Below are 72,089 nucleotides of genomic sequence, written 5' to 3'. Positions count from 1 at the left end.
CAATCCTGTGTTTTAAAAAGTGGGCATTGTAATATTCCTTCAGGAAGAATAGAAATTTCTATACATTTTTCTGCATGTTTGTGAGCACTGTGGTCTTAAAAGATTATTCCACTTTTCAGTGATTTCTCAGAATATAAGTCAATCAGCATTGTTATTTATCATTTAGGTATTATTTAGGTATTTAACACTGGATTGCATGGTTGAATGTGTCTGTAGTCCACTAAAAAACATGCTTGTTATTGATAGGATCATGTTGTTAAATTGTATATTTTCAAAATTAATGGGTGTGTTTTTAAATGTTGGGACCAAAGTAGTATAGAAGAATTATGGACTTAATTTAATTGTAAAATTATTAGAGATATTTGTTGTAGAGCTTAATATATTAAAGTATTGGTGTATATAAAAATATTATTGTTATTGTTATGCTTATATTCTTGCATTACAGGGTAAATAAACCCTGAAGAAATCTTATTTTAATATAGCTACAGCTATAGTAGCTTTTAGGATATATCAACATTTCCTTATAAATTATAGCTTCCTGGTGCAATGTCTCAGCTGTATCTGAACTTTCAGCCAAGTTAAATCTTTTTTTGGTGTTGAATCTCAGTAAATTAAGTAATCTGGGTTTTTTTTTTCTTTCAAAGTAATTCACAATCTGTTCTTTGTGTGGGTTGGCACCTATTTATAATTCTTAAAATAAAGATAGCATAACGAGCCAAATACAGTAGTTTTGCTTGGTACTGTTGGTACTTTTGAGCATGAGTAGCAGTAGCTTGTTTTCATTAATGCAATTTTTATAGTGTGTCTCAGAATTTTAAATCTTATCATAGAACGGTTCAGTCAATAGCAAAGATACACAAAGTGGTCTAGTATGATGAGGAAATGAAGGAATTTTCATCTTGTAAATGGATGGTTTGTGAATAAAGCTAAACATAAAGTAAGTATATAATCGGTGCTTGATTTGTAAATCACAAATGTTAACCCCCCCTCCATTTTTTTAAATTTTCTTATTACTTCAAAATGAGTTGACTCAGTGTTTCTGAACCTTAGTTGCATATTAGAAAGCCCTGCAGAGCTCAAAAATTATTAATACTTAGGTCCCCTCCCATACAACTAATTCAGGGTCACTTGTTTATTTAAAAAAAAAAACATACCAGATGGTTCTAAGGGACATCCAGGCTTGAGAACCGCTAATTCTGTTTGCAAGTATCAGAATAGAATACTTCAATTCGTAGCTACATGCTGATTGATTATATTATTTATTTAGGCATAAAACATACTTGGCATTTCTTATTTGGAAAGTAATAATAGTCTACCTTTTTTATTAAAAAAAATAGTAGTTTAAATATAAACTTTTAATGTTTAATCTTTATGCCCCTTTTGCTTTAAAACTTACAAAGATAGTGTTTATTCTTTGAAAAAGCAGCTTAAAATTACAGATGAGAAATGTTGTAATTCATGATTACATACTGTCTTAATATGGTCACTCTATCTTTTACTGTAATGCTAGATTATAGTGGCCTAGTTCTTTAAAAGTTTGATGATTCAGATATGTAGGGAGTTATTTTGTTTTGTTGTCATTTTCCTCCTCTTCTAAATTTTTAGTTTATGTTTTATTTTTTCTTGACAAGTATTTAAATAGTTTGGCTCAAATACTTTGTTTATAATTAAAATGGATATTATAGCATGTATGTAGTAGAAGAAATAGCATGGCTTATCTGGAAAGAATGTCAGCATGACTTGGTATAGACTTAAAAGAATACATGTTGTGAATATTTTATAATGTGGAATGATCATTGAAATATTAAGGACTCTAGTAACTGTATTTCCTGAATAAATGTATGTTTATGAATTTTTTAACTTACAGTTTGTTGTTTCCTCTGCCAGCAGTCTGGTTTTACAGTTTTTATTGTCCAAAATTCATTACTGTTGTTTCTTTAAAGGTTATTATAGTAATAGTTAAATAATGGAGAAAAACAAGTCACTTGCTTTCTCATTGCTTTACAAGAACTTTAGAACTAATTTATATCTGGACATGGTTTTTAAAATACTGGCAAATGATATGCTTCTACTTTTTTAGTTCAAGATAATATTTCTCCAAAATGGATGTAAAATAATACTTTTTCAGCAGATGACTTCATTTATCAATTTAATTCTGATTCTAAAGCTTATTTAAAATAAATTTGTATGTGTTATGACCTTGTTCTTTGGAATTGAAAAAAAAATGATACAATTAGAAATAGTTGTGTTTCTGAACTCTGTTATCAAATAATTTTGCATAAGGTAAAAATACAATTCATGGTGATTGTCTAAATGAAACTTCAAGTTTCTATATTTTGCTTTGTCTTTCATAAAATGTAACTAAAGGAAAATTTCTGCTTTTTCAAGAGAAGCAGTGTGGTGTGCGATTGACAGCACATATTGTGGGCACCAGCTTCGATGATTTTAATCCCAGTTCTGACATTACTGTGAATGTTAGATAAGTTACTAAGTTCTTCAGTCCTTAGTTCCCTCATCTGTCATCTATAATAAGTGTGCCTATAAGTGTTATGCCATTATTGCCATTATCTGTAAAGCCCTTAGAGAGATGCATGTGTTTGCTTTTATCTTCTCCCCCATGTAAAATAGCTTTAGGACCTTATCAGCAAAAAGGAAATAATCATAGTCCAGTAATTAAAATTAGCAAGTTCGTATTTTGAAGTCCAGAAAATGGGATCTTTAAGTTATGCTTAAAATTTTTAGGAAGAATACCATAAAGAAATTACACATTTCTGTCCAAAGAAGCTCATGGAATTCTAATGTTAGTGCAGTTTTTGGGAAGTGGAAGATTTGGACCACACTCGGACTGAAAATCATTGGAAGATAGGTGCAGGTAAGGGATTTGTTAAATAGAAAAGCAGTTTGTAAGAAGATGATCTAGATGGAAATAGTTAACTGCTGGTGTCATGTATTATAAGGCTTAATTCATCATCATGATATATATATATATATATATATATATATATATATATATATAATTTGGCAGTGGGTGGGATTGGATTTAGGGCCTCATGTATGCTAAGCAGGTGCCCTACCACTGAGCTACACCCCCAGCCCCCTGAACTTCTAAAAAGCATGGATGGACAGGGTTAATGCCGGAGGTGTAGTTCAGTGGCATATTATTTGCCTAGCATTGCATAAGGCTAGGTGTATGTTCCATCCCCAGCACTGCAAAAAACAAAAAGACACAAAAATACATGATAATGTACCAGGCAACCATAGTTTAATAAAAGAAAAAAAAAAAAAAAACATTTGTTAGGCTTTACTTTCTTCAAAATTTCAGTAAATCAGACAATTCCCTAAATCTTTAAATTGTTTTGTCATGTTCAGTATTGTTGATTGCTGTGATTTTAATATAATGAAGTGACCCAGGTTTTTATACATTTATTTCTTCAGTGGCAAATGATCTTCACTTGATGAAATTTTTAAGCTTTATATACAAAGCAAGAGGTAAAACTCATACAGAACCAATTTTTCAGTTTTCTTCCTTGGATTTTTACATTTTAAGAAAGGGACAAACCTAGAGTAATGGTATATGCCTCTAGTCCCAGCTACTTGGAGACTGAGGCAGAAGGATTGCTTGATCCCAGTTTTGAGACTCTCCTGAACAAGGTAGCAGGATACATGCATCTCAATAAACAAATAAGAACAATAAAAAACAGCTGTGCCACATCAGTAACAAAGTATGTGTAAGACCTAATTTTTATCCAGTACAGAAGTGAATTTTGGACACCCATTAAGGAAGATATTGTCCTTCAAAAATTTTTGTAAGGAAAGGAAGTAGAAAATTTTGAATTGAATTTGTTACAGTCTCTAAAGCTGTTCTAACCAATTAGATTTTTTAAAAAATGGCATTGGAAGCACATAAGTTCTAAATATGTGCTAGGGTTTTTGTTTGTTTGTTTTGTTTTAAGTAATTCATCAGAGAGAAAAAAATTCTATACCCAAGTGAAAAATTTTATTTTTTTAAATTTTTAAAAAAAAATTTTAAATTTTTTAAAGAATTTTTTAAATTCTTTTGTAGTTGTACATGATGAGTGTATTTTGACATAAAACATCTGTAACTTCCCATTCTTGTGGTTGTACATTATGTGAAGTTACACTGGTCATGTATTCATATATGAATATAGGAAAGTTACATCTGATTCATTATCCTGCCTTTCCCATCCTTACCCCACTTCCCTTCCCTTCATTCCCCTTTATCTAATTCAATGAACTTCTGTTCTCTCCCCCCCCACATTGTGTGTTATCATGTGCATATCAGAACATTCTGCCTTAGGTTTTTGGGGACTGGCTTATTTCATTTAGCATGATAGTCTCCATTTCTAGTCACTTACTGGCAGATGCCATAGTTTCATTATTCTTCATTGCTTAGTAATATTCTATTGTGTAAACACACCACATTTTCTTTATTCATTCATTTATTTCTGGTATCTCTTCTTTGACAGTCTTGAGCCCTGAATTTAGATGCTACCTAACCTGTAACTGTTTTCAGGTGTTAAAAATGAATGGTCTCCAAAGCATAAAAAGAGAGATTAGAATCCTAATCCCCAGTACCTCATATTATGACCTTATTTGGGGATAGGGTATTTCAAAGGTAATCAAGTTAAAATGAGTTCATTGAAGTAATTCTTTATGGCTGATTAGTACTCCATTGTGTACATATATTACATCCATTCGTCTGTTGAAAGGCACCTAGATTGGTTCCATAGCTTAGCTATTTTGAATTGAGTTGCTATAAAAATTGATGTGATTGTCAGTGTGGTATGCCGATTTTAAATCCTTTGTATATATACTAAGGAATGGGATGACTGGGTCAAATGGTGGTTCTATTCCTAGGTTTTTGTTTTTGTTTTTTGATGAGTCTTCATACTGCTTTTTCAAAGCAGTTGCAGCAATTTGCAGTCCCACCAGCAATATATTAATGTATCTCTTTCCTGACATTCTTGCCAACATTCATTGTTACTTGAATCATTTGACAGTAAATGGACAGATCTGGAGATTATCATGCTAAGTTAAATAAGCCAGTTCCCAAAAGGCAAATGTTTTCTCTGATATGTAGAAGCTAAACTACAATAAGGGGAAAAAGGGTATAGAAGTTCAGCAAATTAGGAATGAAGGGAAGGAAGGCAGGGATAGGAAGGAAAAACAGATGAATCTGATATTATATATATATATATATATATATATATATATATATATATATATATATATATATATATATATATATGAAAATATCAGTGAATCCTACCATCATGTACCTTCACAAGAATGGGGTCCTAACTAGAATGAGTTATATTCCATGCTTCTATAATTATATCAAAATAGATTCTATTGTCATGTATAACTAAAAAGAGCCAATAATTTTTTAAAAAATCAAGAGCAAAAGGAAAGATTGCTACATTTGTTTAAGGTGGGGAGGAGAATTATTTAGAGCGAACCCTAATCCAATATGGCTGGTGTCCTTACTAAATAAAGAGAATTTGGACACAGAGATAACATAGAGAGACCATGAAGAATCCTTAAAGATGCTTCTCTACATGTCAAGGGATGCTAAAGCTTGCCAACAAATCACCAGGAAAAAGGGGAGTGATGTGGAGCAAATGCCCATCGCATCTCTCAGAACCATTGCTGATTTCTAGATCTTGGAATTATAGCCTCTGGAACTGTGAGACAATAGCTTTCTTTTAGATACCTACTTTGTAGTACTTTGTTAATGCATCTCTAAAAAATGAATATGTGATAATCCACCTTTTGGTGGCACCACTATCAAAAATGGGTACTGGAATAAAATGTGGTTCCTTCCATGTACAATTAAAAGGTTCCCATGGAATTAGTCTTGACTAAGGAAGGATGAGATTCCTGATCTTTGAGAGTAAGGAGGATGCTACACACCTGTGTAGCTGTTAGCTTGTTCCTCCTGGGACTTGTCTGGGACTCCTGAGCTTGTCTAACCTAGGCTCAGCCTCACACAATGTAGCTTTTTCCTCACTTTATGTCAGCTATTAATAGCTCTCATCTCAACTCTAGGCTCTGGCAATGTCTTCTTAAACACTGAGGAGAGGAATTTCTGCAGCAGCTGTGGCCCCAGTTGGACTGTGATGAGACTGTTTTTGGCCAGAAGTATTAAACCCAGTAAAGTTTTGTGCAGGCTTCTTATGATCCATATACTTTATGCAAAGCATTAATTCAACCAGAACTAATTACATTGCTCGCTCCTTAAAACTTCCTTGTACTTAGGATAAAATCAAAATACCTTGCCATGACTTAAAGGTTCTGCGTAATCCATTTCCTACTTCCTCTACATTCTCATTTTATTGCCCCATTTGTTATCCTCCACACCAGTTCCCCTTACTGGAAAACTTTCCCTCTGGTTCTTCAACTCTCACCGCTCACTCAGTTGTCAGCAGAAGTCACCACTTCCATTAAACCTTCTGTTCACTTCCTCTAAATTTGGGTTCCTCATCATTTTGTTAATATGGTTAAGATATTTTTAACATTTTTAATTTCACTTTCTCCATTAGAATTTAAGTTCTGCAACAGCAAGAAGGATCATAGCTATATGTCCATCACTTGGATATATAGTGCCTGAAACATAGTATGAAGATTCATTATAGCTTGTTGAATTGGCCTACTTTCTATAAGCTTATGGATATATCAAGAACTTACATTGGAAACCAAAACATTCATGCATATGATACAGATTTGTCAACTGATTCTGATATTAAAATAAATGTCCTAGCAAGAACCTAAATACAAAAGATAATACCTTTGTCAATCTTATCACCTCATTCCATTAAAATGTCATGTACAATTTATGGAGGACAACAATGAAGGTTATTTTAGTCTTTTATAATAAAAAAACTCCAAATCTTATATATATATATATATATATATATATATATATATATATATATATACACACACACACACACACACACACACACACAATTTTGTGGTGCTGGCAGTCAAACTCACGGCCTCACATATGCTAGGCAAGTGCTGTACCCCAAACGTACATCACCAGCCCAATAGCTGAAAATTATGCACTCACTAATATCTGGTTTTAAAAATGTTTAATAATTATTTAAGGATGTCAGAAGAAACTAACTGAAGAGACAACAAAAAAGAAAGTTGTAAGAAGAAATTTACCAGCAATGGTTTCATTCACATCAGCTTTTCATTGCTGTAACAAAATACCTGAGGAAAAGGATGAAAGATTTATTTGGCTCATGATAGAGATTTCAGTCCATAATAGAGGTTTCAGTCCATGGTTCGCTTAATTTCTTTGTACAGAACAACATTGTGAAAGGATGTGACAGAGGAAAGCTGTTTACCACATGGCCACTGGGCAGCAAAGAAAGCTAGAGAAAAGAGCCAGGGACAGGATATTCCCAAAGGCACACCCCAAGGACTCACTCCATTCAAATGGATTCCACCTTGTACAGTTTCCACTACCTCCTAATAGTCCTTCAGCTATGAACCCATCAAGGGATTAATGCACTGATGAGGTCAGAGCCCTCATGAAAAATTTCCAAAAGTCCCATCTCTGAATATTGATGCACTAGGAATCAAGCCTTCAATACGTGAGCCTTTGGGGGAACATTCCAAAGCCAAACCATAACAATACATTTCAATAAAATGAGCTTTATATTTGAGTCTCAGTGGGTAGAAACTATAAAAATCATTATTGTGTTTATTTATTTAGTGTGCATCTACTCAACAACTATCATGTACTGGACAGTGTGCTTAGGATTCAGCAGTAAAGAAGACAGCTGAGAAGGGGCTTATGTTATAGTGGGAGAGACAGACGAATGAGAAAACGAGTAATGTAAATTTAGCTGATGAGCATCATAAATCCAGCAGGATGGGAGGGCTAAAGAGCAATAAGTAAAATAAGACTCAGTAGCAAATCTCAAGATTCACAACCTGTGATTCCATGCTGGGCTGTGACTGGGGTGTTTCAGGGAAGGGCTCAATAGGTCTGAGCAGCTAGCTCAGTTTTTATCAGAACTCTTAACAGCACCAATTGCACTCCTATAATGCTTGAAATCATTAAGTACTAACATTATTTTTTAAAGCACCTGCCATGTTCTGATGATGCTCCCTTTCTAACACTTCCATCAGCTCCCGACTCCAGTGAGAATAAAATCCTAAATTCCTCAAAATCTAAGTATGATCCTCTGAACCCTGCAAAACCCAGCTTCTGCTTCCTGCTCTACTGTTCTTTAGTCTCCAAGATGACAAGACTTTTATACTTTCTGATCCCTCTCCCTGAAATCTCCTTCAATTTCTGTTTGTATGCATTTATTTGCTTGTATACATATTTTTGCAGCTCCCCCACCTCAAGACTATAAACTTGAAGGGCAGGCTGGACCCTTATTCATTCTTTCATTCATTCATTCTCACCAGAACTGAAAGCCATGCCTGGCACATAGCAGACAATATTTATTGAGACAACAAACAACTTGAAAGAATGCAGTCATGCTATTTTTTACTGAGGATCCTCATTCTGTCTTCCAAGAATGGAAGCAGTTAGAGTGACCACTGAGGTAGAAGTGAAACCTATCAAGTATGGTATTACAGCAGTCAAGTAAAAATATGAGCACAAAATTTTGTGAGTAGAATAGCTGAAAGCAAAATTCACATTTTTAAATCAATTTGGTTGCAAAAACTGGAAAAATAGTTTTAAAGCCCCAAGGTGTGAATATTTATAATATTAATATTTTAATTTTGAATCTAAGGAAAAAGAAATCAGAATTTTCCCTACTACTTTGTGTAAATGAAAAACAGATTTATTACACCGCCTGCGGATAATCGTTCTCAGTTTACTTTTTACCACAAGGTGGCGCCAAAGTTCTATGGTTTCTATTTTAGAATTTTCTGGCAGTTCTTGCTAGCTAAAGATCCAGTCTAAGCTTAGAAATACACCTGATCTTTTCTTTTGAATTCAAAATTAAAATTGAAGTGCATTTTACAAAATTAAAATCTTGTTAAATGTGGAGAAGCAACTCTTACCAGTCCTCCATCCTAGTCTGTTGGCTCTGCCAGTCTTCCTCAGTTCCTTCTCCATTTCCCCTCATGAAGGTTTCCCCTAATAAATCTCTCACATGAGTAATCTTTTATTGGTGTCTGCTTCTCTGAGGACCTACACTTGCATAGTCATCTAGCAGAGAGTCATAAACATGAGTGTGGGCCTGTATCAAAATCAGGAAATTTTGTTTGGTAGTTGAGGATTGAACCCAAAGGCACTTAAACATTGAGCCACATCCCCAGCCCTATTTTGCATTTTATTTAGAGACAGCACCTCACTGAGTTGCTTAGCACCTCAATGTTGCTGAGGCTGGCTTTGAACCCATGAGCCTCCTGTCTCAGCCTCCCTAGCCACTGGTAATATAGGTGTGTGCACCACCATGCCCAGCAGAATCAGGAACTTTTAAATATTGGGAATCCAGGGTCTCATGTGAGACCTACTCTAATAGAATCAAGGGAGGTGGAACCACTTCTCCACATAGTTAACATGTAGACATTTCTGCATTAATCAAAGTTATTCAGTTCCTAGCAGAGTAGCTTCTGAGTAGGTATGTGGTAAATCCTTCTTGAAAAACTGAAATTAAAAAAACATTGAAAACTTCACAGCTTTATGTTATTTTATAATAAAAGGAATACACTGGAAGAATTTCTATAATTTTCCCCTATCACTTGAAGATCTTCCATTTAACCTTTCATATTAAAAAATTTAAACTTCTATAACCTAGATTCATATATTTTAAACTCAATATAAGATGAGTGTGTGTGAGAGAAATATTAGTAAATATTACCAGACCTGGTAATATAGCATTTTGGGCACCACTGTCTAGCACCACTGACCTGTTCTATGCTGTGTTTTTTGGTTTGGTTTTATTCCTTTCCAAAGTAATCTGAAAATTACAAATAATTGGTAGTTTGATGTGTTTTTACAAGAATTACCTCATGATTATTTATTTATTTACTTACTTACTGTGGTGCTGGGGAGTGAACACAGGGCCTTGTGTATACCAGGCAAGTACCTTACCATTGAGCCACATCGCCAGCTGCCCACCCTTGAATCTTTTTAGTTCTTAAAAGACATTTTCAAAAACCTTAGGGATGTTAAATTTTCCATTCTGTCACTTCTCTTATTTTGAAAAATCATAGTAAGCAGTAATTAGACAAAAAATAAAAACATAACTAATTGCTTGGGTATTACCCAAGAAGTATTTGGGAGTGTCATTTTGAGACTGTATTATGTCCAGTATAGAAAAAGAGAGAATGTGAAGTCTTCCCTCCACATCTTACCAAAAGATTTCCTCTCTTAAATCTCTTGTTATCTACTTCTTTTCTAGATTTTCCAAATATGCAGATAAGGAAGACCTTTCCAGGATGCTCTACCCCAAATGCTGGTTTTCAGTATGCACATTGTGGTATGCATGGATTTTGCACATAGATCCCTAAAATAACTGTTTTTTCCAAAGTGTTTAAAGTTTTCTTTGGAATTCCAGAGGAATGAAAATGTCCTTGATTCCATGACTGAACTTTGTGTTGGCATTTTCATTTTAACAAATTCTTAGCAAGACCATGTAGTAAATTGTTTTGGGTTTTACTCTGATGTTTCCTGCCTTTACTCTTTCTCAACAATATCTAGTTTCTTTAACACTCATTGAATTTTTTACCTAGTTTTATTCCTCCCCAGTAGTTGACACACTCAGATTATGGAGCCCACGTGTGGTTCTGCAATTCAGAAGCTGTTCCTTAGGGTTGCATTTTCCTCTTGTGTTAAAATTGAAAAGGAAAGATCAAGAAACGAAAATCAGATTTAGAAAGGGTTAGGCGAGAATAGGAAAATACTTCTTATATTTAACCAATTGTTTTGAAATCTGGGGTAAATATGGGTCTTTAGAAGAACTGAAAAGTATATCTAACTCAGGATATTCAACCAGGTCAAGAGAGTAAGAGGCTTTTTTGGTGATGTTTTGAAAAAGGGATGGCTTCAAGCCAGTCCTGCCATAAGCCTCACTACTAGCCCTTTCATCCCAAAAGGTTCATAAGCTATGCACAGGTGGTATGTGTAGCTGCCAGTCACCGTCAACCCTTGCCCAAGCTTAGAATAAAGAGAAGCCCAAATTCAGCCAAGTGTGTAGCTTAAAAGGATGTTTTAAATTTGTCAACAATTTTACATTGTTACTGAATTTTTTTTGTCCTTCAAAATAATCAGTTTTAAATTAGCTTTAAAAAAAATAAATGCTGTTTCCTATGAAAAATAAGAGATGTTGAGACACAGAAGGAGAAGACAAGTGAGAGAAAGCACCCTACTTAAGACTTGAGAGGATGACTGCTGGCTTCAGGGGCCTCATGTGAGAGCATCACTATTCCAGAGTCCTGGATACAAGTGCAGAGACTCACAGCATGGAGACAATCCAATGGCAATTGAGGAGGGAAATAGTTCTTATCTGGAATATTCAATTATTAGAGTCTATGTCTATAGGTGTTTGTTCAGTGGAGATTAGACCCAATAGTCTTTCTTTATTCTCTGAATGTATCTTAGTTTGAAATGTTTTTTTGTACGTGTGTTTGTGTATATATGTGTATATTTACTCTACATATTCAGCTTCTAATTTCAGATGGCAGTTTGGCACCTGTGTTTTTGTTTAAACTCAACAGTCATTTCTCAACAGGTTATCTAATTATATCAAGAACAATTATGTTAAATATATTTGGTATGACTTTTAGATAAAGGGTAAGGTAAATTCTGAGTGTCTAGGACTACCTCTGAGCCATTTGTTTTGGAAAGAGAGGTATTTTAAAACTCATGGGTGTGTGTGTGGGGGGGGAGGCTGGGGTTGTGGCTCAGTGGTAGAGTGCTTGCCTAGTGTGTATGAGGTACTTCAATCCTCAGCACCACATAAAGATAAATATGTAAAATAAAAGTATTGTATCTATCTACAACTAAAAAAAAGTCTTAAAACATAAATAAAAATAAAACTCATCATGGGTTTTTCTTGGTGCATTGTATAATATTATCTTCAAGTATCAGCTCACCATGGACATCAAAAGTTTAAAATTGCTTGAACTCAAATCGTCAGAAAAGATGGTTACCTTTGAAGTGTGTCACTTCAACGGTTACATTGGCAGAGCGCGGCCCGGGCAGCTGTGCTGGGCCGGCCCTCTGGCCTGAGCCGCCTGAGGAGCGGGGCTGCCTCTGCTCTTCCATGGAGCAGAGGGAAAGGCGAAACTTCAGAGTGCTGAGTCCCTGCGCTGCTGCAGCGGACTGCTGAAGAGGCTGAGCCCACGCGGACCTCCAAAGGAGACAGACCCGCCCCAGCACGCAGGCCAGCTACCTTATAGCTACTGAAAGGGACCTCTTATAAATAGACAGTTTTAAAGAAATAGCAGATCCTATTAAGAAATTCCTTTTAGGCAGGCCAGAGCATTGCTTCATTTCCAGGTGGGTGGTGACAAGCTGTCCTTCTTGTCCTCTCAGGATGGGGTTTAGTGAGCACTAAGGGCTCATACCTTGAAACTTGTTTCATTCGTCTACTTCACCTTACTCTGTCCAGTAGGCTTGGTCCCCCATTACACCACCACTCCTTGTCTCAGGTGTTAGCTGTTGGTTATTTGAAATCATTTGCCTGCAGCATGGTGAAGTTTAACTTTTCATAAAAAAAAAAAAGTTAACTTTGCCGCATGGAACATTTTGTTCACAAAGGTGCTGTGGCAAAGTTTGAGCAGAAAAAGAAGATATGGGTAGAAGAAATGGGCGTTCTTAAAAATCTCCAAAGCCTTTAGATAAACTCGGAGAATTGAGGCAGAGAGGTGCCTTCCCCAAACTTCTTCCAAGTCTCTCCATGTATAGAAAAGCATGATTTACTATTTAGACAAGTTGTGAAGATCTTGTTATGCAGACTTCTTGAATTTTAATGACCAAACTTGCCCTGTAAGAAAAAGTACCTGTTTTACATCAGTATCTAAAGTCAGAAAGAAATGTCACATTTTTATGAGAGTATGTTTCTCTCTAGAGAGCATCAGACATCTTCCTGTTCAACTCAATGGAGGCAGTGAAATGCTGTATCTTCAATTTGAGCCTAGGAAAGTTACGTTATTGGCTTGGGAAACAGAAAATAACTGGATCCAGTCCTTTAGAGTGCCTACACCAGCATCATGACAGCCCTTTCTGGGCTGTGGTGGTGAGCAAATGTGTTGTTGTATTTCCTTCCTTGATTCGTGACCTATAGGTACATTAAGATGCCTCCTATTTCCCCCTAGTACTCCTCATTTCATCCTCAGAAAGTATATAGTATTTACTATTTTTCTTCTCTAAAGGAGGTTTCAATATAAATAGGAATGTGATAAGTAGGAACAAAAAAGGAGAAGATTTTCACTGTCATAGATTGCACAAACAATGGTACAAACAACTAAAGATAAAGTCTGTCCATGAACAATGTCAGATCCCACTATAGATGATTCATGATTAGTCTAGCATGAATTTGGGAAGGTCCTGTGTTATGCTACTCTAGCTACCATGAGCCATATATCATAAATAATAGATAATTATTTTCACATTATTTTGGAGGCTACAGGTCTGAGATCAATGTGAGAATACTATTTATTTCTGGTGAGACCTTACTCTGGCTTATAGAGGACCACTTTCTTTCTGTGGCCTCTTGTGGTTTTATCTGCATGTCTAAGTACACAGGGGGTGAGTTCTGGTGTGTCTTTCTTTTCTTATAAAGACAACATTCCTAAAGCATTATCAATTTAGTTAATTGGAGTTACCTCCTTAGTAGCCCCATGACCAGATTGGAGAAATTTAGTACTTCAACATTTATTTTGGAGGGGAACAGCATTCAGTCAATACAAGTCCATCTGTCAAATGCTTCCTCTGTAAGATACTACAGTTTTGTAAAATAATCATTTCTCATGGCATCCATATATGTATGTTCTCTATTCTCACAAAACATGATGATAAAACTTATATATCAAAAGCTTAATACATATTCTCTGAGTCTACATTTGTTTAACAATGGTACTATAAGGCTCAAGGACAATGAATGTAATTTTAAAAGCCAAATTGGGCTGGGGGTGTGGCTCAAGTGGGAATGCGCTAGCCTGGCATGTGCAGGGCACTGGGTTCTATCTTCAGCACCACATAAAAATAAAATAAAGATATGGTGTCCACCGAAAATTGAAAAATAAGTATTAAAAAACTCTCTCTATCTCTCTCTCTCTCTCTTAAAAAAAGCCCATATTAAGTAATCATTCATTATTTAGAATCAAACATTTAAAATATCTTTCTGTCATTTTAATAATCAGAAATAATGTCTTAAAGCTTGGAATATATCAATAGATATCAAGAAGTTGCAAGACTTTTTGAAAAGACCACTATCTGTACACCGGTATTTAAATTTTTCTCCTTCATTACTAAAAACTTCTAATAATACTTGTTGAACTTCTAATAATACTTGTTGTTTATAAATCCACACTCATGGACATCCAAAACACACACACACACACACACACACACACACACACACACACACATACACACAGAATAAAATAGTGGTTATTCAATTATATAATATGGAAATATATCACCTTGTAATTTTAGGGTACCATTTCCAATTCATTTTTCCTTTTCTTCTCATTTATTTGCTAAATTTAAAATAAAATCCTAAAATGAATATATAGCTCAGTACAATGTCTTCCTAACCCTATTGACTAATAAAAATCTAAATCTTACTTTAACTACTAATAAAATATACTTTGTTTATTCAAATATTAAAAAATCAATTTTTTGAATAGTTCCCATATTGACATCTATTTTAAAAGCCATAGCTTAATGGTATTACCAAAGTGAATGGAACTAACAAGAAATCAAGTGCTTAAATTAAGCTGCTTAGTTTTCCTTCAGAGTCTAATGTGTGATTTAATCTTATTTCACTCTATTGAAACAAAAGATAAAAGGAGTATAACATTGCAAGTACTTTAATTTGATGCTGATTTTCAGTGACATTTTATCAATATATTTTTCTTTTCCTTTATTTTCTTATTAAGCCATTATTTCTAGTTGTGTTATTTGTTTCATGATTAATTATAATCACCATTTTTAGGGATGCGTCTATGCTAACAATAAAATAGAAGTAAAATAAAATAAAAAACATTAAATTCTACCAGTCTTATATTTGACATGATTTAGGTTGAGTCTAAAGAGTTTCTCCTTAATTTAACCAATATTCTTTACATAAAAAGTACATAGTAATAATAACATAATTAATAATGATAATTCTAGTTTTCTCTCTTCTCCCTACACAATTTGTACCATATATAGAAATATTTCATCTGGCAATGTGTAAATCCACAAAAAAATTAAGCTGAATGAAAATGGTATGTATCTTCAAATAAGTGTATGCCATATATTTGCATTTATATAAATTTATGTGTCTTTATGTATATAAAACTGTTATATATATAAAACAATGACATATTTATTTATGATATATGTAAATTCATTAATAATATACATATATGACAGAGTATTTTTTCTACTGTTTATTAAATTTAAAAATCTATGTCTAAAGAAAATAGGTATCGTCTATATAAGAAGATATTAATAAATTGGATTTAATAACATTATTAACATTTTTTTCATCAAAAGATGTCATTAGAAAAGTGAAATGCTCAAGCCACAAAATGAAAAATAAAGCTGTCATAGGTAAAGCCTAAAAAGGACTTGTACCTAGATTATAAAAAGACATTTGAAGAATAAGCAAAAAGCACTATGAATTCAACTAAGTTTTGAAGAGGCTCTGCACACTGAAATGCCAAAGTATCTGAAATAGTTGAGGTGTGCTCAGGATCATTACTCACAAAAAAGTGTAAATTAAAACATTTATTTAATAAATGAGAGGAATTCATTTAAAAATAATCATATGGTATACACTTACAAGAATGACTAAATACTGGAAATAACAATTTTAGGCAAAGATATTGAAAAATCAGAAATTTATATTGTTTGTGGCAGTACAATTTGATACAATCACTTTGACATTATTAAATAAAATTATTAATACATATACAAGGCCCAGCAGTCTTAGTGCTTATATATAACCCAGAATATATATATATATATATATATATATATATATATATATATATATATATATATATATATTAGTTAGTCGTGACAAAAACTCATACTTGCATATTTATAACTGCCTCAAGTTAAGAAAGATTTTAATGTTATTGAATAGATAAAAAACTAAATACAAAACTAGTTTATTATTGTAACAACCAGAAAAATAAAATTGTAAAAATAACCTTTTGATACACATGACTAAATGGATGAAACTCATACTGTGTTGATGAGAAAAAGAAGTCAAAAAAGCAGAACCTGTATAATTTCATACACAATATAATTTAAAGTATAAAAATGTTTTCTATGCAACTGGGTGAGAATAGTGGTTACACCTGGGGAGGAATATTGACTGGGAGGATCATTAGGCCCCATTGAAGAGCATTGGAAATATTCTATGTCTTGATCTAGGTGCTGTTTTCATGGGTTGTGTACTCTCTTCTGGCTATATATTGAGTTTGATACTAAGGATTTCTGTATCTCTGTCTCTTTCTCTATCTATCTATCTAGCTAGCTAGCTAGCTATATTTCTTTAAAATAGTAGAAACAAGTTCTAAAGTCTTTCATTAGTCAGAGGTATGGGTTAAACTAAATACTGAGATGAAAAAACACACATGTATACATGTATGCACACACATATACGTATCTCTCTATATATACAAAATATATTTTATCTTTTCCTTCTTTTTCATAATTATTTTTCATCCCTTTGGTACCCAACATTACTAAATATTTATTATCAAATGATTATTTCCTTGTCATCTTAACTTTTATGCTAATCAAGTAAAATTTTAGAACATTCACATCTGCTGAGCTTTCAGTATGTCACAGCTAGTATCATAAGCATAAACCATATAACTAATTGGAGATATATTGAAGGGATGACATTTATTAAAACATTCTCAACTTTCTTCTCTTCTATTTCTTCATGATTTTTTTTCAGTTTCTTTCCTTCATATTTCTCCCAAGAAACTCCATCATGTTTAATCATATCTTTCGTGCTTTGTGACACAGAAATGGGATAAAGAAGAGGTTGAGTGGAAAGACATTGGGGAAAAGGAATAAGGATGTTGGAGAAAGTTTACAAAGCATTTTGAAAAATGACCTTGAAGGAATGAGAAGATTCCTCAAAAAAACAGAAACAATCTTTGCTGTGGTCTTTGCATATCATTTATGTTGTTTGGGAAATGCAAGGCAGAACCTGATTATGTGGAAATTTACTTAATGGTTGCTGAACTCTCTTCCTTTGAACATAACACTGGTTTAATATTAAAGCCTACCAGATAACCATTTTACCCACAACAAATCTGCAAAGAAATTACTAAAAATTCTACTTTTCTGAAAAAGCTATAGAGTTTCTGAATGTCTTAATAATAATTTTAAGGTTATTTGGCCAACAAAAGTCATTTTAAATCAGGTCTATATATCTCTAAATACCATTTTCATTGAATGCTTTTGTTTAAATTATTTTATAAACTGCAAAGTGTATATAATACTTGCTATTTTCCTCAAGAAAACAATGATAATAACAAAATTAAACAGGATTTCTTTAACAAGTTAAAAATGTTCAAGGGTTTACATTATGATTATTTGAAATAGCAGATGAGAGGCTGCTGGTGGCAGCTAATTGTGTGTCCTCATAAATACAGAAGGAAATGACCCTTTCACAACACTCTTCCTGCCTGCCAAGACAGCTGAGGATTATTATGGCAATTTAGAGGCTGTGCCACTTAGTTAAGAAAAAGTAAAATAACTTTCTTTAAAAGGTGATACATGCATGTGCAGTATTTCCTTTAAGAATAGTTTCAGTTATGTGTAGGTAAACCAAAATAAAAGGATCTACAGAAACATAATTAGAAGACAACCAGCTGTTGCCATATTAATACTAAGAAATACAGTCGAGAAACCTGCCAGCTCAAAAATCACAAATCTGAATTCATGAGCATAGGTTTGTGCCTCAGTGGGGGTCAGCAGCTCAGTAGGCTTTGTTCCCTATGGAAGATGAGGTCTCTTGCACCTTTTGTGCTCCTAGATACAGTGAATAATGCAGGCCATGATGGTGGCAAAAAGAGACACCAGACCCCTTCTGGCACATTACAGCCTCTGCCTGAATCAGGGTTGCCAAAATCACAAGGTCAGAACATAGTCACATGGTGATTCGTGGTAGTAAAGGAGGCTGGAAAATGAAGTCTGGGACTGTCTAGTCAAGTACAGGAGACCGGCTAATGACAACGACGGGAGGAATCGGTCCTTAGTCAGTGCCACATTGACTGATTCAGGTCTTAATCATGGAATCATCTACACATACACAAACCAGAAAGTGCATGATAATGGGCAAATCATGCAATGTCAAAACAACAACAAAAAATCACCACTGTTGAGATATAAAGAATCTGTTCTTAGAGAATATTTTGACACTGAAAATAAAGGCTGAACAAGTGCAAGATTTTACTGACTGATGTTATAAGAATTGGGGGAGTATTATATTTCAAGAGATTGACGGATTATTGATTTACACTTTTATGTGCTGTGTGTGTGTGAGAGAGACACACACACACACACACAGAGAGAGAGAGAGAGAGAGAGAGAGAGAGAGAGAGAGAGAGAGAGAGAGATACACATAAGATGTACATATTTATGTACATGTTTATCCACACTATAGTATTTTCCTGGATGCCCTGTTCATCTTATGTATCTTCCTGATTTTTAATCATTAAAGTCTGTGAATCTGTTCTTAATGGGTAAACATCAAATTTTCCCACACTAATCTGAAAGTTCAAGGTCTCCCCATTATGTAGTTCTAGGGTGTTCCAACCACTTAATTCTACTTAAGAAGTTGCTAGTAACATACCATACGGCATGAATGGAATCCTAATGCTGGGTTCCTAAAACTGGAGAAACAAATTCTTATTAAATCAGTGGAAGAAATAATGTTAATTCAAGACCAAAAAGAAGAAGAATTTGTAGTCCACTGAATAAATTTTAGCTTGGAGTTATGCCAGACTACCAAACAAGGAACATAATGATTCCCTATAGAAAGTATGACAGAAATATTTGGTTATCTTTCAGTAAGCTCCATCATTGCATTCTCTAACAATCAAAATGCAGGTCTCATCTTTTTTCATCCCCAAGAAAACACACACACACACACACACACACACACACACACACACACACTACAAGGTGCAAATTATCTTGTGAGACTAGTTTTGCATGCCACAACCACTCTGAAGAACATAAATAAATTTATATTGTGATGTTTTCCACATATTTTTCACACGTGCACTAGTAAAACAGAATTCACTGCCCTTGCTATTTCCTCAAACAAGGTATTGGCTTCTGTGTTTCCCTCGACAGCCTGGCTCTGCATTTTCCCATTGTGAGAATGAGGAGAGAAACCAGATGAGCTTTAAACTTCTTATCCAATTTCTCCGCATACAAATCTAGGTATATAGGCATGCATATTAGAGAAGACAGAGTTGTGTTATAAATATTAAATTTGTTGTTTTTATCACTACTGTAATTTTCATATATTTATTGTGAAGATGTGGTTGACTTGCCAAAATATGGAGAGAGTTCTTTAAGATGAAATCTCCTAGAAAACATTTTCTTACATCTTATTACTGGAACACTGCTGTTCTTGTTTTAACCCCAAACATAGTGGTTCTTTTAAGCACTTATGTTTCCACTTGGATTTCCAGAATGAGAAGAGATAAAAATGTGATCCATCTTTGGAAAAATATTGCTCCATTTTTTTCTCCTAGATTAACTTTAGTCAAGACAAAATAGCAGACATTTAAAATAACATTTTCTTTGTTTTTCCTTTCCTACTTTTTCTCTTATTTCTCCCACTTACTTCTATATAATGGTATCTAAAACTTATTGGTATTTTTAGAATATGAAAAATAAATAAGATTACTGATAGAAATAGCTAATTCATGAAGTATATTACTAAATGCTTTGAGACATCCTTAATTATCTCAAGACTCAGGAATGGCCTATATTTTTTTCCACTTTATATAAAAAGAAATGGAATTCAGAGATATTACATAACTCACTAGCATTTGCACAGTTTCATAATGTAGAGCTGAATCTGGTATCCTGAATTATGTGCATACAGATTCAAGCTTGGAACAATCATACTTTGTTCTCTGTTAAAACTTTTATTATCAAAGTGCTGGTATATTAAACATATATTTATATTATTTTGTAGAATAGAGTGATGAAAATACAATATGAGTGTTGATAACTTAGATGATATATTTACTGTTGTATGGAAAAAGGCAAAAAGTACATCTTCTCATAAACTGCACAATTCTATAAATTCAATCAATATTTGAGCTGATAGTCTCCCTCTGTTATGTGAGATTCATAACATGTAAAACTTTCTTTTGTTCTCTTGCTAAAAAATCAAGATAAAGTTCTCATGGAAGACCTATTAATAGGTATTTTTTTCCAGTCTTTTACTCATAATTCTTTATTACGTTCTAGAACTTTTCTCAGAAAGCAATGAGGGGGGCAAATTCCATACCTCTATTTTGAAGAAAAAGTGTCAATCCACATCCACTTTCTAAATGTACATATTATCCACCAAAAAGAAAACAAACAAAATACTACAACAATATGGTTTCTATACATTCCCAGAAAGTGTTGTTAGTTCTAAATATTATATTTAGAAGACACAACATACCTAAGAAATGAACAAAATGTTTGTGGTTAAATGACAGAAACTACTTTGCTTCCAAAGCTCATATTTGAGGGCCAGCATTGGTAAAAAATGAAATTCTCACTGGAATATAGTGAAATAAGGGAAACAATGATAATGTTTACTGAGTTTTTAAGGAAGACATTGATAACTATGTGCCTAGTACCCATTTTCCCCTTCTTCCTTACAAACAAAATCTTAATTATTATTCCATTACAAAAGTGTCCTTGTTTTTTTTTTTTTGCAGCGATGCAGTTGCCCGGGAGCCGGGAGCCGGGCGCCCTGTGCTGCGGCCCGCCCGAGGGCTGTGCAGATCACTGGCCACACCGCTACCAAAGCTTCATGATCGAGGAAATCCTCACTGAACCGCCCGCGCCTCAGCCGCCGCCGCCGCGGGGGAGCTGCTCAAGTTCGGCGTGCAGGCGCTGCTGGCGGCGCGGCCCTTCCACAGCCACCTGGCAGTGCTGAAGGCAGAACAGGCGGTGTTCAAGTTCCCGCTGGCGCCGCTCGGCTGTTCCGGGTTGGGCTCAGCGCTGCTGGCCGCCGGGCCTGGGTTGCCTGGCGCCGCGGGTGCGCCGCACCAGCCGCTGGAGCTGCAGCTCCGCGGGAAGCTGGAGGCCGCAGGCCCTGGTGAGCCGAGCACGAAAGCCAAGAAGGGGCGCCGGAGCCGCACTGTGTTCACCGAGGTGCAGCTGATGGGCCTGGAGAAACGCTTTGAGAAGCAGAAATACCTCTCCACGTCCGACAGAATAGATCTCGCCGAGTCCTCGGGCCTGAGCCAGTTGCAGGTGAAGACGTGGTATCAGAATCGGAGGATGAAGTGGAAGAAAATAGTAGTGCAGGGCGGCGGCCTGGAGTCCCCTACCAAGCCCAAGGGGCGGCCAAAGAAGAACTCCATCCCCACAAGCGAGCAACTCTGAGCAGGAGCGCGCCAAGGAGGCGGAGAAGCCGGCAGAGGTGCCAGGCGAGCCCAGCGACAGGAGCCGCGAGGATTGAGCTCGGCAGAGTGTGGAGCCAGGGAGCCAGAGAAGCAGTGGCCGCCTGAGTCCACGGAAACCTGCGGACCGTCCCTTCTCATCCCCACCGTTTGCTTTCTAAGCATTTTATTATTACTTTAAATGCGGACAATCAGGGGTCAAACAAGGAAGGACAGAGACCCTGAAGCCAAACCCAGGCCCCGGCGCGCTCTGGTCCTTACTTGGGACGTGCATCGTCGAGGAAGCAACTCATCTTCCTTGGAGCTCCGAGGCGCCCGTGCGCTCCACATGCATTCACGCCCTGCTCCTTGCCCACACCCTCTCCCCGTCTCTGGTCCTGGACGCCGCCAGGCACACACTCGCTTCCTCGCGTCGGGGACCCAGCGGCCGGGCGCAGGGCATCGGAGCCCGAGACAGCGCCGGGATAACTCAGCGGCTCAGCCTGAGGCCGGGACCCCGATGTCGCTGGGGCTCCTACCCCCCATCTTGCTAAGACGGTGACTTTTTTTTTCCAATAACATATTTTATGACAAAAAAAGAAAAATAATTCATACTTAGTGTTTACATAATACCTAAAGTATTCTTAACTAATATATTGTGTCAACTGTAGTCCATGAGAAATATTGCTTTTATTCCTGGAGTAAGTTTGGACTTTATTTTGCTGATGAAAATATTCAGTTAAGAAACAATAAGGATAAGCAACCTTGGATTGAAGCTATTTGAAAAAATAAAAATTGTGAATGTACTAAACATGCACAGATTTTGTTATTATTCTTAAACAATACTTTTTTAAAACTACAAAAATTGAAAGTAATTATAGATGACCATTTTTCATTATTTGCCTTTTAAAAAAATTCTCAAATTTAAAACTATTTCATTGAAATAAACAGTTTTGAGACTGGTAGCTTATGTTTTCTGGTTTCCATTTTTCACCTCAGTCATCTTTGGCCAGTCCATGGGCTCTAATTTCCAAGAATAAAATACACATAAGAAGTACTCAGTTCACAGAATTACTTTAAAGACCATGTGAAGCAAGGAAGTATAATGTACAGAGCTTTATGAAACTTTGCATGATTATTGCCAATAGAATATATATCACAGCATATTCATTCATCATATTCCATTCTAAATTTAAGCCAGAATGAAATAAATGTCATTAACACCAGCAGATTCCATTTTACCCCACAGTTATACTACAATTATATTTCATAACTTACAATTTTGTAGTAGAAATTGTCAGCATAAATACAACCAGCTCAGTGGTCCCCTTTGCATTGTCAGAATAGTCGTGATTCTAATGAAGTAAAAAGGACACCTATGAACATAAATGCCATAATGTGTGTTCATGCACCTTTAATCAAAATATACTAGAAACAGTGTCATGACTCTTTGTAATAATACTCCTAGTTTGGAGTTCTGGGAGTCATAACAGGGTGTGTTTACATATCTCAGAAGATGGGATCTTGGGAACTTACATTGATGGTAGCACGTGATTGTAAAATCAGGTATATGGAGGAAATCTTAAACCAAAATAAGAAGAACAAGAAGAATAAGAAAATTGTACACAGTTTTCTCAAGTTGTTTCATTACACCTAAAAGGTACTTAGGAAGGCCTTGGCTGATCTGAGCATTTCATAAAAGATGATGATAATGAAATCTTTCCCCTCTTATTCTCCATATATTTTCAGGGGAAAGGGGAAAGGAAGATATCTAGACAAGCATGTTCAAAAGAGCTACAAAAATAAAATTGATGAATACATCAGAAAGTTTTCTGAAGTGCAATCTACTAAATGGAGATATTAAAACCTAATTAGCAATGTTTCGTTGTATTCAAAGGGTCAAGCCTCTGGGAACAACCATATTTGCTTCTCATGCTGAACTTGACAATTTTAAAGCAGGAATACATGCTCCCCCTCAGTGTTATCTATTTTTTCTTGAAAAATCTACAAGAAATCCCATATAAAGATATAAATTCCATTAAAGGTTTAGGGAAATAGAAGATTCACCTTCTACAAGAGCTCTTCTTAAACTTTAATATACCAAATTGCCAACTAAGAATCTCATTAAGTCCTTGCGGGCAAGAAATCATCAAAGATAATTCCACTTCCAGAGATCATTGTGAATGTTTTATTTAAAAACCCCAATTATAGAGCATCTTACTTAAAGATTATAAATAACATATACTACTAACAGAGACATGATTTCACACATCCCTTACCCTTCAAATTATCATTTTAGCAACCTATAAACTTAACTAACTATGGGGCTTTATTCTGATCATTCAAGAATTGCTTGACAAGAAATTTCCTTATAATGTTGATGTTATCCATAGGATGAAAACTGTTATCATTTTTTTTTGTATATAGTCAGACCTCTGTATTCATAGATTCCTTGTCCATTGATTAAACAAATCATGGATAAGAAATAGTCTAAAAATCAATCAATCAATAAATAAAATATAACACAAAATTTTAAAGAGTACATTATAACGACTATCCACACAGCATTTAAATTGTATTAAACACTTAAAAGCATCTAAAGATGACTTAAAGCATACAGGAAGATTTCTCTAGGTTAAGTGCAAATAGAGGAATTGAACCCTCTTGGATTTAATATATCCTCTGGAAGTCCTAGAATAAATTCTTTAGGAATACTAAGAAATAACTGTTTCATTTTTTTCAGTGGTCTAGATTATTTGGGAAGAAGAAATTAGATCAGTCAACTTCTTATTGCTGTGAGCAATATACCCAACAACAATAATTTAGAGAATGAATGAGGTTCAGTTCATGGTTAGCCAACTCCATAGCTTCGGGCTAGCAGAAAAAGATGGCAGAGAAAAGCTGCTCAATGGCATTTATCCAAAAGAACTAAAATCAGTCTAGTATAGTGAAACATACATATCAATGTTTATAGCAGCACAATTTACAATATCCAAGCCAAAGTACCAGCCCAGGTGCTGCTCCTCAACAGATGAATGGATTAATTAAAATGTGGTATATAAACACAATAGAGTTTTACTTAGCCATAAAGAAAAATGAAAGTATATAATTTGCTGGTAAATTGATTGAAGTAGAGAACATCATGCAAAATGAAAGAAGCAAGACTCAAAGTCAAGGGTTAGATATTTTTCTCTCATATGTGAAAGTAGAGAATAAAAAAATAAGAAGAGATCTCAGGGAAATACAATAAAACAGAAGAAGCAGATCAAGAGATCAAGAGTGAGTAGGGGAGGGCATGGGGAAGTACTGAGGAATGAAATCTACCAAGTTATGCTATGCCCATGCAAATATACCATAATGAGTCCAACATTCATATATAATTATGATGGGCTAATCAAAACAATAATAGAAGGTAGAGCAAGTGAATCTAGGGGAGGGAGAAGAGAAGAGAAATGGAAGGTAGTTAAATTATAATGAGCCGAGAAAGAAAGAAAGTTAGTTATCTAAAACATGGCAGAGTCCCAATGGCTTAGATTCAAATTCATTATTTCTAACCATTTCATGGTGCTACTTTATAATAAGGAGAGAGTATCCAATGGGGTGAAGAATCTTTCATAGCAAAGAAAATGTATATGTTTGATTCTGTGACATCTCAGCTTGGAAGACTGTGTAGTTACTTTATGTAAGTTACTTTGTCATAGCCCTGTCAGAGAGGATGTCTCAACAAGATGTCTCTTGAAGATGTAGTTAACTAATGTTTCATGTTTTTCTAAGGATTACTGGTTTTCAGCATTGAACTTTAAGAACTGCCAATATTTTTAGTATTTTTTTTCTCTTGTATTTGCTTGTCATAAATTTTTTGTCGGTATTTTTTAAGTTAGCTTGGGGTATTAAAAGGAAAAACACTACCAGTATAATTTTTGAAAAAAAAAACAATTAAAATTAATTTCAAGAAAAATGTATTATTTTTTCTCTGAATTTCTGTGATACATTCCTTAGATGCTTAGAAAAAATTTAGGAGCAAGTTATCAGCTTTGGAAAGGAGTATCTTAGATTCTTACAATCATCTTAGAATTAGCTATGTAAACTTACAGCTCCACAAAAAAATCACCCATTATTTATTCTTTGCATTTTCAAATTGACTCAAGATAACAGGGTTAAGTCATCTAAGGCATCTTAAAAGTTGTTCTCAAAAACATTTAGATGCAGCTAGGTTCAGTATTCCCAGTGACTTGGGAGGCTGAAGGAGGAGAATCCCAAGTTCAAAGCCAGCTTCAGCAATTCAGCAAAACCCTCAGCAACTTAGTATAACCTCTTCTTAAAATAAAAAAGGAAAAGTTCTGGGATGGGCTTAGTAGTTGAGTGTATTATGGTTTGATGTACTATGTCCCCCAAGACTTCATGTGTGATACAATGCAACAAAGTTTAGAGGAGAAATGATTGGGTTATGAGAGCATTAATTCAATAATCAAATTCATCTCTTGATGGGATTAACTGGGTGGTGACAGAAATTGGGTAAGGTGTGGCTGGAGGCGGGGTGGGTCATTGGGGGTGTGGCTTTGGGGTATATATTTTGTGTCTGGTGAGTGGAGTCTCTCTCTTCTAGTCATCATGTGAGTTGTTTTCCTCAGCCACATTCTTCCACCATGATGTTAAAATCTGAGGAATGGAGCCTGCTGTCTATGGATCAAGATCTCTGAAATTAGGAACCCTAAATAAACTTTTCCTCCCCTAAAATTGTTCTGGTTAGGTTTTTTAGTCATAGCAGTGAAAAAGCTGGTTAAAACAAGTGCTTTCATAGAATGTGCAAAGGAAAAGGGCTGGGGGCTGGGGATGTGGCTCAAGCGGTAGCGCGCTTGCCTGGCATGCATGCGGCCCGGGTTCGATCCTCAGCACCACATACCAACAAAGATGTTGTGTCCACCGAGAACTAAAAAATAAATATTAAAAAATTCTCTCTCTCTCTCTCTCCCCTCTCTCACTCTCTCTTTAAAAAAAAAAAAAAAAAAGGAAAAGGGCTGGCCAAGTATCTCAGTGGTACAGTGCTTGCCTAGAATGTGGGAATCCTTGAGTTCCATCCCCAATATGGGGGTGAGGAAGGGGCATTGACCCATTCCAATGCAAAATTTGTACTTTTAAAAATTTGCACAGGCTTTTACTAAGTTTGCTCCTTCTGCTGCTTACCTGTACAGCTGCCCATATGACAAGTTTAAGCCTGCATTAATCATCTCTCAGTGACACTGATAAATATTCATAGAATCCTGAGAGGAGAAGGAGGATAAAAAATAGAATCTATTTAAATTGCTACATTTAAAGCCAACTTTATTTTTTAAGCTCATATTCTTACCCTGTTTAGTATACATGGCTGAAAACAAATCATCAAAGAAAACTGTGTGCACTGCTAGAGGATTGAAATTAAAATGTTACTAATTATTTCATATCCAATAATATGAAATATAACCGATTCTATGTTTACACAATTGTAGTAAGTGAAAATGTTGCTAGTTAGGGCTTTATTACCAAACTTGCTGAAAGAAGAAACAGAGCAATGAGAGGGAAAACAATTGTTGAAATGGGCTTAAGATAATTAAAGATGCTTCTCTCAATATAAAGACCTGGGGGAGGGGAGTAGTAATTTAATGGGAAAGTGTGTGCTAAGCCTTTAGGTCAACTTTCCAGCAAGAGGTTAAAAAAAAAGACTTGAGCAAAGCCACACCCCTTTATAGAATATTAGAAAATTCTGCTGACTGGATTTTTTTCTTGCCAATTAGTGATAGTTCATCTGTAAAACAGGCATGTTAAATGTGACCAATTGAGATAATAAATAAAAGTTGAATTTATAATAAATAAAAGTTGAAAGAATAAATAAAAATGGAAAAGCAACTCTTTTCCTTAATTATGAACATGTCTGTGATGGGGAACATTCTTGAGACCCAAAAAAGCGGGGGTGGGTGGGTGTAGAAACAAATGAAACACAGAAATAGCTTCTAGAACTCCCTATTATATATATATATATATATATATATATATATATATATATATATATATATATAATCATTTGCTTCCCTATTTATACTGCATGGTGACTTGGAGCAGATCACCTGTCTTTTTGGCTCCTGAGAATTCATTCAGTAAATTTCAGTAAGTTCACTCACTCTCAGACATTTTCAGTGACCTGGTTTAATAAGGGCCTTTTTATTTGTTAGCTGTCAATAGGCAGTCCTACAGACCTTTATGATCTCAGTGGGCAGCTTCACAAGCATGGTCAAATTCAAGTTTAATGAAAACCTACGCCATTTACAAGGAACTGAGAAGAGAACTCTGGTTTATTTCCTGCTGTGGCTAACACTGGAAGCACAGTAACTTCCTAGTCAATCACGGAAGGAAGTAGAACTCTTCCAACTGGTGAAATATTTTTTCTCCATGCTAGAATAATAGATTTATTGAACATCAAGAACATGAGAATATAATGGAGTGCCTGGTCAATAAACACATTTCAATTTCAGCTGGGTTAATTTAGAGGGGGTAGGTTGATGGTAGGGGGTGTTTCTAGAGATATTCCCTGTGATCTGGTCAAGGACTTTAGGTGTATACATTATGAACATGGCAATAATTTCTCCGTCACAAGGCCTCAGTGCAAAAATAATGACCCGTTTTGAATAAAGTAGAGGAAAGTTTGGACTTCATAAATTGACTGGTTCTCTTTATTAGAGTTCCTACTCATTTTCCCCAAATTTACTGCCCTTTGAAATCCAAATCCTTTAGCTTATTCTAGTCACTTCTCCACACTTTTGCTTCCTTTATCAAAAGGCTATATAAATATCCAATCTAATCATTTCTTTGGGTTTTCTACTTTGTGACATGAAAGAATATTAACATCAAATAAAATACATATATTTTTTTTCCTGTTAACCTGCCTTTTCTAATTTAACTTGTCGTCACTACAAATTATAAGGAGGTAGAGGAAAAGTTTTTCTTTCTCTAAGGGATCTTATTGAAGTTTTTGAGTTTCATTTTAAAAAATGAGAGAAGAATTTTAATTGATCAGATTTGCAGCTTGAAATACCAATGCAAAAAATCTCTGGACATAAGGAGAGAATGAGTGGAAGAGACTAGCTAGTACTCATTCCCGTACTTCAGAGAATGGAGATGATATTTTGAACAAGAGCCCGACAAGAGTAGACAGTCATAAGCCAAAGTATTTGATGGCTATTTAGAAAAAATATGATGGCACTTGTAGATGGAATAGATGTGAGAAGAGGAGGCTATAGAATTAAGGTCACTCCAGTATTCCTGGCACATGCAAACTTTACTGAGACAGAACAGGGAAGGGACCAAGGGTAAGATGAAAAATCACATTCTGGACACATGGATTTTGAGGTACCTTTGACCTATCCAAGTGGAAATGTTGCATTAAAAGTTGAATTTGATAGAATTCAGAGAAAAGGTATAAACTAGAGGTTTACATTCAGAGGAGTGCATAATATTTGTCATTAAAGCCATGGACGTGGGTGATATTGCCTTGGGAAAGAAAAGAAAGTGATATTCTTCATCTATGTGCTGCTACTTCAATTACCTCCCAGATGGTCTGGTCCACTGTATTCTCTTCTTCTATTAACCTGTTTTCTGCTCCTTCCCCTTCAGTGGTTTCTCTGAATTATGAATTTGTGTGGAAAGAAAACTTGTAGATCATTATGCCTAATCTCCAAATTTTAGAGGTAAAGAAATTGCAGAGGTTTATACAAGGTCAAAAAATGCTGATCTTTTGAGGAAACAAAAGCTGAGGTCTAAAAAGAGGTCAATTACTCCAAAGGGATTCCATCTGGAAATACTGGAAGACAACTGTAAGAATCCCTGGTACTTAGAAGCCTACAGATACCGATGTGTGTTTTTCTGTCACAATATATAATACCATGCAAAAGACCTCCCAAGGTGGTGGTAAAAAAAGGGAGCAAAAGTTTAAATTGGACCTATTGTGGTTTAATATTAATAAACTCTCCAAAATGGGGCCAAAAGCTTGAACTGTCCATTTCCTTCTCTATGAGGAGAGATAAATAAAAATTACTTTGAAAAAATGCTACATAAAAACTAATGTATTCAAAGACACCAATTGCATAATAGGTTTCCAAATTATTAACTAATAATTTCATACAAAGATGCCATGGAAATAATAAATCTTTTTTATTTAAAAAAAATAAAAGCGCAAGGGCTCATTCAAACCCTATTGAAATACTGAAACATCAAAAATGCAATTATTCCTCTTATCGGGATTTAAAGACAATTATATGATATAACATCCTTCAATTCTAATTCTAAAGAGCATCAGGATCATCAATAAAAAAATCTACATCCAAATAATGCTTACTCTTATTATAATGTAATATATTACCTAGAAATAAAGCACAAAAAGGACTATTGTAAAATCTTCCTAAACAACTGAAGGCCTATGCTATCTGCTTTAATTCATTTAAATATGAATGAAGCCAAGATAAATAGAATAGTTATTAAATACTATAAAAATGAACCAAATATCCTTAAAATGTAAAATTAATCATTTCCTCTTTTATTCATAAACTTTTGTGATCTGCCTTAATTTGGATCTCTTTTCTGCTTACATTCAGAGTTTAAATGCAAAGAATTTCAGCTGGGCATATCTTGCTTTACCAAAGATTCTCAAATGAAAAGATAAATGAACTCCCTAAGTTGCAGGATATGAATTCTAGGGAAATAGTTATCTTGCAAGAATAAGACTTAGGGGTTCATTTAGAGAAAATTCTCACCAAAATGTGCAAATATATTTTTAGCTTTAGAGTTATTTTTTTCCAATTCAAATAATTAGTTGTGTAAAAATTGCATGAGCACATTTATGAAAATCTTATGTAGTAATATTTGAACTTCCTCTTTCACTTTTTATTGTGATGGAGCACTTCCATTGAAAGCCTAGATGTAGGCACACTTGAATAGGGAAGTTTCTTGGTAAAATCACTCCTGAACACATTTGTCAGACACTTCACCCAGGCTTATTCCTTACATATCTGCTAAATATGATGTGAAACATAATTTTTAAAATCAGTTTTAAAATATCAATCCCCTGGATCCATCTTGGTCCTAATGAATTTGAATGTCTGCTCTTTGACTTTGTATCTGTACCCTAAAAATTCTTCCTCCCTCCAATGAATCTGTAGTATTCACACTGCAACCAAATCAGCACTAGGTCCTGCCCCAAATGTGAATTCTCCTTTCATAAAAATTTTCTGTGTATACTTCATTATCATTAGTATTATTTTGCAATCATGAAGACTTTATGTCTGATATATATGCCATGGGGGATCACTTCTGGATACAATTTGAATGTTAAGATGGGGAAATTTTTAAAATACAAAAGGAAAATACAGTACCCAGTAAAACAAAAAGTAGAAGGTTTATGGTAGAGAATTGGAGGAGATGAGAAAACCCATTATTCATTCAGAGAGCAGGTCTGTGGAACTAGGGTAAGTACTGTAAAGTCATTAGGAACTGAGGATGATGTTCCTCATATTTCTCTTTCTTCATGTGTTGTATTGTTGTCAACCCACTGATGGGCTTCTGATTCTCTCTGCACGTGACCATTATCCAACCTCTAGGATTATATCACCTCAAGCTGGGAAAGTACATGTGTGTACATCATCTCTTTCACTCTCTCTCTCTCTACAGGGAATTTCTGGGAATCTTAAGAGAATTTCAGGGAGACAGAGCTGATGAGTCAAGTTCTGATCAGCTCTACAGTTGATCTCAGGCCCTGGCTTGGCAACATGAGGTCACATGCCACCAATGGCACTGCCTAAGCTATTTCTCCAGCTGAGAAAAGAGAAATATGTTGTGATTTTTTTCTAGGTCAAAAACCAGTACTGTAATTGAATACACCCAAGAATATCTCCCTTCCTGACTAATGTGACAGATCTGTCCAAGGATTTTTCTTCTAGACTTCAGAACATGGAAATTAGAAGGTTGTGATCAAAACCAAACTCTAAAACCAAAAATTAGAATTCATAGATATTTTTCTTGGAAAAAAACACACTTAGTATGATATAAGACCCAACCTATTATTAGGTATTTTATATTTGTCATAGGACTCATTGACATGATTCTGGGTCTGGATCCCAGATGTAGCAGGGTAATGAATCACATTATCCTTTTCTCAGCTGAAAGTACATCTTTGCCTTCATTACATAAAGCATGGGTGCTGCCTATATATTTGGATGAGTGCCCTTTCTCCACAATACCTGTGGAAATCCATCAATCTTAGGGATTGCAAGGCTCTTAACTTAGTGGTAAATAAAATAGGAAGAATTAGATTCTTCTTGCTCTTCTTCCCTCCCCCAAAAGAAACTTAAAAAGCTCTTAGATAAAGTGAAGAGCCATGACTGAGACCAGATTTTAGAAGGATGATTAGAACCCTTGAAAGGGAACAGGAAGAACTACACATGTAATTTGTCACTGTGCCTAGAGCCTGGGTGAAATACAAGTGTTTTCTGGAGCTCACTCCAGCTCTGCGGTCTGGCTTTTGTGAGTGAACTTTCTTAAATTTCAAGGTTGAAATTGAGATTCTGGCTTTGACCATCTGAACTAGGCCCATAAATTATACTTCTAACAAATTTCCAGGTGATACTGACATGAATGATCCACGAACCATGCTTGGAAGCATAAAGACTTTTAGAAAACATAAATGTGTAACATGAAAGAGTAGGAAAAATGATATTTGAAACCCGTTCTTCTTTGTGGAAATAGTTCATAGAAAAGATAAACTCCTGTCCCCAGGGATTGCCCTACCTCATTTCACACACCACTGGCCTTCATCACAGTTGGCTTTGGCTCTACTAAGAATGGTGAAGTTGGTAGATCTCCTATTTGATTAGTAGCTCTGAAGAAGAATGTGAGGAAGGTTCAGAGAGAGAAAGGAGAAGCAAGAGCCAAGAAAGTAAGCAGCAGGCAAAAACTTGAGCCACAAAAAGAGGAATTAACAATACCTAGGGACCATAGGTAAAAATCTGGGTCAGGAAATTATTAAAAATGACTAAAAATTGGATAAAAGTGGATGGGGCTTGAGGCAACTACAATTTGAAGATATTATTATGCAGAGGTTGATAAATACTAGACATAATACTAGATATACAATTACATCTATAGCAAGGTATCTAATTTAAATGTGAATCAAAAGCTCAGCTACTAGGGAAGCTGAGGCAAGAGGATCAAGTTCAAGGCCAGGCTGGGCACTTTAGTGAGACCTATTCTCCAACCAAACCTATCAGGCACAAGGCCCTAGGTTCAGTACTATATAGACATGCAAAAATATTCTAGGAAATGGAATAAGAATTTAATTTGTTAATAAGTTGAATATATTAATATGAAAGTCATTGACACCATCTTTATGTAAGAGCAGTCACTGTTGTTTTAGATCAATTAATATTAAAACAATTAAAAGGGATGTTCAGGTTTATTCTCAATCTTTATGCCCACTCTTACTTTTTAGTTAAGATCTTAATGTTGTCAATAAAGAATTCTCCCAACAGGTTGTTAAGATATTGTTATCCAAAGAACTCAATCAAAAACTTTAAACTCAGGGGCTGGGGATGTGGCTCAAGCGGTAGCACGCTTGTCTGGCATGCGTGCGGCCCGGGTTTGATCCTCAGCACCACATACAAACAAAGATGTTGTGTCCGCCAAAAACTAAAAAATAAATATTAAAAAAATATTCTCTCTTATTTGTGCCCAGCCAGACTGCGGCAGTTTATAGCCCCCCAAAACCTCCATGAATTGAAAATATCATAAGTGGCAAATTCATTTTATATGCCCAAATCATGGCTTATAATAACCTATCTTCCACATGCTCAGAATGCTTACATTAACCTACAGTTGGGAAAAATCATCTCTCACTAAAATTATTTCACAACAAAGTGCTAAATATCTCATATAATTTGTTAAATAATGTATAAGAAAGGAAAAACCAAACAGTTGTTGTATATTTTGCACTATTTTAAAGTAGAAATATAATAGGCTGAACCATTGTAGGTCAGGGTTCTTCTATATTACTTCACTCAATACCAGATTAACTTCACAAACATTATGTTGAACTGAGGAGGATATTCACAAAAGGATGCAGTATGATTACACTCATAAAGTATGAAAAGTCAAAAAGTCAAAACGTTATCTGTGGTGTTAGATGTTTATCTAACCTGGAAGAGTGTATAGAAGGAGAACTGAGAAGGCTCATGGGGAGGGATAATGTTGGTTTTTAATCTGAATCCTAGTCATTGGGTCTTTCATTTTATGAAAATTTATTCAAGGATACTCATTTTGTCATGTATGTTATATGATAATAAAAATACTTTTCAAAAAAGATAAATAAGCTCTATATCCTGCTTTTAGTTTAGAGACAGCTAAAATTCTGTAACCTTAACAAATTTATACATGTGAAAAAAAAATAAATGGACTGATAGTGGTAGAATGGCAAAAAATAGAAATCTCTGAAGATAGTAACTACCAAACCATCAACAAAATCACTTTCAAGAAAATTCAGAACAATAACTGAAGCAAAATTTTAGCAGTTTAACTGAATTAAAGAAAAAATTTTGAATGTTTAATTTAATAGAATTTTATTATGCTATTAGAAAGAATGACATTACATTGCAGATTTATCAATTGTCATTCATTCAATCACCCAGCTAGGTGTGTACGCTTTATTCTATATTCCTGTTTTAAACTGTCTGTTAAGCTATTGATATATTCTCTTTCCCTTTTCTTGTGTGTGTAGGGGACATTTCGATGTCAAATTATACTTTATTAAAATTTGATCTTATAAAAAATACCATAATACATTGAATGGGTATAGCCTAAATTATTTCATCCAGATCATGGTCAAAGAGTTTCAATCATATTTTCCTCAGGACATATTCCCTGTTGTGACAGTAATTGGAGAGTTCAGCTTGGACTGTAAAACCTTTCTTCCTACTCTAATCCTTCGCATGTGGCATTCACACAAAGGCTTCAGTTTTCAGAAACAGCCACTCTTTGTGGAGACTAGTGCAGTTTGTGTTTCTCTCTTCCAGGTTCACTTCATCCTTGCTGTCTTTGATCAAAAATCATCTCGCTTTCAAAATGCTTCAGGCAAGGTGCTTCTGACAGTCACTGTTGTTTTCCTAAAGCTTCTCAGTTCCTCTCCTTCTTTTGAAGCCACAACTTCTTTTGCCTGGGAAGTAAGGTATTTTAGTCTGCCCTCTCCTTTTGGTCCTCTTTCATTTGGCCTAGTTGCACAGCTGATGGAATGTCACATTTACCATCCTGAAGAGTGTCAGTATGCTTTTGTCCCTTTTCCAATCTTAAGAGTTAACATTGGAAACATGAAGAGGAAAGCCCAAATTTACACTTTTTCATTCCTTTATTATTACTTGGGTTACAAATGAATTCTTTGGGTTTCAGATTCCTTGTCAGTGAATTGGTGGGTAATATCTATTTCAGAGATCTTGTAAGAATCAGAGAAATAATACACTTGAAGTTCTTAATGATTTCAAGTATATTTCTCCCATTTCCTTTGTTGTTAGTGATGTAATTTTTATGGCAGCCCAAATTCTTGCAGATGGAGGGGATGCAAAAAAAATTTATATGATGTAAATATACTAATGGAATAAACAAATTCTTAGGAAGGAGATGGAGACTAGGTTGTTCATGTCTCAACATGGTAGATAGAATGTTCTGCCATTAATAAACTTGCATAATTTATTAAAGGAAGTTGATTAAATTTTTCTGATGCCTGAGGATGGAACCCAGACAACACACATGCCAGGTGAGTGCGCAACCGCTTGAGCCACATCCCAAGCCCCTCTGCTGCCTTTTTTTAAAAAAAAAATCTAAAACAATGTCTTACTCTAGGTTGGGGTGGCAAATTCAAATGTTAGCAAGGCTCTTAAGGCCTGGGATGGGGTGGTGTTTGGCAAACTCTTCCAGGCACAGCCTCTAATTGTGTCCGGTAGACTGTTCATATGCTGGCTTGTGGGCTCAGTTGTTGCTAGATTTGATTTCTCAAGAAAAAGGCAGATCCATATAAATTTAAAGACTTCCAGTTTTTAAGTGTTGACAACTAATTCCATTTTCTTTCAACATCATGTGCGCCAAACCAAACATATCTGAGTACAGATTTTGTGCTACCAGTTTGTGACCTTTGGATTTTGACGGTCTCTCCTACTTCCAATGCTCTGAGTCCAAAAATAATTGTATCCATCTTGCATGAGGTGCTCACCCGAACTTTAGAAATTCAGTTAAACCCACTCCCCTGCCTTTCAGATATGTCATAATTAATGTTACTTTGTAGGAAATTCTTATGAAAATAGCTTCTTATTCCATAGTTAAAATTAATTATATTTCCTGTTATATTAAAGCACATAGGCTCAATTTTCTGGATGTTATTTTATCTTTTTACATCTGGTGGCTGATTTCAATTCCTTAGGATCCAATGTTATTTTGTGCCAAATCTTGAGAGGTAGAACTTTAATCAACTTTAACATTTATGAAGTTGAGTGCTTTTTAAAAGTCTTAGAGAAACATAATCTTTCATCCTACCTGTTTTGAATTGAATTGTGTCCTTCAGATTCATCTTCAGAACCCAAACATCCAATGTATTTGGAGATAGGGCCTTGAACAAGGTAATTAAGGTTAAATAATATTTTATGGGTATTATCTAATCCAATAAGACTTGTTGTCTACATAAGAAGAGGAAGGAACAGTAGGAGTATGCTGTGTACAGAGGAAAGGCCACATGGAGAAAAACAAGAGAATCAGGTGAAAACCAGTAAAAGAAGCCCTACCATAAACTAATCTAGTCAGTCACTACCTTCATCTTGGACTTCCAGTTGCTATGAGAAAAATTAATTCCTGTTGTTTACATCACCCACTCTCTGGTATTTTGTTACAGAAGATTGAGTAATATACCACCTGTAACTAGCCTAATGTCTTTGTTACCTGAGGTCTTTGATCTTTTGGGCTCTTTAAAAATTCTAGTCATTCTCAGAGAAATTCTTCTTTTAGACTCTTCTTTCCATGTGGCTTCCTAAGACAACATGGACATTACTGTATTTTCAACCAAATGAGTACCCACTTTGGAAAATATATCAAACTGTCTTTGTGATGGCACAATACAAAATATCTGGTAACTCACCCATAAAATGTGAGATAGAGGAAACCAATCCTTTTCCCAAGTTTTATTACTTCTCCTTGCTTGTTAGATGCTCTGATGAGTCGCACAATGCCTACTTTCTTAAGGCTGGAGAGCCACTTGTATGCATGTTCATTATTTTTTAAAACATCTTCAAAACTTAGAGTAGGTAGCTGGAGCTCTGAATCCCAGTATTGATGTTCTGTGAATTAAAGAAATGAAATCATATGAGATTACATTGGTTTAATATAAGGCAGGAACCTTAGAGAAGGGACTAGATCACTAGAGTTGATCTTTAATTGATCATGGAGATTACTAAATGCTAGTTTTACCAGAAATGCCTGTCACCAGGCCTTGCTTCCTGGGAGCATTGCCTCTTGCTACAACTGTGTCTGGCACATAATCAGTATTCAGCATACTACATTTATTGAGGGAATGTTGTTTAACTATGTTCTTAGAAATTCCCTTCCAGGATACTGCTTAGAAGTGACCCTGAAACACTGTGAGTGTTAACAGCTAAGTTCTATTTCTTAACTCCAAATGGATGATAAAATCAGAATGGTGGACTAGAATATCATATGCTTATTCTGTTAGGAGGGTGGGTATAGTCCTTTCTTTCTCTATTTCACCTGATTAAAAGCTATCAGACTGTCTCTGGGATCATGTTGTTCTTTGGAGTCAGTGAGAGTTGGTCATAGTGAAGGAAAGATGAAGGTGTGTTCCTGGGAGGCATAGATGGCTTTGGAGGTGATATGCAGGATATAAAAGTCAAATGCCTTTCCTTAACCCTCTCCTTCCTGATAATTAATTACTTATCAAAATGTTGATCTGTGAAAACATAATGAAAAACAAATGTAAAAAGTATTTGATTTGCAAACTAGGCTTTGCCAAAGGAAATGGAGCACTGAGGAAATATAATTTTTCCAAGGGAAACACCTCAGATACTAACAACTAATTCAGGAAGGACCAAATGCTAGCTAATCCATATCATTTCTTCCTTTCTTGGGAAGGAAATTGCCTTAGAAATGCAAACCTTCCTAACAAGTGATAGAATTAGAACATAATATCTCAATATTATCCTGGGCAGCACTCCCTTTTCTAACTAAGGAATATACCACATTATGGAAACCAATTCCAGAGCCCTCAGTTTCAGAATGGAGAATGGGTCAGTGCCACTTGTACTTGTGAATTGTAAATCATTTTCTCTTTGGTGTCATCATGGCTTGCTCTTCAGAATTAGGAGTTATTTCAGGAATCAGTAGCTTCAGTAGTGCAAAGATATGGCCAGCTATTGAGCTGCTTCTTCTTCTTCTTCTTCTTCTTCTTCTTCTTCTTCTTCTTCTTCTTCTTCTTCTTCTTCTTCTTCCTCCTCCTCCTCCTCCTCCTCTTCCTCCTCCTCATCTTCCTCCTCCTCCTCCTCCTCCTCCTCCCACTCCTCCTCCTCCTCCTCCTCCTCCTCCTCCCCCTCCTCTTCCTCCTCCTCCTCCTCCTCCTCCTCCTCCTCCTCCTCCTTCTTCAACCAGCTAGCTGTATGAGGACATTTGCAGGAATGAGTAGGTGAGTTTATTCAGGAAGTCCAAATTAAGTGATTAATGCATATATTGCCAATGTTTCTGGGTTGTTAATCATGAAAGCTTGCATAATAAACTAGAATTTTCAAGATCTAAATTCCAAACTAAGCTTACCTGGCAGATACATTAATTCAGATGCATTAATTCTCTTTAGTATTGAAGAGATTCTAAAGGCTCAAGTGACTTACTATATCATTTTAGCAAGTCAAAGAGTTACCTAGTTACTGTTTCCTAATTTTTCACTTTAACTCTTTACTCTCTGTGGGACTAACCAAAATAGTAACCAAGTCACCTTGGCAAAGAAAAGCATGGTCCATGTTGCATTAAAACAGAGAAGGTTGGATGAGCCAATAGAAGTCATGAGGTATGGAGGTTTCAGAATAATTACCTTAATTGTTTTTTTTTCAGAGTAGGATGGCATCTCTTGAGCACATTAGCTACCCAATAATTATTTGTTCACTTGTCTTTTCAATAAACCCAACATTTTACCATGTCACAATCAACTATGGGTAGGCAGTAGGTTTTAAGGAGCTCACAGTCTATGGTAGAATCAGACATGGAAGCTAACAATTAAAACACAGTATGACCAGTAGAGGTAGTGGAAGGAGTTCAGGGGAAAGGAAGAGGGAAAGAAAAGAGAGCCACTGAGGATTTAAATTGACCAGATTATATGGTTATGCTGTGTGTATATATGAGAATGTAAGAACAGATATCACCATTATAACGTTCCAACAAAAATATATAAATAAAAAACACAATAGGATAGATACCATAGTTGATGAATGTTTAAGAGGTATCAGGTCTTTTGATCTTTATCTAAAACTCTCTCTATAATGACAACTATTCTTTTACATGCATGAAGTTACTCAGGTGTGTTCCTTCATGCCTCAAGCATTTCTTCTTCTAAAGTCAAACAGAGTTGGCTTTATATGAAAGAGACTCTGTTCAAAGGAGGAATCTACTTGGCTTTGTTTTGAATATTAAATTATGTGGTTGTTTGCTTTAACACTCCCATTTCCTCATTGCATTTTAAGCCCTACATTGTAATATCTGATGTCAATCAAAAAGGTCTGCAAAAAGAAGATGATAAATGTCATGTGTATTACATATTGATTGCCTGTCTAGGAAGGTCATTTGGTTTCCAGCTAGGAGAAAAATTTCCTGGGGCAAATATCAGTGTTATGGGAGTAGATAACCAGTCACCATCTTCCTTCTAAAGTTAATTTCTATACAGACTATATTCAGAAATATAAAAGAAAATGTGAGAACATTTTTACATTAGTGATTCTCAGAAGAAAATTAGGGATCCACATAGTACTAGAGCTGGATGAATGTTAGAGAATCATTTGGCATTTTCATACTGGCTTTAGATTTCCCATCACCATTATTTTTTATCATTGGGTAAAATTTTGCCTATACTACCACTGAGGGTTTTTCTAGTATTCTGGCACGGTGCTAATTTGTGCAAATACATGTTTTCCATTCTTATGCAGCCTGTTGGATGGAATTAGCTACCGTCTGTATGTGTATCTATAACAAATTCATCGTCTTTATCACCAAGGTTTTCTAACTTATTAAGGAAAATTTATTATAATTTTTAGAAAACACATTTTTTTGCTATTGTAAGTCAGCCTAGACAGACTGGTATAGATTATAGTGATGTTCATTAGAACTTTCTGAATTCATGGGAATATTCTATTATCTGCACTATCCAGTGCCATAACTATTAGCAACCAATGGCTGCTGAGACTTGATATCCTGCTAATGAAATTGAAAAACTAATTTTTTACCTTATTAAATTTTAAATAAATTTAAATTGACACATATGACTGGTGACATATAGGCATGGGCAGAACTTGGATGTCCTAATATGGGTTTTATTCATTGTTCTTACTAGCAAGTTTTCGGGGCTCTTCTCTGAGTTTCAGTTTTTTAATTTGTAAATCAGGGACAATTATATTTGTCTTGTAGGTCTTTTTGTGACCATGAAATGAGATTATGCAGAGCATTTAACATAGTGCCTCGCACAGAGTAGACCCATAATAACAATAAAAATACTTAATATTTGCTGAATACTTTCTAAGAGTAATCCCAGTGCTACAAGTTTTAAAAACATTTTTTTTTAGCTCCACAACAAATACATGGGGTGGATGCTTTCAGAATTCCCTTGCTATAACAAATGAACTAGGTGTCCAAGGCACATAGCTAATGACTTGCAGAGCTGGTCAAATCCAGGTGACAGGTCCCCAGGTATGTAATTTCAAAAATTGTACATAAACACTTGATACCTTGAAGTGCTGTCATCATAGGCATTTTTGAATCCTATGTCTAAATGTCCATAGCTTGTCCTACCTTTATAAAGGAAGTCTACTAGGTAATACAGAAAGCAGGGAAAGTTAAATGAGGAACACTTTGTCTGAACTTGTTTGATCATGGGTATTTAACGTTAAACCTTGGCTCCCTGTCAGAATTTTAAATGCAGAGAAAACATTAGGAATAGGGCTCATTGCACAACCCTGCAACAACATCACTATTTACCTTTTGTGAAATGAGCCAAAGCTTTGCACATTTAAAAATCAGCTAACGTTAGCTTCTTTAATTCATGCCAATGTATTTCACTGATCCATTCCTTTTTGGTTTTATTTAAGGCCAGTATCACCTTTCAGAGAGTTTCAGTGACTGTGTGATAGTAAGCTACAATAAACAGAGATTTAAAAGTTTTTTCACAAGATCTAATTGTTTTTAAAACTTTTGAGTTTGTGTTATGACTTATTTGTATATTTTAGAAAACTCTGTTTAAGGGACATACTATTATATTTATAGCATGTTTTCTTCTTTTCTTGAGAATATACTTTTTATAACACCTTTGCAAGAATTTTTGTTTATATATGAGTTATTTTTTCCATTATAAAATAATGCATACACACAAAACTCCATTATTTTTAATTTTAGCAATATGGAAAGATTTGGATTCTTGTAATAAATGTTACTCTTTAGATATGTAAAATTAAGCATATTCACATATCAGAGACTCTGGAAAGAAACAAGCCTGTCAATAAAATATACAGCACAGACCACATTATAAATAACATACAGCTTTCAGAATGTTAATGTCAAGAATACAGTTGCAATAGTTTTTAAGTTCTGTAGAACTTCTAATGTTTTTAACCATAGCTCTCATTTTGGAATGCCCTTGCAGGAGCTTTGCAAACATCCAAAACGGAGGGATACAGCCCATCAAAGAACCTATTACTAAATATGAACCACTCAAACATTGTGTTATACTAAAGGTGACTTTTAGAGACAGTCCTGTGACTAGCCAGTTTCCAAATTCATCATGCTCTCTTGAATATAAAACGCCAATTTTCAGAGAGAAGTAGTAGTACTCTATTTCATTAACTCTAATGGGTAAATTATTCTGTGATATCTGCACACAATATTAAAACTTTAACCTTGAAAGAGTAATTTAAGAACATTTTCCTATTTCCTACCAACTGCAAAACCTAACTATCAGAGGAGCCAAAAGAAAATATATCGGACCAGAGTAAATCATTTGCCAAGAGAATACATTAAAAACAAATTTAAGTTTCATGCTTGGGTATGAATACATAAACTGAATGGAAAATGATGGCACATTTAAGGTATGAACCACTCTTCCTAATTTAACTAATGCTCTTACTAATAAATGCTTCCTTGAACATGTGCTTCACACATCATAAAATTTATGAACAGGCCACACACTGGCTTTCAAGGAATCATTTGTACAGGTTTCCTTCTGAAGGTTAAGCACCACATTCCAGGGGCCTGAGTTATGTTTAAAAAAGGAAAAGACACAAAGAAGATATTTAGCTAAAAATTTATGAGCACAGCATGTTGGTTTGCAATGTGTTATTTCAGGAGTTTAGGACCTTCTGTCTACCTGCACTGAATTAAGCTTCTGGCTCTGAAATGGCATCAAGAGCATCAAGAGAAAGGGCCCTACCAAAACCAAAGTCTGACTGCTGTTAGAGAAAAGGTACCTGAAAGGAAGGAAATAGGGCTTTGATTCTCTTTTCCAGCACTATTTGAGAGATTGCTTTCTTTTGTATATTCTTTCACCTCGTGTTCAGGGAATTCTATGTGTCTTTCAAAAATTCTGGCTACTTGTTGTCTCTTAAGAGGTATTCCTGAGAGGAGGATTCAAATATGAATAATTTATTAAAGAGTTAGTCCTGTAAGCACTAAAAAGAGATGGGGATGCAAGAGAGTAGAAAGCCTGTGGAAAGAGTTTCAGTGAGTGGGTTATGGCTTTTGGCAATGTGGGACCTTATACAGTGACTCTAGAATTATACTCTAGTGGTGTTCCAGCTATGGTGCAAGGAGATGCAGAGGCCCAAACACCCACTCTTCACTCCTGGGTCTTTCTGGTCTTCCCTATGTGCAAGCAGAGCATGCTCCCCCATACAGGGAAGGCAAGTGGCAATTTTGCAGTTGGAAGGTGCTGGCTTGTGTAGGATGAGTGCTGAGGGGCACCAACAACCTCTGTGATGCCCTGCTACTGGAAATCTCCTGAATCTGCTAAAGGTGGGTTAGATGCCTGTATCCTCTAGCCTCCCAGCACTGGTACATACCTCAGTCCCAGTGATTACCTCATGATGTGGAAATTATACTGAATACATATTTATCAAATGCCCTGTTGGGGCAAGAGATCAAATGCACGTGCACGCACACGCACACACACACACACACAGTTGATGTGATAGCTGCCTTTGTAAAGGGAAAAGGTTGTATAAACAAAGAAGCAGAGAGAAAAACATAAAGAATAAAAAAATTTGGCAAGTGTTATGAGTGTAACCAGTAGGGTCAATGAAAATAGAAAACAATTGTTGGGGTTGAGGTGGGGAACTTATTTACATGTCTCAGTCAAGAAAAGCTAAGTTGAAGAGCAATTATTTAAACCAAATGCCTAGGATTAAGAGAAAACCCTCATACAAAGGAAAGGGAGAAGAATGTGCAAGCAGGAGAGACAGGGAGAGATGGAGCATCTCCTAGCTTTCTAGAGAAACTCAGAGTCACTGAAACTAGGGCAGAGATTTTCACTTCCTTTTTAATTTCTAACAAAATTTTAAAAAAACACCGTAGGTTTCCATTGTTATATTATGACTTTGTATTTCAGTGCTACCAGTATATAATTGGTAAAAGGCTTCATTGGGATGTGAGTATACCTTGTAAGATGAATAGGTGAAGTTTGCCCAGAGAGAAAAAGTAGAACAAGTAATCCAGGAAGCAGGTAGAACTGGAATTAAAGTCCACACACTTGTGGAGGGGGTGCCAGATTGTAGAATGACTTAATAGCCCAAATGATAGCTAGATTTTATTCTTCAAGCAAGGAGACACCAAAGTAAAGAGGGGGAGGGGAGATGATCTTGTGTATCAGGGACATTACTCTGCATAGTTGTACAAGCCTACTGTGGACAGCCTAGTTAACTCAGGAATCCAGGCATGAAATGATAAATAAAGGTTCCAACTAAGTTGTCATAAGATACAGCTTGTGCAATATTTGCCTCTATAACCTGTTAAATATCATTCTTCTCAGTGCCAACAGTGTTCATGGAAACTTGAAAGCCACCTGGAGGAAAGAATTTCTATGATAGGACTCTGCATTCAAAAAAAGAATAATATACTGTCTAGAGCATTAAGAAAACTCTCAGGGCTACGCTCTGTGTTCATTTATATCCATGTCAGGGGAGTCCTGTGAAAACTAAGTAACTACTTACCCTGCAGCATTGCCTTTCACTTAGCATTGCATTAATCAAGAAGGTGGCTGCATACTATCAAGCAGATAGATTTTGGAGCTTAGAAAGGTTGAATGAGTTGCTTAAAGTCACAGATCCATCAAGGCCTAGGGCTCACAGTACTTTAATCTCAGTGCTCTAGTGCCCTTTTGATTAAGAGCAAAGTTATGCATTGATACAAACATAGAATTTCAAGATAAAAAAATCAGTAAAGTTAGAGAACTCACTGATCAGAGTAGAACTTTTTCTAATTTGCTCAACTAAAATTAGGCAAATCCACAGAATGAAATGGGAAAAAAAATCTGTCTCTTTTTTCCAAAAAAGATAGCACATCGCTATTCCATGGACATATTTGAAAGTCTGGGCTTGAAATTTAAAAGAAGAAATTTAAATCTGATAAAGATACCTACAACTTCAATACTAAGGTTGTATAGTTCATAGTCTGTCATCTTGAAGAAGCAAAGTAAAACCAGAAATAAGAAGAAATAATTTTTAACTAGTTATTATTTATTTATTTGATTAGTGAATTTCCTGATATGTAGGCTCTAGCAAAAATGTCAGGCTAAATTTATACCTTATCTGTAGGTTTGGGAAACGTGAAGTTAACATACAACTTTACTTTTTGAAATTGTCACCCTTAGGAATAAATTCCTAAATTCGTAATTCTAAATTTTCAATCCAAATGGCAATGTTATAAAACTCATTCCAGGGGTATAGAAAAAAGTAAGCTAAGCTTGTAAGAAAGAGACCACTAATCTAGAAATTGTGGGCACAACCTCTAGATTATTATTATAATAATGTAGATCACTCCAGGCTCTGTCTTCCCTGTTGGGCTGACAGAACAAGGGCAATCCAGTCTCTTAGAAGGACATTGGATCCTTTAGATATTTTATCTAAGTTTACCAAGTACAATGAGGAAATTAAGTAGGAATACAAAATAATATTTAATTTAGAAAAAAAGTAGGACACATTAAAAGACATCAACAAGGAACAGAGTAATCTCACAGATAACTAGGTAGGTATATTCTATCAAAACTCCAAAGATCTAAAAGTCAAGAGGCCTTTTGTACATATAACAGGTTCAACAGAATGGAGACTCAGCTCATGAGCCAAGGAGACCTCAGAAAAGTTTTTTTATTAGGTCTCTTTTGGGGGGGAGATAAGCATATTTGGGAGATGGCCTTGTGGCTCAATTGCAGCTGTTTGACAAGGTTGTTCAGAAGCCGTTGTGACCTGGTAACTTGGAGACCCTGGAACATGTTAAAGCTGCCTGAGAAATGAAAAACAAAATCTTCCATCTCTGTTTATAATCCCCAAGGACAGTAATCCGTGAAATAAATACCCTCACTCCCCTCGCTCCATCGAAGACTCCCAACAATGGATGGGTCAAGGCTCAGAGATGGGATAAAATAACAAATGGGCTTAGACATTTTTATTGTGTGTGTTAGTTTCCAACTAAATACATATACACATGATTTTTGCTTTTTGACAAGGTTCTGTAAAAACGGCTTCTTAACCAAACAAGCCCTGTTCTTTACACTGTAATAACAATCTTCATCTTCAAGTAAACAGAGTTCTCTTTGAGAAAGGAAAGCTCTGTGTTTTTCCTTGCTGTGGGCAAGGCAAGTAGATTTTAGAGGGCCCTGAGAGTAACTTGAGAGTTTTTACTTCTGTGGCTTGTTCTTTTGAAACAAAGGAAGGGATTACAGCTATAGACTGAGGGGTTTTCATTGGATTAAGTAGATGGCCAAGGCTGGCTCTGCTATAAGAGAGGCATACAGAATTGAGAGGAAAATGTTCTCTTTTGACTGTATAAAGGGCTTAGTCCTGGAGTCCTGAGAAATCTGAGCTTATAATCTCAAATTGAAAAAAAAGATATTTTCTCTAAATTATAACTTTTAAAATTCAATTTTCCATAACAAATATTAAAATCAGAGTCTGATATATTTTAGTACCAATTCAAAGAGATGATTAAAACCAAAGAGAAAAGCACACATTCATTTATTTTGACACTGAGTATTAATAAAAGAATAAGTATTTGCAGATCAGTCATTTTATGTACCTCATATAGTATTTTTTTCCAGTTTAGTTCTGTCAATCTTGCTTACCAGTCACAAAAACGAGTGTATAATTATATTGAAATTTTTCATAGAAGTTAAAACAATTGCATAATACAATTTTGTTTTTAGTATTCTATTAAAGTCCTCAATTTTCATCCATGTATTTGGAAATATTCATAGGCTAGGCTTTATCAGTCAAGTTTTTACTTGATAGAGATGAGAATGGGGCCACCAACTTCCCACCCTATATGTTAATATATGTTTCTTTGAATACAAATTCTTCCCCAACCTTTCTTCCCTTTAAGTCATCATTGTCTCTGATGGTACCATTCCTAGGCCATGCTATGGGTCCCTGTTCCCTGTCTCTCCACATACAGTCCATGCAACACACAGCTGGGACTACAATGCAAATTTGATCCTTTCACTCTCTTCATAAGAAGAATGCAAACCCAGGGACAAAGACACACACTGCAGGAGGGGAGACTGCAACAAAAGCAAAGCATTTTAGCTGTTCACAGACTTGTAGGCATTTGAGAAATAATATTCATTTTATTAAAATCAACTGACTCAACTCCAAAAATGTAAAATTCAGCCAAAAAAATTAAGGTGATCTTAAACCTGTAAAGATCTTCAGCTCATTTCTTTGACCTCATAGGATGAGAATCTGTGGGATGCTCATGTAATGGGATATCTGGACTCTATGTTAGGAAGAATCTTTCTTTTCTGTGGGTGGAGGGCCAAGCAGGGCACTTGAGCCCCTTCCTAGTTTGGACCATTCCCTGTCCTGGGTTGCCTAGCAGCTTTAACTTCACCAACAGTTATAACAGTTTCCCCAAATCATCCCTCTATTTAACACTTCAAAGATCTTCTACATGTTTTCTTTTTTCCCTCTGTAGAGAATTTCCTTACTTTCTGTCTTTGCCTAAAAAATTGATGAATTCTTCAGAAGCTGGCTCAAGCATCATTACCTCATCTCCTCAAATTCCTTCTTCTGGGTCACCGTTTACCTTCACTTCATGCTTCAATATACTTAATGTACTCTGCTTACTTGTTTTCATGACTTTGTTCTGTACTAGACATGATAAGTCTTAAAGGATGGACACAAATGCTTTTTCTATTTTGGTATTTTCTTGCAGATTCCCCAGCACAAAATTGGCACACCACTAAATAGAAATTCAGGAAAAATGATTATTATCCACATCTTCCTTTTAGCTGTGACTGTTCCATGTTAGTCTGTTCCATGACTGTCCCACAATCCATCCCACAGCTGATTATCATTTGCCTTTTTAATTTTGTATTCAACAGCTCATTCCAGGAAAAGATCAAGGCCAGTGCCCTGCATCTTGACTCCAGATTTTAAAAATCCTGTGGCCCTCACTCTTAGGAAAAGCAGAGGAGGAGACATTGCTATTGAGATTCAAAACAAAATCCTTCCACAAATGTAACTCAATTTTAGGTGCCCTGGAGTACTGATGTTTGAAAATATGCAATGGCAATGAAATAGAGTCTCAAAATCTGTAGGCAAAAAGCCATAGAACCAATATCCCCAAAATGAACCATTAGTGTCTTCTTTTACTCACCAACTGCACATCTTGGGAACATATTTTGAAAATCTGATCTTGTTTTAAATCATTAAAGTATTTTCCAGTGTCTACATGACAGCCAGTTCTCCTTATATTATTTGTTATTGCAGCCTGTCATTGTGATCAGTTTTTTCCACTACTTAACTGAGTGTAGTATCATTTCTACTTTGCTACTGCCTGATAGTAATGAGAAATGTAAGCTGTAAAACTGCAATCAAGAAATGTTAATAGGGGGTGACCATATCCTTTTACAGTGCTTAAAAGCTTAAGCTGTAATAATAAAATGTTGGCTTTTATTTCCTTAAATAATCTGAAGAAGAACTTGAAGGAAATGAAAGTAAAATCCAACTGGATTACAAAATTAGGGCAGTTAAGAAAAAATACTTTGAGTACCAGAAGAAATCTAAAATAATTAAAAGATAATGCACTTGAGATACTACAATTTGACCCAGACAATTTCTATAAAGTTGTGTAACTGGATACTCCTTGAAGAATCTAGTAATGTGCTCATTGGAAGAAAGCAGAAAAAAAAAAAAAAACATTTTTCCCTGGATACTCATGTGTATTCAACCAGCTAGCAGGATTGAAGAGAGGGAAAAATGGATTCCTGGTGGTTTAGACACAAAACACTAGAACAAAACCTTGTCATCTACAGAATGGTCAGACTAAGGAAGCAGAGAAAATTAATTCTTGACAAGATTAGTCTATGCTTAAAGACAAAGGTGACTATATCATATCCTAGTACTGACAACTACAGGAAAAGGTAAAGCTATCTGGTGCAGTGATTAATTAGTGACAGGCACAGTAATGTATTCTAAGTCTAGCATTCAAAACCATGGATAATTACCACATTCTTGAGAATTTGAAAGAGTAAGGTGAAATCTCTTTTTAGTGTTTGACTCAAGAGTTCCCACAGAGGTGTTACACAATTCTACAAGGTTGCTGAAAGGGGTAGCCTTTCAATATGTCTAGTTAATAGTAGCAGAAAAAGTTTAAGGGAACATGTCACATTAGTGTGTTCGTATTAGTCAAGGTTCTGTCAAATACACAAAAATCACCCTGTTCACGATAGTTAGCCTTTAACCCATGTGTAACAAATCTTCAAGATGCAGAGTACGTCATGCACTCCTCCCACCCTCAGGAATGCCTCTGCATTAGCTCTATTATTCTGTATCTCCTACAATTATACTTTAAAATTATCTTTCTCTTTGTTTTAGGTATTTCATTTTATTTTGTCTATTAGCTCAAAAATAAGTCCTCTTTTTTCTACAGAATCCATCCTCTGCTGCTTTTCTGAATATTTTTTCTGGCAACAGATTCTCCTTGAGACACATATACACTCTCTCCAGACAAATGTGCTGGTGTGCAAATGAACACATATACTTTCAGTCACGCTCAACTCACACTTATACTTAATGTGTAAGTCACCATTCTGTGGGTGCATTGATCACATAATTCTATCTGTGGACACCAGGTTAGGAATTCTTGCTTGGCTTTTTTGTGTTGTTCTGGCACTAAGACAAAGTGATTAAGGAGAGGGCTGGGGATGTGGCTCAAGCGGTAGCGCGCTTGCCTGGCATGCGTGCAGCCTGGGTTCGATCATCAGCACCACATAAAAACAAAGATGTTGTGTCCGCCAAAAACTAAAAAATAAATGTTAAAAATTCAAAAATAAATAAATAAGCTGGAAGTCTTCAGCCATAAAAAAAAAGTTATTAAGGAGAAGTCTGCCTCTGGTTCATCCTGCTCCTTTTCAGGGAACACTTATAAAGTGCCAGTGAGAAGCCAGATTTAACTTTAGACAATAAAGACACAGTCTGCTGCAATTCTTTTGTTCCACCTATTTTCAATGTCTTAGAACTCCTCTGTACTTCTTTTCATTTTGACCCAAATGATCTTTAGTGGTAACATTTTAAACATTTTATATAAGTGGCAATATTATTTTTTAAAAATCATAGGGTTTGAATTTGTTGATGAGCAAATTCCTTACCATAAAATCCTTACAAAGTAATGATCAAGAGATAGAAATACAGATCATATCTGGACGTTTATGTATCAAAATATCATAGTGCATCTCATAAGTATGTACCATAAAATTACTAACTACCCTGATTTGAAATTTATACATGTATCAAATTATCAAAGAGTACCCTCTCCAATTATGTACGATTAAAATAATTCTTTTAAAAAGACCCTTACTGATAGTAATGGTTTTAAGTGGCTTTGAAGACTGTAGCAGGATTACCTGGCAAAAACAATTCTTCTTGAAGTTTTGCTCTGGCCTTCCAGGAAAAACATCTTTTCTTCAGACAATCAGCTTCAAATTCACTGCAATGCTCATTTGGCCATGTGATATTCACCTTGTAATAGAAAGAAAATATCACCTAAGTGTACATTATACTTCCAAATAATTGTGTCCTCTCTGGTTGCATCATTTCTCAATGCTATTTAAGGTATTCAGGGAATCTAGTTATCACTTGCAAGTCAAGGTAATACATCTGAGGATGAGTCCACAAAAATAGTTGTGCAAGAAGTAGAATTTGGCTTGACCCAAAGTCCTTTTTCTACAGTCTCTAAACTTGTGATCCCCAAATATTCTGTGAAGACTGAAGTTAGACAGTAATTATGATTCCCGGCAAGGGTATTACAAAGAGTAATGATAATGAGACAGAAATAATATTACTAATAAAAGTGAGAACACCTGGTCCTCAGGTTGAGACAAAGATAAAAGAATGAGAAAAGGATGCCCTTTCTGCTTAAACCTTCCCTTCTGATAAGAATTCTGGTAAATTTGTTCACGCCTCATTTGGTTTTGAGAACTATTCTTTCAGGGCAAAACTTTATACAACTACTAAATAATAAAAAAATACAATGATAAATTTTAAAAAATCATCAGTACTATTTTTTTGAGTGTCCACTGTATGTTGAGCAGTATGTTAAAATATTCTTTTTAAGCCATTTTATCTCATTGAGTTCTGACAGCATTACTATGAACAAATTTTATTAGAATCCCTAGTTTACAAATAAATAAACTGAGGCTCAGAACCACTGACATAGTTGTGTCTTCAATGCCATTCATGGAAAGAATAATGAGCAATAATGCAGATTTTATTAAAAATGGTAGAAGTAATAATAATAGCTTATACTTTCATTTACTGAGTATGATTAATTTGCATTGAGCACTACATTAACATGATTCTATAGTTGTAATATACATAATAACATAAAAACAAGTTATTTGACATAATTTAGACTAGCCCCTTTATTTATTTGGAAGAGAAGGAAATGATTTTTAAGAGTTATTACCTTTTTTGTCAAACTCCAGGTCTTTAATAACAATGTTCACATCAAGGGTTTCCAGGAGAAGTTTCCGTGCTTTTGCAGAATCCAGGTAGCAATGGGAGCACTGGCAGTTGTCTCGCAGCCATACAGCTGGGTAGAGAGACTCTGTCCCATCATTCCAGAGGATTTGCATCAAGTGATTCCCATCTAGTGCTTCTGCCTTTTGCATGGCACAATGCATGTTTCTGGTGTTTGAAGGTAAATCCTGTTAGTGAGATGCTGTTAAATCAGAGTTAAAAGGAATAGTCAGAAGGAGTGGATCTAAACTTGACCTCTGTGATTGTGCACAGTTCAAGTGGACTCTGGCCTCTGTTAGTCACCTAGCTGCCTGAGATTTGACTTATCAATTCTGGGGACTTTGTTCTGATGAGAGCATTTCAGATGCTATAAACAGAAACACAGTGGCTAAAAGTAAACAAGATAAAAAAGAATTCCTTGTTTTTCTTACAGAAATTTTAATAATAAATTCAGAACCAATCCTGGCCAGGATTCAGATAAAAAGAATTCCTTGTTTTTCTCACAGAAATGTTAGATAATAAATTCAGAACCAATGACATACATACTTTTATGTTTGATAAAGGCTGTGAAATTTGTTTTTAAGTGAAAAAATGTTCCACAAATTGATAGTATAACAATCGTGCCTTTGCTATTTTAACTGATGCTCAATTGTATAAGGCCTTAAGATATTTTCATAATACTTAACTAGGAAACTTATTTTAATCAAGGGAATATTGATGTAATTTATTTTAAGGCATATTATAAGTTAGAACATAATGTTACCTCTGGTTTCTCTCTCCCTCTTCCCCCCCCCCTCTCTCTCTCTCTCTCTCTCTCTCTCTCTCTCTCTCTCTATATATATATATATATATATATATATATATATGTGTGTGTGTGTGTCTGTGTGTGTATTTGGTACCATTAATTGGAACCCAGAGGCACTCAACCACTGAGCCACATACCCTACCCATTTTATTTTTCTATTTTGAGACACAATATTTGCTAAATTGCTGAGGCTGGCTTTCAACTTGTGATTCTCTCCTTGGTCTCCTGAGCTGCTGGGATTACATGCATGTCCACCCCACCTGGCTTATTATTTACTCTTTTTCTGATGTAGTACATTGGCTCAATGAAATATTTTCAACAACTTTAAGTTATGCAAGGAATTTGTTTTATTCTCTGAAACTTTCGGCTTTGGTATAAATCAATAGTGTGCTTTGATATTTTGGTTAGTTTATTCTGAACATTTATGGGTTATTTTTATGTACCTTCATCTTAATTTAGAATACATGACTTTTTTAAAATTAAGAGATCCACCAAATTTGGAGATATGCATATCTATGGGAAAGAAAATCTAGTGCAAGTGAGCCACTGTAGTTTTATAGACTTAAAACCCCAGTGTTGATCCTGATTCCATTAATGACTTTATACTTAATATCCAAAAACATGACAGTGCCCTAAATTTCACTTTCTTCATTTTTATTTTCCAGAACGCATAAATAAGGATTAGAGTTTATATAGAAAAAATATAATTTACATGAAAGTAAAACGTCTCAATCTCCCAGGTAATTATCAGTTAATCATTAATAGAAGGTGATGTGAACAATAGAAATGAAACTCCATTGCCTTGAGATACATGTGTTTCTCTCTCTCACAGACACACACACACACACACACACACAGGATGAAGGTTTGTAAAATTCCTTCCATTTATAGCAATTAGGTGGTTCAACACTAATAAGACAAAATTGATCCTTGTTTTTCATGAACTTCTGGCAAAGATTTTATATAACATTAAAAATAACTTTAAAAATACACAATATTAAAATAAAGCAACTTTAGTTGACTGTTACACATGTTCCTTCCAAATCATTAGCTTTAATGTTTTAGTCACTTAATGGAAGAACATTAAGACAAGGAAGATTGTTTCTTTATTTAACTCACTACAGCTATAATACAATTCATTGGGTCTTGGGTATATTTCTACTTGGGAATTCCTGTTTTTTTTTTTTTTAATTTGTATAATGACATGACAGAACTACTACTTAAAATCATTAAAAGTATAATTTAGTTAAACTCTGAAAATTTAGCTCATGAGTTTAAGTAAGTGGTTTTAGGCAAGTCCTAACATTAATTTCTCTGTGAAATGGGTAGGCAATTTGTTTAATATTCCAAACTGCCCCCTCCTGATAAGAGGAGGGGGCAGTTTGGAATATTTTCTCACATATACAGTTTCAAAGAACAGTAATGATTTCAATAGAAATTCTGGGATAATATAATCAAATCCTTAAATAACATGTCATAGCTAAGGAAAAAAAATAGAAAAATAGAAATACAAGATTTCTATTTTTTTAAAATCTATGTAAGGAGTTGCTAAATACTATCTGTAAAAGGAAATATAGTATCTTTTTTTTTTTTAATTTGCAGGGTACATACAGGGTACATACAGGGTACATTTCTGTTGCATGTTCTTATTTTTTTAAACCCTCTAAGAATGTAATAAATATTGTGAGCTCACAGAGTGCACAAAAGCAGCCTGTAGACCGTATCTGGCCCATATATTGTAGTTTGCCTGTCCGTCATCAAGTTATTCAATTCATGTTTTCACCACAGAAGGATATAACCATGCCTGGATGCATGGTTTCTCTTTTTCCTCCTCATATATGAAATTAAACTTACCATTAAAATACACAATAAATATCTCCTTTGTGACACTGCATTAGAGGGTACAAAGTTAACCATGAAGTTCTAATGATAAGGGAAGTTGAGATGGTTATGAAAGTAAACAAAAAATAAGACTGGAGGAAAATGGTGTTGATAGCTGAGAAGCTCCAGGACACCCTAGTGTAGAAGATGACTACTTGAGTAATTCTTAAAGGATCTGTGATCAACTTTCATTTCTTCATAGAAGTATAAGAGGGTAAATAGCTATATTTCCAGTTTTTTCTATAGCTAAGATGTATATGTATGACGTATGATGTAATTTTGGCCAAATTGATGAAATATGTTTGGAAGTTTCTGGGCAGGAAAACATTTTAAAAGAAGGTAGACTTGGCTTCCACATGCTGTTTTCCCCTACTTACTTCCATTCCTTTCTTTCTGGATATGAATGTGGAGGTGGTACTGGGAACAGGGATGTCATTTTGCCATCAAGAGGCATCAAAAAATATACAAATCTACAAAGAAGTCAGGGTTCCCCATGTTTCTGTAAAATCACATTACTAGGAATAGATGGTCACATCTAGATCTCTTTTATCATGAGAAAAACAAATTCCTTACTCATTTCAATCAAATTTTGCCAGCTCTGCATCAAAAGAGTAATAACTACAATCAATTAAAGATAACAAGAAATACAACATAGAAGACAATTGTTCATATGAACACCCAGCAGTGGATATCTTTGCTACACCTGCATGTATACCAAGTTTTCTTTTTTATTTCAAGGTTTTCCAGTCAGTGGCAAGCAGACAGGGAAAATTCAGGTTTCACAGCAAATAATTATTAACATAGATGATGGTAAGCCCACAGACACAATAGAAAGAACTAAAAAAGTTATATGCATGTATCCAAGTTTGTGTGTCTCATATCCTTTTGGTCTTTAACCTAATCTATTTTAAGTTGTTGGATTATTTATTTACTAAAATTAGTTGATAAAAACCAAAGGCTAAAGATACCTAAATATAACAATGCACATAAAACAAACACATATGTCTTGAAAGTTTATTTTCTTTATGATGATCTTCTTTGTAAGAAAATACTTCAAAAATACATCTCACTTATTGGTTCTAACACAGTGTTTGTAAACAATATAAGATGCATTCATTCCATAATAATAGTGCTTCTGCTATTGAAACTGTTTTAATCTGCCTTCTTCATCTTCTTTCTTATCCAAGATAAATAAGTCCAGTTTTTCTGTTTTTCAAGAGATGTGACATTTAGATTCTACACTTTCCAGAATGCTCTCTCATAGTTACCTTCCAGTTTACAAATTTTGTTCAAAATATGAGGTTCCAAATTTTAAAGGATACCATTAATAATTTGTAGAATGCAATATTTACGGGATGGAAAGAATGTAATATTTTCATTATAAAGACAAAAAAAATAGTATTCTGTTTGAAGGAAAAGTAAAAACAAAACAAAAAATTTAACAGGTTTTTATTTTTATTTTTTTTCTAAACTTGATGGTTTGGGAGAATAGTGTTAACTGCTTATGGCATCGTATGAAAGAGAAATTGACTTGGTTGTCAAACAAAAATACTTGTTTAAAGACTTACCCACGTGGAACTAGTTGTCAGGGATACCCCAATGAAACCCAGCAAGAGGCTGGCCCTCATGGATCCGTCCAGGTACTAAATCAGCAATCATACACTCAAACTTATCCCACTCTTATGAAACCATTTTCCAGGCCCACCTGGCTAGTAAAACAAGGACAGCCAGCCAGAACACTTCAGCAGCAAGGCGACCTGTCCACTGGTTTAGTTGTCCGACCTAAACTCTCTGAATGTAGCTGTTAGCAAAGTACTTCTCTTGCTAAATCCAGTCTTCAAAAACTGGAAGAGGTACTGACCTTTTCAAATACACGGACACAAAACAAGGGCACAAGGATTCTGAATAATAAAGACAATATGACACAGAAGAACAAAAAAAAGCACCAGGTATTGACTCTAAAGAAATTGAAATTTATGAATTTCCTGAAAAAGAATTCAAATTAATCCAGTTAGTTCAAATTAGGGAGCTTTGAGAGAATACACAGAGATAACTAAATTGTATCAGGAAAATGTGTACAAAATTAGTTATCTGATGGAGGCATGGGAAGCATAAAAAAAGAAGCAAACAAATCTGAAGATGAAGAGCAATGACTGAACTAAAGACTTCACAGAGAGTTTCAGGTCATTTGAAATACACAGTCAGAAAAAGGTGGAAAAAAAGAATGAAAAGGGATGAAAAAACCTTACGTGGATGATGTAATACCATCAAGTGAAACAACACAAACATTAAGAGAATTCAAAAGGAGCAGAGAGAAAGAATAAGATATAAAGCTCAATTAAAGAAATAATGACAGAAAATAATGGAGAGGGAAATAAATATCTAGATATATATAGCCCAAAGCATCTTAACTAAAGTATTAAAGAAATCTGGACCAATATACATTATAATAAAATTGTCACAAAATCAAAGTCAAGAAGAATTTTGAAAAGAGCAAGGGGAAAACAACTTCTTACATACAAGGAAACTTCTATATAGACATCAGACTTTTCAGTAGAAGCCTTGCAGACTGGGGTGATAGACTAAAAGTATTGATGGAAACTGCCAAACAAGATTATTTTATCTGAAAAGTTGTCTTTCAGAAATGAAAGAGAGATTAAAAAAAAATCTTTCCAAAACAAGCAAAAGTTGTAGGGGTTTATTAGCACTAAAAATTATAAAGGAAGTTCTTAAAATTCAAGCAAAAGGATATGAACAACATGAAAATTCATAAGAAATATTTAAGATATAGTCTAATTTGAAATACTCTAAAACAATTATGATTGTGCATGAATCACTTTTAACTATAATATGAAAGATAAAGGTATTAAAAATAGTATATTTTAATTAATTTTTAATGAACACACAATATAAAAGTATAACTCGTGATATCAAAAACATGAAATATGCAGAGTTGGAGCTAGAAACCCCAGTGACTTGGGAGGCTGAGGTAGGAGGATAGAAAGTTTGAGGCCAGCTTCAACAATTTGGCAAGACTCTCAGCAACTTAGTAAGACTCTGTCCTAAAATTAAAATAAATAATTAAACACAAAGGACTGGGGATGTATCTCTTGGGTTCAATTCACTGTATATACGTCACAAAAAAATTCAGGGCTGGGGATGTGTTTTTTAAAGCTATAGTGAGTTACTTGTAGGAAAAATACATTTGAGTCTGGTCTTTTTCCCCATTTGGTTAACTTATGTGTTTTCATTGGATAATTATTTATGGGTCATTATTAATTTTCTTTCTGTTGTATGGTTCCTTGTTTGATTCTACTTGTCTTGCTGACATCTTTTACTACTTCATATTTGTTTTTGTAGTGATATGCTTTAATTTCCATTTATCATTACTAAATCAGTAGAGGCTTTTTTGTGGGTATACAATGGTTATCATGATGCTTATACAAAACATTTTGTAGTTACAGTAGCTTTAAGAACATATATTGGCTGGAAACAAAGGAATGTGAAAAGACCAACCAAAAGAAAATAGTAGCAGTTACTTGCACCAGAAGAAATAGACTCAAGGTAAAAAACTGCAACAGGCAATAAGTCAATTTATCAAGAAGGTTAACATTTACATATATATGTTATGTGTGAGACATATGGAAGGTTGAATATTAAAGAATAAAAAATCTGAACATATTACTAATGGGTGTGAAATTGAATCAATAATCAAAATCCTTCAACCACGAAAAACCCAGTATCTAATGGCTTCATTGGTAATTAAAAAAAAAATTAAAGAATAATTGACACAATTCTTCTCAAATTTTTCCATAAAAAATAAAAGAAGATGGAACACTTCTGAACTCATTTTATATACCAGTATTACCCTTAAACCAAAACTAGGCAAGGGCTTTAAAAGATTAGAAAATTACAGGCCAATGTAGATGAACATAGATGTAAAAATCCTCAATAAAATGCTAGAACAATTAATTTAGTGCTTAAAAAGATCAAATACCAAGATTAAGTGTGATTTTTTCCTGGTATATAAGGATTATTCAATATAAGCAAATGAATAAATGTGATAAACTGCATTGACTGAATTAAGGAAAAACATCATAACCATCCAATAGATGCAGAAAAAAAGTCTTTGACAAAATTCAACATCCTTTCATAACAACCCTCTCAAGAAAAGAGGTACAGAAGGAATGTCCCTTAACATAATGAAGGCTATGTATGATATGCCCACAACTAGCATCACAACAAATGATAAAAAATTAAAAAAAAATCTCTAATAACAGGAACAAGACAAGAGTGCCCACTCTGACCATTTCTATTCAACATGATATTGGAATTATAGGCAGAGAAATTAGGCTCTTATTGCCTAATTCCTAAGAAGAAAAAAAATCATAAAATTTGAAAGGAAAGAATAAAATTGTCTCTGTTCATTGATGACATGATATTATAACAGGGCACCATAAAGACTACAGGAAAACTTTTAGAAGTAACAAGCAAATGTAGCAAGGTTTCAGGATACTATCAACATTCAAATACCACATTATTTCTGTACAATAATAATGAATGTTCTAAAAAGGTAGTAAGAGCATACACAATTTACCATATCATCAATGAAAACACATAGAATGCAGTATAACTAAAGAAATGACAGATATACAAACTGAAAACTCTAAGACAATAATTCAATAAATTGAAGAAGTAATTGAAAATTGAAAATACCTTAGATTCATAACTAATTGAAATTTGAAAGATTCATGAATTTGAAGAATGAATATTACTAAAAGGGATTTGCGCCTTCAGTGCAATTTCTATCAAAATGCCAAATACATTTTTTCAAAGAAACAGAAAAAAGAATCCAAATTTCTATAAAACCATAAAAGTCCCAAATAGCTAAAGTAATCATAACAAAGAAAAATTAAGTTGGAGGCACCAAGTAACTCAAAGTACACTACAGTACTATGGCAATCAAAATAACGTAGCACTAGTATATTAAAAAAAAAAACACATAAACCAATGGAATGGAAAGTTAAGATCAGAAATAAATCCATGTATTTAATGTTAATTGGTCTTTGACAAAGTTTCCAAAAACACTCAATGAAGAAAAGACAGTGTCTTCAACAAATGGTGATGCCATACTGTATATCTCTGTTCATAGAATGAATTTGGACCATTCTCTCACACCCTAAATAAAAATCATCTCAAAATGGAATAATGAATTAAAATAATACACCCAAATGAAAACTACTGGAATAAAATATAAGGAGAAAGCCACATGATATGGGTCTGGACAATGATATTTTGATATGGACAGAAAAGCACAGTAAATAAAAGTAAGAATAGGCAAATGAGATTACCTTAAGCTAAAAATCTTCTGTACAGCTGAGAAAACAATCAACAGAGAAAACAGATGATCAACAGAATGGGAGAAAATATTTGCAAGCAATATATCTAATAATAAGTTATAACTGAAATACATTAGGAACTCAAATGATTTACTAGGAAGAATGTGAATTACCCTATTAAAAACTGGAAAAGGGATGTGAACAGACATTTCTCCAAAGGGGATTTACCAATGGCCCAGAATGGCCCAGGAGGTCTGTGAAAAATGCTTAATCAAGTTTTTATCAGAGATTGGGCACAATGATTCTCACCTGTAGTCCCAAGTGACTCAAGAGGCTGAGATAGGAGGATTATAAGTTTGAGGGTATCCTCAGCAACTTAGTGAGAGCCTCAGCAACTTAGTAAATGTCGCCTAAAAAATAATAAAAAAGTAAAAAATAAAAAGGACTGGGGATGAAGCAACATGACAAAGTACTCATATGTTCAATCCCCAGTATATATATGTATGTATATATATATATATATATATATATATCTATGATATATATGTATGTACATATATATTATAGAAATATAAACCCAAACCAAAATAAGATTCAACCTCACAACTATTAGAATGGCTGTGATACAAAGACAAAAAATAAGTGTTGTTGAAGCTATAGAGAATGGGGAAGTGTTGCACACTGTTAGAGGGAATGCAAAGTGGTTCAGTTATTATGGAAAACAGGAATGGGATTCCTCAAAAAATTACAAATAGAACTACCATATGATCAATCAATCTCACTATTGCCTACCTATCCAAAAGTGATGAAACCAGTGTGTTGAAGAGATAGCTGAAGTATCATGTTAACAGTAGTATTATTCACAGTAGTAAAGGTATGGAATCAACCAATGGATCCACATGTGTATGTGTATATGTATACATGTAATGGACTTTTATCTAGTCATATAAAAGAAGGAACTTTTGTCATTTGTAACACCATGGATGAAGGACTTATGCTAAGTGAACTAAACTAGGCAGAGAGAGACAAGTACTGTATGATCTAACTTGTATGTGGAATCTAAAATTTTTAACTCATAGAAACAGAGAGTAGAATGGTGGTTGGCAGGGCCTGGGTGTTGGGGAAAAAAGAAGATGTTGGTCAAAGGGCAAAGAGTTTCAGTTATGCAGGATGAATAAATTTTGGAGCTCTAATATAGTATAGTTAATATAATTAATGCTATATTAGATGCTGGAAATTTAATAAGAGAGTAGATTCCAGGTGTTCTCACTACATATACAGGCATGCACGGGCACATTATGTGAGGTGATAGACATTAATTATTTTGATTATGGTAATTATTTCACAATGTATACATAATCAAAATATCACATTGGGTACAATAAATGTATAAATATTTATTTGTAAATTATAACAACAAAACTTAGAAAAAAAATAAAAATAATATGAGTTTTAATTATCTAGACAGTAGGGTTATAATAGTAGTAATTGAATTAAAAGCAGCAGTGGTTATAGTAGTAGAATTAATAGTTTGCATTTACCAAATGCTTTCTTTATGCCACTCAGTGTTCTAAGTGCTTTATATAGAAACTCACTGACTCTTCACATCAACCCAAAGAAAAATTGAATGCAATTACCCAAGAAACAGAAATAGAAATAGGCTAGGAAATAACATACAGATGATAGTAAAATCCATCTAGAGTTATCTTAACATTAAGACAATTTAAATATGTCATTTATTTTTATCACTCATGTTCCAAGTGTATATATTCTAAACTCCATTTGTTTTAATAACATGCTTATTAATAGATTTGAAAGTTTTCTTGCTTGAAATAATTTTTATGCAACTTGAAATATGAAACACTGATACTTAATGGGTGCACCATTTAAAGGATGCATTTTCCACCATGATGAACAACATTCCTGTATTAAAGATGGCACTGTGCCCATGTCACATCTACTGTTGAAGTGATCACAGCTGTAACAATTGGCAACCACAAATATTAATCACATTCCCAATTGTTATGATCTTTACGTCTTTCTTTTTCTGTCTAGGCCATTTGAAGTGGAGAGGGGAAAAGCACATTTCAGTCACTGGGGAAACCTGAGACTCTTGCTCCAAACCATCTGATCAGAAAAGAGGTGGAGACATCAGGACCTTCGTAATGTGAGGCTGCCTGAGGCACATGGGGTATGTGGAAGAACTAGAAAAACTAGGGTGCTGATAAAGTTAAATTATTTATGTATCTATTCAGGAACTTGGCAGGTCATTTCTATTCTTCATGATCTCTTTCTTAGCCTTATGACAAATGTGAATGGTAATCCAAACAAAAACATGGTAAAATGGGGGAAATAATTTCCTTCTTGAACTTTCTTGGTTTATTTAAAGCTTTATTGGAGCAAACATAATAAAAATTCAAAAGGGAAAAAATCAAGTGTCATCAGTATTTAAAAGCAAATTCTTTCAGAAAATTTATATACGAGGATGAATTGATGTCTATTTTTAAACTGAACACACCTGAATTAGTCCCATTGAAGCATCATGACAAGGTTACACACTTCATTATTTTGCTGCTTTTTTTAGTAATTTTGTTCATAAAATATCAGTTTGGTTTTGGTGGGAAGGAGTAGTTTTGCCTGTCTTGTACAAAGCTCCGGGGTTTGGGCAGTGTCCTATCTGATGGGATAATTGTTTCTTTTTTATTTCATAGCATCACTTGGGGTATGAGTGTGTGTTTTTTCCTTCCTTATCAACCACCATATTTTTCCTCTTCAGAGTTATAGACTTTATCTCGAACTTCTGTTTGGCACAACTAAATTGTTTTTGAGATTATTCTGCTTCAGTGATGGGTGTGGTTTTGTGGGGTTTTTTGTTTGTTTGTTTTCTTTTTAAAAATTTTATAAAGTTAAATTTGTCACCCCATCTCTCCAGCATTGTTTGAGAACTTAAAAAGAAGCTCTGGAAATTTTTGCCTTATGCATTGATCTTAGAAAGAAAAGTAATTTGGAACCAGAACTCTTTCAGCCAGAAAGAAACAATCTGTAATATTACTAGGTTCAGTGCCCTCATCAGATACTCAGGGCAAACAGAAGCTCAGAGATGTTGGATGTGATTAGTCTAAGCCTACCTTCTGGTTAGTGGGAGAAATTACCAAGTGTCTAGGTAATTAAAACTCAAAACTAGTTTTACCAGCTCCCTATTCATGCATAAAGTCAACATTTTCTAGTATTAATAAAAGAGAGTGCAGAAGTTTTGCAAATGTTAATTTTAACTAATTATAAACATAATCTTTGGAGGGGAAAGCTAACTAATGAAAACTGCTACCCAATACCATTAAGTTTAGAGATTTAATTTTGTTTTTTACAATTTATTTTATTTTTATCAGTATTTCTTTTATTGATGTATGAGGCTTAAACCTGTGTTTGAACAAGCAAGCCTCATAATAGCACCATAGTTAGACTCTAGCCTGCTTTTCCAAGCCATCATTTTACAACTTTTTTTTTTTTTGAGAGAGAGAGAGAGAGAGAGAGAGAGAGAGAGAGAGAGAGAGAGAGAGATTGATTTTTAATATCTGTTTTTCATGTTTGGGCGGATACAACATCTTTGTTTGTATGTGGTGCTGAGGATGGAACCCGGGCCACACGCATGCCAGGCAAGTGCTCTACCCCTTGAGCCACGTCCCCAGCCCATCATTTTACAACTTATTAAGCAAACAAGGAATCAAATGTCTTTCATCCACCTAATGTTATCTTTTTATAAACAATGCTAATAAGTCCCACTTGGAACAGCTGAAAATCTTTCAGTAAAAGCTTTAAAGATGAGCTCATTCACTCAGTTTAAATTTTACCAGTTAAATCAGGTCAAACGTAAGGAACTCAAATGATTAGTTGCCTAATCAGATCCTATTATTTTTAAGTCACTAGCCTACTCCCCCACCCCTAAAAACCACCTCTCAAAACTCCACTTAGACTCAATTATTGAAAACCCATACATAACCAAGTGAAAGGATTAATTTTCATTCCACAACTTCTCAATCCCAGGTTTTCAAAGAAAAACCTATCTAAGGAATACTTACCAATACCAGATTGGAAAATTAAAGCCTACATAGTTATAAATCAGATTTGTCCCACTACAACCAGGTTGCATACAACTACAAACTGGTTCTGTATATACTCTAGAACTGACCTGGAGAAAGTTTAGAATAGAAAAGCTGTAAGAAGAAATAGATTCCTAACTACAGAAGTTACAATTTTCAAAATTTAAATTCAAGACTTTTCTCCCTTTGTGTTCACAGAAATATTTTCTCTGTAAAAATACACACATTTTTACAGACAAATACATTTACAAGCTGTTTCTGTCCTAAAAATGAGAATATTCCACATGTGTAACTAAATGAGCCTTAACTCAATTATTCATGGCCATTACTATGCTAATGAGACTCATTCAAATCAAGCCAAAGTAGAACAGGCATAAAAGTCCTGAACACTTGGGTCTTCTATTCAAGAAAATATACCCTGGGAAGCTAATCACAGAGGAAAAGCTTCCCTTCACTGGTGCATAGTAATGAGGCTTCTAGTCATAGCTCAATTACTTGTAGCTTAAGTTATTCTTTACAGATCACTGGCATCTTAGTGCTTCTCTTTTCACACTATGGGAAATTAATGAATTTGGAGGGCATATTTAATGAATTTTATGACTAGCCTGGCTACTGACCACTCTTCTGGTTCTAGACAAGGAAATTAAGTTTTTCGACTAAATCTAACATTCCCCCTCTGTGGCCTCCCAGTTTGCTTGGTGCTGAAAGTGAACTTTGCTTCTTTCATACAGTGAAATCTTCAAGGGGGATTACTTTTCCCATGTATTTATTCTTCTTAGACATAATCCTCTTGCCACTTGCTTTCTGGCTAGGTTGCTAGAGTGACGCTCTTGGAGGTTACAGTCTGGGCAGCTTGAAGTCCAACTTCATAAATACATTTGATCTCACAGAAATTTTGGTGTCTGGAGTTGGTAAACAGTCAACTATTGTACTTACAAGGCTATCTTATTAGATACACCAAACCAGCTCCTACTGAGCAACACTTGCAAAAGCTAGCAGCACATTTCTGGTGCCGCCTTATAGGTCCTTTATGTGGAAGGACTCCACAAACCCATCCCAGCCTCTTTGTTTGACAAGCTAGTCCCATTTTGTCCTTAGGAGCATGTCTGTGATACTTTCTGCTAAGGGTTCAATGCAGCATTCTTGGTTTATGCTCTTCAAGTGTTTGGCCACAAAGGCACCAAAAGAAATGAGAGTCACAATCCTGCCCCAGTTTGTTACTCTGTCACTGAAAACAAGGACAATCACGCGAGACAGACTTTTGACATCATCCTCGTTTTTGATGTCCAGCTTCCGAAACATGCCTGGGGAGAAAAGCACGCACGCCCTCGTGGCCCCTTTGTCTGGGCCGGGCAGAGGTTGCCTGCCCACGCGGGAGGTCGCTCTACACAGGCGCTACCGAGCTGGGGCGGCCACACTCTATTGCCATCCCCCCCTTCCGCGTCTCTGGACAGCACTGCACTTCCAAAAGCACCCGTCCGGCGGCCCCGCAAGGCCCTTAGGTCCGCCCGGCGCCGCCTTACCTTGGAAGGCTGTCTCGTGGTTGCGCTGCACTCCTTCGGTTGATCCGCCGCAGGGTCTCCAGTGCCTTCCTGCTGGCGGCCACCGACCCGCTGGTCGCCGCCAGTCCTCCTCCTCCTCCTCCTCCTCCTCCTCCTCCTCCTCCTCCTCCTCCCCCTCCCCCTCCTCCTCCTCCTCCTCCTCCCCCTCCTCCTCCTCCTCCTCCCCCTCCTCCCCCTCCCCCTCCTCCCCCTCCCCTCCCCCTCCTCCTCCTCCCCCTCCTCCTCCTCCTCCTCCCCCTCCTCCTCCTCCTCCCCCTCCCCCTCCCCCTCCTCCTCCTCCCCCTCCCCCTCCCCCTCCTCCTCCTCCCCCTCCTCCTCCTCCCCCTCCTCCTCCTCCCCCTCCTCCTCCTCCCCCTCCTCCTCCTCCCCCTCCTCCTCCTCCCCCTCCTCCTCCTCCGGCAGCGGCGTCGAGGGCAGCGTCCTGCGCCTGCGCGGCTGGAGAGCTAGCGTTGGCGCTTCTGCCAGAGAGCGCGCCGGCTTCCCCTCCCCCTGCCTCTTGCTGGGCCTATGCCCCCTTCTCGGCTGCTGATAGCTGTGCTCCTGGCGGGGTGGCGCCACCCCTGGCCCCCAGCCCCGCGCCCCTGCAATAGAGGTTTAGTCCAATGACCTTGTTCCTCTTAAAGCCGAACATCCCAAGCCGCCTCCACTGTGAGACTATGGAGGCTTGGACTGCTCACTCGAAGGAGGTAGAAGTAAGTAGTCTACAATTTATTTTTAACTAGATGTGATAAGAGGCTGAGATACATAATACTATGTGAATATATTCTCACGTAAATAATGAATTCTGGAGAGCTATTAGCATTCTATTGAGAAATTTCACCATTTTGCCTATTGTCTCATTTTAAGCAACAAATTTTATGCGAAAACTTTCTCCATAAATTACAAAATGGGGGACACTAGTTTCACTCCAGGGGAATTACCGTGTTTAGACTGGAATTCTAATTATCAAGGCATTTTTTCATCGATGTAATAAAGAGTAGTGGAAGATTTTTCAATTCTTTGAACCAGACCACATATATATATTAATCTTGATAAATCTGATGTTTTTAATCAAACATTGAACTCATAGAAGCAAATGGTAGAAGGGTGGATGCCAGAGGCTGGAGATTGGGGTGAGGAGCTAGGGAAATGTTGATCGAAGGTACAAAGCTTCATTTACATAGGATAAATAAGTTCAGGAGACCTATTATAGAGATGACTATAAACTAATAATAATGTATAATGGAAAATTTCTAAGAGAATAGATCTTAAATGTTGTCACAACAAAAAAATTGATAACTATATGAGGTAATGTGTACATTAATTAGTTTGATTTAACCATTTCACAATGTATTCATATAGCAAAACAATACATTGTGTACTGCAAATATATGCAATAATTATTTTAAAAATATACCTTAAAATAAATAAAAAAGCCTCCTTAAAAAAAAAAAAAACTTTTATTTTATTTATTTTTATATGGTCCTGAGGCTCAAACCTCTCAGACCTCACACATGCTAGGTCTGCGCTCTACCGCTCAGCCACAACCCCAGCCCTGAAATAAGCCTCCTTAAGACTGAAGAACATAACATGAGGCATTTTCTGAGGGCTCTTCCCTGTTTGTGGTGTAGCCCTTTACAGTCTTCTGCTTTCTTTCACACATGGCTTTCAGTGCACCATCCTGAGTAGCAATTAGTGCTAACATTGTGGATTGCAGGTGGAGGAAATAAGGCCATAGTGTCTCAAGAAGTTTAGAAGATACCAACGCATGTACAGGGTAGCATTGGTTTTGGAGCCAATATGCTTACACTCTGCCCTTGTGTTTCTAATTCTCTGATAAATAATGGAAGTGCTTCTGTCATGCATGGTGATAGGACCCTGATCAAGGAACATGATCAGACCAGAATTTTCAAAAGATTCATCTGGATAGATGGAAGGAGCACTTTCAATGAGTGGTAAGCTGCCCTGAGGCCATCCAATAATAAGTATTTTATGATAAGTAAATATTAGCATATAACATAACTCTATTATATTATTGTAAATAATATAAATTATTGCTAACTAAAAGTAACAACCAAATTCTGAATTTTGAGCCATTCAGTCTTCAAGAACTTAGTAACCTCTGAGAAAATAGTAAGCTTGCTATTTGCTAATAAATGGTGGTTAATATTGTTATTTTACTTGGATTATAAAGAGGGATGGAAATATAGATAATTTGATCTTCAAAATTATTTGTTTATTTTATATCATGTATCAGTGGAATGAGAACTCATGGGGCTTTGGAAGTTCTGTATTTGGTACCATTTTTTGAATAGGCAGTAAGGACCCCTATTCTGGGCTCTGTGTTTTAGTGGGCTCTTTTCTTGTCCACTTCCAGTTGTACCACTCACCAAAGGATGATTTATCTTTGGGATTAATGGACCAGCTGGAGCTCACACCATCCCATTATTTTTAGTAATGGTCTGGGATCCCAGACCTTGACTTTTCAGACCCCTCCAGACTTGTGTCTGCTTCTAGGGTATGTGAATGCTCCCTTCCCGTCTTCCTGCCCACTGATGTTATCTTACCATACAGGTATATATGCTTCTAAGCTTAAGGGAGTGGTCTACAGGCAGCTTTGTATGCATATATGGGGTATACACACGTGAATCTCAATTAACCTCAATTAACTCACCTTTTCTGGGAGTCTTCTTTTATACTCTCATCTCGAGTCCCTCAGATATTTATGATGAGGTCTTGTACATAAAGAAATGTCCTCATTTTACAGATCCTGAATAAATATTGCTTGCATAAAAGGTCCTATTAGTTGTGTGCATTGGAATGGCTCTGACGTTCACATGAACTCCCTCCTAGGGCAAGATGAACACTGGGATGGAATGAGAAAAGGAGGAAGCTAGGGCTTCACACTGCAATCTGGGGGCTGGAGACTAGGGAATGACTCTCTTCCCTGCCAAATACTGATGTGGAATAATAAGGAATCTGTGATTTAATTCAAACATGACCTTCTAGGTTATTATGAAGGTGTATTTTTCAAGTGTGGAGGATAAAATTTATTTTTACTTCCTAGTTATACTTTATAAATGGTGCTACACTAGTAAAGACTTAAAAAGAGGCTCTTGGAAAATAAACAAATATTCAGGCAAAGACCTATTGAGTTCTAGTGTTTGCTATTTATTGTGACCAAAATGCTTCTACTATGATTTTTTTCTCTCTACCATTGACACGTTACTGAATTTGAATTTGGAAAATGATGCATATAAACAGCACTCTTCAGCTTAGAAGACCTGGCTCTAGCCCATCACTATTTACAATTTTATGTATTCATACATGTGGGTGGTGTAGGAATCTCAATTAACCTCAATTAACTCAGCTTGGCTGTGAGTCTCCAAGTATGTATTTTAATGTTGCTACCATGCCAAAAGTGAGCCTTCTCACCCTCCTCAATATATTCTTAGCAGTTAGATTTTTTGTTTTCTTTCTTTTTTTTTCTACTTTGTAGTGCCACAAGTAGCTTTTGTTTTACCTACTATTTCCCATTTGAGTTTTTAAAAACTCAAATGCCTAAGAAAAAAACTTCTTTTAAACATAGCAAAGACCTTGTCTGTGAGTCTTCCTTTATACTATCAAAAAATGCAGTCCTTTCTCCAAAAGATTTGTAAAAAGGAAAGTCTTATGATCAGATGATAAAAATATTGGAAATTCATCTGGATGGGCTGCTGAGTGAAAACACAGATTTGTCAATATGGGCATCAACTTAAAGACAGAGCCCAGGAAAATCTTCAGTAAATTAGAAGTATAAGTGTAAATGATAGAAGTATAATTTGTGAGTTGAAAGAGCTGTGAACATTTTCTTATTTAATTTTCTAGATGGTGAGCATGAAATACTTCTAAGTGAAAGTAGAACTGGAAATTACCAGGGGACAGTCTAGGTATGGGTTAGGAAATAGTACATTATTAAATAACTACAAATGTCAGTGCCTTAAGACAGCAGTGAGTATTTTTTTTCACATATACCACATGCCCATCATGGATGTTCTATGAACTTCAGGATCAAGATTGATGAAGCCTCTACTCCCTGAACATCACCAGATGATGTGTCAGAGAGAAAATAAGCATGTCTCATGATGCCTGGAATTTAAAGTCTTCTACTGCAAGTGTCTCATAATAATATTACAACATTTTTGTTAGTCAGTGGTCATGCATCCCTTCAATGGGATAGGACTGCAATCCTATTGTGTTCTTTGAAGGAGGAAAACTGGAATATTTTGAACAGTCCCTATGTATGGATCCTTATTAGTCGTACAATCATTGACAATTTTTAAACGTGTCAACTCATAGACTCTAAGAGTAAACATGGAATATACACAAAGACCTTTAGAAATAAGATGCTCTGAGGATGAAAATTATAGAAAATACATTTGGAAAATTACCATGTGACTCAGTGGCTGAAAAATTTCTCCCACCCTGGAGACCAAGCTCTTGTGAGATAATGTTATTAAGATGTCTAAAGAAAGGACTGGTTGGAATGTGAGAAAACATTGATTAACAGGGTTTGAAGGAAGAAAACAGCATCCCTCTTGTACCAGCCCAAGGATTTTGCAGTATACCTGACAAAGAATTAATTTCTACAGCATGGATCCAATAATATTTGAGACCTACAAATACTTTTCCTTGATCAAACTGTTTTTGAATCACAATTTGATTTCCATGATTTTTTTTCCTAGATGGAGAGAAGAAATGGATCAGGTCAATATGAATATTTTACATTTGTAATTTAGAATTCTCATAATTCAATAAATTGATCTCTAGATTATATGCTTTAATTAAGATGATGTGAGGGAGTCTCAGTAAATGTTTTCAACTCTAGGAGGCTGACATTTTATGTGTATGCATGGACAGTACTTGAATGTGGTAAATACGCAGAAGGTGCTATTCCCTAAGGCCTTCTCTTTATCAGCCATGTAACTTCTGGCACAATCTGACTTCTATCACCCTGCAAAAGATAGTTCTTGCATGCTTTTCTGTTGATAAACTTATCTCCAAGCATAATGTGAAGAGTACTGGTTATCTTTTTTTTATTTTATTCTTGTAAATTTAATAAGCCACACTGAATCTTATATGTATATATAATTTATAACTATAATTTTATAATGATGTTGAATTATAAGTTCTCTTATGTACTCTAATACTTTGCATAGATGTGGAAAGATTTCAATTTAGATATCACAAATCTAAATCAATTATCATTTTTATTTACAATAATAAAACTGACCTGTTGAACTAAGATGCTAAATTATCTTGAACTAAAATTAACAAATATGAACAGATTCCTTCCTGACATAAACTATAAATATTGTGGGTTTGATCTTATTATGTCGCTAGGCTTAAATCTAAATTAACCCAAACTCAAAGTTTGGGTTGTTATCGAGGTCGGTGGACTTGAGGGAGGCAGATCATCTGTCGGGGAACTCATGGCACCACTGGGCTAAAGTTGAGACTGTCGGGCAACAATTTGGCTCCTCATGGTTGTTCCTGAATATCAGAGAGAATGAAGGTTGCTAAGGACAGTCTATACTCTGGAGTGCCTCCTAGGACTGCCACACCCAGGGGCAAGAGTTAGAGAAGACTTCAGCAACCTTAGAACTCAGAGGCCACAGACTTATGAAAGTTTAGATCAAGTCACGACAAATAAGTCTGGCCTTTTGAACAACTGAGTGGAAGGAGACTCCACAGAGTGAGTAATAGAGGAAGGAAGTTATAAATATCAAGTATGACACTTCCTCATAGCAAAAATGAGGACTGTAGGAGCTACTCATTTTCTTCTTACTCACTATGTCTTTTTTTTCTGGTTATCTTCTTAATGAGATCTCTTCTTTGCCCAGAGAAAGCACACTAGTGGTACCTAGTCCCATGGCTAGCAAGACAGGGCATCTCCTTGTTGAGATTCATGTAACATTGGTCTGGATCCTACAGATTCTCCACATAATTAACTGATTTCTTCTTATTAATCTCTGGGAAAATTCTAGGAGATCCAGTGGGACTCAAGGGAACTTTGCTGCCAGTTTTCTTGTACCTGCTGTATGAAGCTTTTCTGCAAGACAGCAGTCAGGTGACTTCAAAAGAGAAACAGATAATTTGGTTTGCTGCTTTACTGTTTAGCAAATGAAGTACTCTGCAGGCTGTTTTGTATTTGTGAGGTATTTTTTTGACTACTAGAACAAGTGACTTAAAAATATGCCTGGGAAAACGGATTTAGGATTGAATAATATGTTGTATTTGACAAATTTAGAATAAAATTGGAAGAAAATATATATTCTACATTGAGATCTCTCAAGAACATGGCCCAGCACATGCAATTCTGTGGGAAATTTTATCATTTGGAGAGAGTATATTTAAGTTATTTACTCACTTGAGCAAATTTAGCTAGAGAGAATGTATTTATGTCATTTACTCACTTGAGAAAATTTAACTAGATCTTAAATCTCACATAGTTGTTTTATCCAGATGCATTTATAAGACTCCCCCCACCCAAGTACTGGAATTGAACCCCGTGGCTCTCTACCATTGAGCTATCTCCTTAGGTCCTTTTATTTTGAGACATGGTCTCCCTAAATTGTCCATGTTGGCCTTAAATTTGCAATCCTCCTGTGTCAGCCTCCTGAGTAGCAGGGATTACTGGTGTGCACCACTGTGCCTAACCTACAATATTTTAAATTTGTTCTTAGCTTTCAATGTTTTTACAACATTCTCCATTTTTTGCTCATGATTATTTTCCCAATTAGTACCAAAAGCTCTGATTTCACTGTTGGCATAAAGAGGAAATCTCCTTACTTACTACACAATTTGCACAGTGAGAAGAGTACAGTACATTTCATAAAAAGAACTTGGGAAAGGAATATTATCTTCTACTGGGGTGTATGGGGCTTGATGGAGGTGGTATGGCTGTGGATTAGTTTGCATAGTAAAGGCATGAGCCAAGCTGAGTACTTTTCTATCTCTAAGAATTTTCAAGTGACAGAAGGGCAGCTTCTATCCAGCCAGAAAAAAAATTAATATTTTAAAACATCATAATACACAAAATATGAAAA

General features: G+C 35.4%; 1 protein-coding gene and 2 pseudogenes across 1 annotated transcript; 1 reads left to right on the top strand and 2 right to left on the bottom strand.

The window, feature by feature from the left end:
* Positions 1-21,140: 21,140 nt before the first annotated feature.
* On the top strand, positions 21,141-21,887 carry LOC113178641 (homeobox protein BarH-like 1 pseudogene; annotated as a pseudogene).
* Positions 21,888-36,802: 14,915 nt separating this feature from the next.
* Positions 36,803-51,502, bottom strand: LOC144251554 (gamma-butyrobetaine dioxygenase-like). Its single transcript, XM_077794405.1, has 4 exons — positions 51,287-51,502; positions 50,225-50,342; positions 36,995-37,193; positions 36,803-36,886 (listed from the first exon to the last, which is right to left on the bottom strand). The coding sequence occupies exons 1-4, from the start codon at positions 51,500-51,502 to the stop codon at positions 36,844-36,846; spliced, it is 576 nt and encodes a 191-aa protein (XP_077650531.1). The 3' UTR covers positions 36,803-36,843.
* A 12,898-nt stretch (positions 51,503-64,400) lies between these two features.
* On the bottom strand, positions 64,401-65,653 carry LOC144251562 (induced myeloid leukemia cell differentiation protein Mcl-1-like; annotated as a pseudogene).
* Positions 65,654-72,089: the final 6,436 nt, after the last annotated feature.

Source organism: Urocitellus parryii, unplaced genomic scaffold, assembly GCF_045843805.1.
Source record: "Urocitellus parryii isolate mUroPar1 unplaced genomic scaffold, mUroPar1.hap1 Scaffold_107, whole genome shotgun sequence".
NCBI classification, from domain to species: Eukaryota; Metazoa; Chordata; class Mammalia; order Rodentia; family Sciuridae; genus Urocitellus; species Urocitellus parryii.
This window is presented reverse-complemented; position numbering and strand designations above follow the sequence as displayed.

Coding starts and splice junctions, on each gene's coding strand:
- LOC144251554 (XM_077794405.1), bottom strand. CDS start 51,502: ATGCATTGTGCCATGCAAAAGGCAGAAGCACTAGATGGGAATCACTTG. Junction 37,194..50,224: donor AGAAGAATTGTTTTTGCCAG/GTAATCCTGCTA, acceptor TTTAATTCACAG/AACATCAATACTGGGATTCA. Junction 36,887..36,994: donor CTCTATCTCACATTTTATGG/GTGAGTTACCAG, acceptor ATGTTGTCTTAG/GAAGCCACATGGAAAGAAGA.